Raw genomic sequence first — 72,089 nt, 5'->3', positions numbered from 1 at the left:
CCTCAGTCACTCCTCACAAGTCATGCACTCCACGCCCTTCATGAGCTTTGTTGCCCTTGTCTGGACCCGCTCCAGCAGCTCCAGATTCCTGAGTTCAGGGGCCCAGAACTGCACACAGGACTGGAGGTACAGGGGGAGAATCACTGTCCTGGGCCTGCTGGCCACACCATTTCTGGTAGACACCAGGATGCCACTGGCCTTCTTGGCCACCTGGGCAGGTGCTGGCTCGTGTTCAGTCGCTGTTGACCAGCGCCCCTAAATCCTTTTCTGCTGGGCTGCTTCCCAGTCACTGCTCCTGGCCTGTAGCACTGCAGGGGGTTTTTGTGGCCAGACTACAGGACCCAGCACTTGGGTCTTGCTGAACCTCCTCCATTGGCCTTGGCCCATCAATCCAGCCTGTCCAGGTCCTTCTGCAGGGCCTTCCTGCCCTCCAGCAGATCAACACTGACCCCACATGGTGTTATCTGTGAGTTTGCTAATGGCAGACTCAATTCCATCATCCAGATCATTAATAGAGATATTAAATGTGACTAGGCCCAACAATGGTCCCTGGGGGATACCACTGGTGACAGGCCACCAACTGGATGTGGCTTTGTTCACCACCACCCTCTGGCCCAGCTGTCCAGACAGTTCTGAACCCAGCAAAGAGTGCTTCTCTCCAAGCTGCAGGGATACCAGCTTTTCCAGGAATATGTTGTGGGAGACAGAGTCAAAGGCTTTGCTGAAATCCAGGTAAAGAACATCCACAGCCTTCCCTGCATCCACCAGGAAGGTCACCTGGTTATAAAAGGAGATCAGGCTGGTCAGGTGGGACCTACTATTCCTAAACCCATGCTTGCTGGGTCTGATCTCTTGGTTGTCCTGTAGGTACCATGCAAACACTCTCAGTTACCAAACAAACTTCAACTTCAATTTTAATTTCAATTTTTAAAGTTTAAATGTGAGAGAAATGCTAGGCAATAAAGCTAATGCCAGATTTCTGGAACTAATTCAGGGGAAAGGTTATTCTGTCATCTAGCATAGCAGCAGTTGCTTGTCTGCTTTGCCTACACATGACAGCAAAATGGATTTCACAGAACTGTTGTTTAGAAGTACAGTATAGTTCCAAACAACATTTTTAGCAAAATTAATTCACACTTTTGCCTGAATGAGCCATGGGAACCATATGTATTTTTGTTACAGCCAGCCTCCACTTTAAGTGAGTCATTCACAAAAAAAAAAAAAAAAAAAAAGTCACTTTCACTATAAATATGAAAGCTGACTACTTTTTTCATGTGCTGGGATGACCGCAGTTGCCCCACCATCAATGAGCAATTGAAATTCTGCCTGCACCAGTCAGTCAAAAATTTCAAATGGGAAGACAAAAGCAAGTGAGAAAAGGACAGTGATCCAACACTGCTGGAGATTCAGATTTTAGCTGTCCAGATGTAGAATTTGATGCAGCATGACCATGTATCATTGCTTGTCCAGAGAATCCCTAGAGAAGATTATATTATAGCTGTCCCCTCCCTTCTGCAATACAAGAGGGAGGGAGACAATAGAAACAATTTTGTGGCGAGAATCTTCTTCCACTGCTGTGGATCCTACTGGATCAAGCCAGGGTAAGTCCCTACATCCCTAAAGTGGTGAAACAGGCCCTTTGCATGTAAATCATGCCATGGTTTTCCTGCAGTAAAAATGGCACAAATGGAAGGTGACTGCCTGACTGTTGCTATAGAATTAGAAAACACACAGGATTCAACCTTTGGCATTTGTGATCTCATAAAATAAACTTCTCCTGAATGCCTGATTATTTGGGGGAAAGGAAGCACCATGTGGGAAAACTTATCATCAGTACAAATCTGTGTAGGCTGCTTCCACAGTCACAGTAAATGTGTGTGAACACAGCTCCTCAGAAGGCACATTTTCTTATCATAATGACAGAAAATGGAACATCAGAACCAGGCTGTGGAGTCTGTGGTACAATGTCACGATGTCTGAATGAGCCACACTGACACTGCTTTAACAGAAATGCTTTTTGTTAAGCACTTTATGTGGTTTAGGTCCTGTCTTTCTGGGTTACCCAGCTTCTGGTCTCAGTCATTAGTGGCTAGGTCTAAAACAACAAGTGAGTTTCTTGTCCTAGCATTCTATTTTTCAAGGTGTTTCCAGCTCATCCTTCACATTCTTCTTTCCTTCATGCCAGCCTCGTTTGTTGACATTTAAACCTGTAGAACTCTGAAGTATTTTGTGGTCATTTTGTCCACACCCTTAAAACTGGGGGCCTGGATACCTTGCTCAGCCTCTCAGACTTACAATTTACAAAATTATAATGCATGATTCAGATGTTGATATTCCCTCAAAAGCACAGAGGATGTCAGATGGAAAGAATCAACACCTGGAAGAGGTTAAACTCTCAGTTTAGACTAAGCTTCCAGTTTAGACCTTAAAGATGGGTGGGATTGACTTGGATTCTGAAGCCTAAAAGGACAAGAAAGACAAGGTCTAACCAGTCCTATTTTATACAAATTTTTATACAACTAAGTAACTGTGACAGATATTCCCCTAATAAACACAGTTATACCCCCACTCTAAAGCTGTTTGCAGTACCCCAGAAGCAGAATTGGTTGTTCTGTATTTTTGCATATCAGCCTTAAAACCAAAAAAAATTCAAATAAAATAGAAATTTTTAAATTATTATTAATAACTTGTGTATGTAGAGCTGAAACATTGCATTCTGTTTCCGCAGGATTGTATCTTAAACTAAACCAAATCTCTATCATAACAGATGTGTTACATCAGAAAGCTGATTAAAATTTTAAAAAAATAACCAAAAACACACAACAACCAAATTGTCTACCTACAGTATACTCAAATAAAAATGTAAATACCTTAAATAATCATTTTCCCTCAAGAAGAAGACAAAAATTTATGTTTTAATAGGCCAGTATTATTTCTTTTGTTTTTTTTTTTTAATCAAATAGGTTCAGATTTTCTATTACCCAGGTTCCAGAAGAGCATGGCTATATTGGAAGAATAATCACTGGGTATTTGAATTAACTATCAGTCACTTTTTTCTCTTCAACTATAAATTAATTTAGGGTTGTTTTTTTTATTGAAGAATAATGACAACCTCAGATTTCTTCAGCAGGCATTGGTATAAAATCTTTGTTTTTTCCTTAAAATTTCCAGGACAAATCATAAGTTCTAGCTCCAAATGAAACTCAAAACAACACACCAATATATTTTTTTACTTTTTCTCACAGAAGCAAATTTTGAAAATGTTCCATAGTACTTTAGAACACCCCACACAGGGATCAGTACCTGCATATGGATTATTATTATTACTTTGTTCAGGTAAAAATGACTGTGCATCACTTTAGTCCTTGAGATGGGAGAGAATCTGAAGTCTGAGCTCTGACAGTTGCTCACATACTACAAAATCCATAAGGGAAAAGTTTTCTACAGAACTCTTTGCCTTCCTTCAGGAAGAATTCAACAGAATTGAATTCAACATTCCACACAATAAACTCCCCAAACCCAGCTCTGCAGCACTATGAGATCACAAATAACCACACAGACTTTTGAAAGAACTTGGAAAAGCTTTTTCCATCACAATGTTTGAAAACACTAAAAACAATACCAAAATAAAAGGTCATATCCTAATATTTCTTCAAAGATGCAAAAGAACAGTGAAACCATCTCTTGAAGTCTTAATTCCAAACATTGATTTGAAAACCTATATTTTTTTATTTTTTTTTATTTCAGTACAATCAGCAGTGGAGGAATAGTGAGTTATTTCTTAATATTATACTATAGATATACTTTATATATTATTTATATACAATATTAATAATAATGATATATAATATTTTATTATAATTATATAATATTACGATAATATATAATAATATATAATTATTTATATACAATATTATATAATAATATATAATAATATATAATATTATATATAAATTTTGTATTATTTTTATATATTATTATGTATAATACTATTATATAAAATAATATTATGTATTGCATATTGCATATTATATATTATATATTACATATTATAAACTATATATTATATATTATATATTATATATTATATATTTTATATTTTATATAGTTTATTATCGAATGTATAATGTATTATATATAATAATATATAATAATATTATTATATAATATATTATTATATAATATATATTATGTTTATATATTTATAATATTATACTATAAATATATTATTGCTTAACATTATTAACCATTTAGTGTAATGGCAAGTGCACTCTAATACTATTTACAGTTTCTTTCATAGAATTTCTGAACAGTTTACAGGTATCACAATATTCCAAGCATACAAACAGTTTTCAAGAAACATTAGTGTGGCAAACTCCTTAAAGCAATATAGAGAAGGGGAAGGTCAAGATTAGATCTCTGCTCCTAAAGTTCTAACCTGAACTGAATAGATGCAAAGTAATGTTGCTGCACCTTTACAACAAATTTTCCTTTTTCTTGAATTTCTCGTATTTTGGTTTAGGTGCTTGACAGATTTAAATCTTAAAAATATGGAATTAACATGAATAAATTAGAATGGAGAACATTGCATAGTGCACATAACCATTATTTTTTGCACAGTGCAATCAAGATTTTCTAGTAATTTACTGAGAATGGGTGAATTCATAATTTTAGATTTTCCACACATTTTTTGGGAGTTGAAAATTTACTTCTGGGCTTTTTGATTAATCTTTAGTCCTGTTAAATAATTGATATTTGATTCCAGCTTTGTGTTATTTTAATACTGTCTACACAGATACATATTAGATAACACAAAAAAAGAGAGAAAACTCACAACTTCTCATGTTTTTCATTGCCTAGATACCAAATTTTCAAGAGTACTGTAAAATTTATACTTAATAATGCAGTAAGAATATAATGATTTGGCTTGAAATATGCTGAGAACTTGCAATTGATTTTATAACAATTCATCTATTGATGTCCAGCACTTTTAAACTCAAACCCCAGGCCTTTACTGGAGGCACTTAATTCCTTAAACCAACAGGGTTTTATTGAAAGTGAGTTTTCAAAAGGCAAAGTAATTCTGAAACTTAGTTCTTGCCAGTAGACATGAACCTACTTCTGAAAAATTACAATGTCTTGCATCTAAAGTCTGAAAAATTCTCTAGAAATCAATATAGTTTTTGTATTTAAGTGTTAGGTATGTACAACTGAACAAGGAGAAAAGTGCAAATTTGAGGTAGAAACAAATACCTGTGACAACCAGCATGTGCAGTGCAGGTTATTATGCAATCTGCCTCTCCCATAGCAGAAAATGAAAAAGAAATTGAAAACCATCAACGGGTGAAAAACAATTAAACTGCAACTAATGAAATGCTGGAGTGACTAATACTTGCTGACAAGTCCAGCCAAAGAATTTCAGTAACTCACAACCAGAGATCCCCACTGAACACAGAATTATCCAGTGCTATGATGGTTCTCTCTCGCTTCTGGCTTGTGAATTCTTTTAACACTCTTGAGTATTATACCAGGACCAAGTAAGCAGCAACTCTTTATTCATTTCAGAAGATTATGGACCTAAACCACACAGTGTGTTAAAATAGAATAAAAGGGCCTAGAAGATAATTTGAAAAAAAAAAAAAAGATTATGTTTTCATGTATCCTTTAGATTTCAAATTTGATCCTCCCTCCCCTGCAGGAAACGCTTTTTCAATGGAGAACTCCAAACTCCACATACACAATAGCAGATTTGAAAGATCAGGTGTCCACAAAAACTCAACCTGCACAGCAGCCATTTGTCTCAGAAGAACAGCTATATTTGCCAAACTTTGTCTTTTCTGTTTCTCACTCAGTTGAGGATCAGATCTCAGCATCACATGGATCAACTTGTAGTCTTTTTTCCATATTTAAAATTGTTCCTTTTGAACTGCTTACATCTAAATGAGTAGGTAATGAGGACTAATAATAACATATCTGCACAGTGAAGCATTTGATGCTGCAGGGACAGTTTTCACATTATATATATTTTAAAGGGTTTTATTTCAATTAGTTTTGGTCTGATAACCTGGATGAATTATTACCTGCAGCTGTAATTCATTAAATATATTCCTGTGTGTTTCCTTCAGTTTAGCTTCATTTGACACAATCTAGTTCATGCATACTGAAACCACTCCACAACATGAACCAAGGCACTGGAAGTAGGAAAAATTATGAGATTTAATTCAAAAGCATGCTTTTGACCCAAACTGAAATCCCAATAGAAAGAACTTTACAGAGGAATATCCATTTTACAAGTTGCCAGGAATTGTACATAAATGGAAATAAACCCACTTGAAGGCTGTATAGGTGATGTCAAGGGGGGGCTTTGGCAGGGTGATTTTTTTGTAGAGGAGGGTTAGAGAAGAGCCTTGGAGACATTATGTGATAATTTTTCAACTTGTCCTCACAAATTACGCTCACCCTGTGCCAGTGACAACTGCTCCACACTGGGCCTGAGGTACGTTGTGTGACGCTAATCCGACACTGCCAGCATTGAAATCATTGACACTCCACTTACTGAAAGGTTTCTGGAAAGGACAAAAAGTTGTTCTCTAGTGCACTGGCAAAGACAAGATAAACATAGCATGCATCTTTTATCATGGAAAACTCTTCATAAGCTACTTGCTATTTTCCAACCACAAAAGATTTACACGCAAGCTTTAGTGGAAAAAGCAAACTCTAGGCAAGAATGACGTTGGGACAAATTAAGTCCTGTTGAATTCAAAACCAGGACTGCCATAGCAGAACAAGAAAATAATACATCCAGACTGTTATTCTGCTTCCAAAAAAGGCTAATTGCAGCTTTTAAGGGTAGCTTAGGCTCCCCATAAACTGAACAGCTCTGTGCAAGTCTGAGGAATGAATTTTAGCCTGACTGCAGCCTGACCATAAAGTCAAAGTGTAGCAAATATGTGATCACAAGAAGACAGTTCTGATTTTTATTTTATTTAACACAAGTAGCAATATTAGTTTCACCCTGAAATGTAATCATGTCCCACAAACCTAAAGAGACAGTTTAAGTCAATATTTTCAACAGATACCTCTGAAGAAGCTGAGACACTGCAGAAATTTGTTTCACCAGTCAAGATTTTTTGCAACTTCATGAGCCCCAAATCTGATTTCCTGCAGAATGGTGAAAATCTTAACATTTCTTTTTTTAGTTTCCATTTCCATTTTAGTCTTTCCATTTAGGGAGATTTCTTGATTCCTGGGGAGCAGCTCTTACTTCTTGTAGTAATAGCATTATTCTAACTGCAATCCCTCATGTAAGTGCTATGAAATGTGAAATGTAATTATTCACCCACAGAACGCATGGAAGTTTTCACTGTGGTGTAAATTATTATTAAAAATTAATATAACTTAATTCCTTGAAAATAACAATTATGTTTCTCAGCTACTTTGTATGATACTTTCCATCATGCATAGCAGCTTTGAATTTCTTTCTTATTAATGACAGAAAAAGTTTTGTTTACAGTTTTAGTGTGTGTGACCATGCACATATGTAGCTGCAATTGAATAAATAAACCTACTACATTCACTTAGGTTATTAAAAAAAAAACAAACAACTTCTTGATGCAATTTATTCTTCCTCTGATGTGGAATAGCTCCATTTACCAGCACCCTTCTGGTGCTAATATTTCCTTAATATTGGTATTTCTCCTGCTCACTGCTGTTATTCTCTAGTGCAACCTGTGATAGTGGTTCTTGGGATATAAACAGAGTCCTCCTAGAAACAAGTCCAAATCCATCAGCCAATTTCATAGGCTTTGTACAGCAAACAGGTGGCCATTATCTACCTCTTCTCAACAACTAAAAGCTCTTGGTTCTATTTGCAGTACCATCAATTTACCTTTACTATGCAACAGTATATTTTCCTACAATCCTACAATCCCACATTCTGTCACAATATTATGCAGAACGAATGTTTCTTCTGGGTGCACTCAATAGGTAAAATGTTTTGAATTTCTAGCTTTTAAAGAAAAGCGTTATATATATTTCATCTTTAACCTCAAATCAGAATAATTCCTAGGTTTTCCTGGTAAATATCAACACCTCTTTGTGTCCCCTTGGCTGTGAGCATATCCACCTCTCTATATGGACGGTGTTCCTTTTTCCTAGCCCTCTTGGTTTTGCTAGGTTACTTTCTCCTCATTAACTTTATATTTTTCTACTCCTTTTTCTATACTCTGCATCTTCTTCCTCCTTTTTCCTGTTTTGATGCATTTTAAGATCTCTTCTTTCAATCCCAAGTTAACAGACCCTTTCTCTCTGATTTCAGAAGCTTTTGGATCTTTTCCTCTCCTCTCTGTTCTCGTATTCTCATCTCTTGCTTGACACTGCTTTTCTTCACATATCTTTATTTTTCCACATGTCACTGACCTGGAGACTGAATAAACTTAAGCAATCTCTGCACTCTTTGTTTAAATCTAACCATGTACAGCAATGTATCCACTTATCCAAAAGAAGGATTCAGAAGTAAGGATCGATCCTATTCACATTCTTATACTTATTTAACCTTAAAACCCACAACATTACATATTGCATTGCTACTCTTTAAACCCTTTTTCTCCTTCATTTTTTAGCATCTTCATTCCCTTGACTCAGCTGAAAATCTGAGCAAGTGATATAAAAGGCTTAGGCAACCACCTGAATATTATGCAGAGACTGGAATGTAATTTGTACCATTCCTACAACATGCAAGTCCCTAACCTTCAGAGAAAGCAATTTTACCTTCAGTAAAAGCAATCTTCTCAGAGTAAGAGTATACTGAAGTCTAGTAGGAAACATAAGATCTACTGTCACCCTAAACACATGGTATTTTGCCTGAATTAGAGTTCATAATAGTTGTGTGTATTAATTCCCTTGTACTCTCTTCAGGGCCCTCAGGGACTAGTCCAATACTGCCCAATTTCAACTGTGGCTAAACACACATTTGCTACTCAAACATCTTCTATGTTTATTGCTCCAAAAAAAGGTGTATAAAGTGTATGAAGTGACTCTGGTACTGCAGAACAACCTTAGGTGACCACGCTCTGTCTTGGGGCACATTCATCAAACGAGGAAGGCGCTGCAATGAGACAGAAACCAAGCCAGGCCCCTCGAGGCATGGAAGTTTCAGGGGAAAAGCAGACTTGACACAAGATGTATTTTAATTGGCATTTAACAAACAAGATTGAATCTTATTTTGTGTTTTCAGAATTTAAAATATGTTTCTCTTGGGGTTTTTTGGCTGTGTATGCATATTATATTTTCTTAGAACCTGATCCAGACAGATATGCAAAGCTTCTTCTGCCAACAGATATCTCAAACCCTAGGGAGATAAAAGGAATTTTTATACCTCTTGACCATAATAGCTTTTACTTTCATACCTTTCAACCTGATGTGGTTATACTATGAGGTGTAGAAAATGGAGTACAGAAAAAAAAAAATTAAATTACCAGTTCAGAAAGCTCCATATGATCCCAAAATAATTTTTAATAGCATTAGTAAGTGTATCTAACTTATATATTCTGACTGTACATTTCCAGTGAAAATAAATTATAGCAGTCCAAGTTGGTGGGACATCCTCTGAAGGAGAAAAAAATTGCAGAAAAAAAAAAAAAAAAGGCAATCACTGCTTATGCAGTGATCAGATCAGAGCAGATATCTTTTAGCAATAGTTCCTAGTTTATAACCACTAGATTAAGTGCCAAGCATACAAATTATCCATTCAGTACTCTATTGCAACACTTAGCATGAGAAAAATATTCTGCTAAAATTAGAATGTATTGTACTTATATATATGTGATCAACTCAGCCACCATATCCATAGTACATCTCTATGTTCTAGCCACTCACTGGTTCAAGAGTAAACCTCCTTATTTCTTTTAAGATTATTTTCACTCTTGTAGCAAGTTGCTGGTATCCTAAAATTCACACATATACTTCAATTAGCAGAAACAGACCAATTTTAGGGGAGATTTACTGATTTAAGTAAGATTAGTCTGATTTACACCAGGTCAGGCTTTTGTTATTGATAGCATTGTTTTTTAATGTTATTGATAGCATTTTTTTTTAATGTTTTGCTTATAATATGGCAGAAATTTGTTCATAGACTTCATTAACTAATTCTGTTTCAGTCACAATGAGACAAAGGATTCCAGGAAAGTCTTGTTGTGCATGTAAGAGCTGGTTAGAGTCACAGTAGTAAGCTAGACGAGATGAATGCTGCCATTTCAGCATCCAAGACTATGACTGCTGTAAGACTCCAGCTGAGTAAGAGGAGCAACGAGTGGGTTTCAATAGTGGAGGACAGCACAGCAAAGAATTTCATCTCTATGCTATAATGAGACTGGATTACTAAGTTATTATTGTAAAATGTTTAAAATACTTGAATTTTTAATCATTTTTTCAACCTTTCTGTTCATGGTTCTACAGTTCTGGAAATGGATGCAACTCAAATCAAAAGAACAAAGGTGGATGTAGCTGAATTTAACAGAATCATGCTCCTGAAGAAAATGCACTGTTGACAGGAAAGGAAAAGTTTTATTACCTATCTAAAATACATCTCTGCATTCTGTGTTTTGTGCTATAGTTTTAAGGAGCTGTTTCTTGGACCAATTTTTAATGCAATTGTTCTATTGCCTACTTTCTTTTATTTGGCAAAGCAATTACAGTGGTATCTAGAGTCCTTGTACTGCAGTATATAACCATAACATAACCACATCTCCACAACACAGCATTAATCCCATCTGTCTTTCCTCCCCTTGCTGCAAAATCACTCTGTTGTCACAGAACCCCTGACCACTGTGCTGTGTGCTGAGGGTTTGATGAAGTGGCATGCCCCTCTATGAAAGTTTTTATGCAGAGCACCCACAACCCACAGCAGTGGTTATTTATTTATGAGATCTAATCACAGTTTGAAAAATCACCATTCCAGCCATTCAGAGGCAAGTCTAGAATGCTGTGCTGTCTGGAATGGCTTCCATAGCCATTTTTATAAGAGGACTACATTTGAGGATTATCTTGACGGAATATTTAAGAAGCAAGGGAAACTTTAACTAGATTGTATTATAAATTTCTGAAATTAGACACATTTAGCCCTTTCCCAAAGGCCTTGATAGATCCAGTAACAGCTATTACTGGCACTTCAAATGCACATGACTGGGAAGAGGAAGAAATTTATTTCCACATCTTCACCAAAAATGCAGTTCAGAATGCCAAATAAATTTGTTCATAGCCTTTTTATTTCAGAGTAATCCCTTTGTTAAATCTTTGCTGGTGATGTTTTCTCTGTTTCCAGTCATTCTTAAGAAAAGTGGTTCTGAATCAAAATTGGGTGACCAGAACTGTACTAGAATTTCTTGTATTGCAAACAAAAAGAACTAAAATCAGGAGGGGAAAAAAAAATACCCAACAAACACTAAAACAAAAAACCCATCAGCTAAATTTCATGTTCAGTACTTCATACTTCATAGGCATGCTGGAGTAAGAGCTTTGCATCCAAAACAGTAATCAAAAAGCAAATACACAAAAGCTAAAATATCCTGAAATATATAATGGTGGAACTAGCAGTTAGCAAGCCCATACGAAGCTGCCTAAAGTCAGAAGTAATTACTGGTTACAAAAAGTCTTGTTGGCAGCATTTAATGCTGGTCCCTTCAATTAAGAGGAGCATTCCTTTAGGGCATAAGGCATGTGATGCTTGAAAGTCAGGAGAATGCTTCCACTTGGCAGTTTTAATAGCACACTTTCATGCTGTACTCGTTTTTATACTGTTAGTAAGCAACTTGAGGAAATCACATTGCAGTCAATGTGCTTATGCAAGAATTTGTTCTTGTCCACATCAACTGGCAAACAATATACAAGAGTTGGCCGTGTGGTTCAGCTAAATGCTGATGAGAAAGAGGGCTTTCCTGGTTTCAACTACACCTTTGGAAGGAATTCAAACACAAACCCCAAAACATTAACAATTTGCACAGAGAGCAACTTGGATGCAGCCAGGATTTGGCAACATTTTCTGAGAAACAGCAGTGTTAGAACAAGAAACACACAAAGGAGACAAGGAGTTTGGGTTAATCAGTTTGCAAGAAAAGATTCTGTCATGTTAAACAGAGTTCCTCCATAGCTCTGCTGGGTGTCATGAATACCTAGAATATTGGAAAAGAATGGCACTACTGAATCATGTAGCTGAGAAGAAAAGTGATGTGACCCATCAGAACAGCACACTTCCTTGTTAGCCTTTTTTTCCCTCTACATTTGGTCTTGGGAAATGTGAGACAGTATTTGCAATTACTACTACCCTTTTCTCATTGCACTTCCGTTTCATGTTTTGCCAATAAAAAAATATAAAAATCTTCTCTGTGAACAGCTTGAAAAAACACTTTTCAAAATGAAATATCATTAATTGTATGTAAATTTCAGGTTAAAAGATGTTTGCACTAAGCAATTGTACATCAAATTAACCACTATTTGCAGAAATAGTAGTCTGATAACACTTAAACCAAACATTGTCAGGTACTAAAGGTTTTGCATGTAGACATACTAAACTGGTTGAGTCAAATATTGATACAGCATCACTCTCCTATTCTGATATATGCAAATAAATTAAATGTGTCCTTTCTGCTCTTCCTTCAAAGGTAGTGTCTCAGTTTAAACAGCAAGTCCATAGTACATTATACTGTATTTTCAAACAGTAGCTGCAGCAGGCCAATCTTTTGTAAACAAGGAATAGCATGAGCAGGAGATGCAGAGAGGTGTGAGACCCCTGTTCAGAAACTTGTAGGATACTTCAATCACAACTTCCTGCTGCCTCTTAAATGTCATTCACCCAGGGTATAATATTGGCATTGTGCTACTTGAAGATTTTTCTCAGTGCATCTTTCCTCAATGCACATGGGGTGTTCTGGTCTCACAGACAGCAAGAAGTAGCTGTCTGACTCAAAAGTGCAGTTTAGCTGGACAGCATTTCACAGATGTTTTTGTAGGTACTACATTCAGATCACACAGTATCAGGTTAAAAATTCTTCCTTCTTTAGAATTCTGACAGCATTTTGTCACCTGAATGTGGATTATGTCTTCAGGGCAAAAAAAACAAGGGAAATAAGTAGTTTATGTTTATTTCTGGGTCTTTCTACCAGAGATGCACTGTTCTGCACTTAGCAGGTGTGCCAACACCACTGAAATCTACATCTCCTCATGTCTGACTAAGTGACACTGCCCTAGAGGCTTCTCACATTGAATTCCAGTTGACTAACAAATGCTGTCTTGTTTTTGAGGGAGCTGCCTGCAGCTCTGCAATTGTTTCTGGTTGCATTATATTCCAGGGAAAATCCCCCTCGGGAATTTTTACTAACTGTTGGAGCCACCGGGTTAAAAAGCCCAGTCTGAGAGCTTGGGGTGAAAAGAAAATAGAAAAAATATACCCTAAAAATAGGACGCATATTTTAAAAGAACACATAAATAGTACTGGTATTAAAGGTTTTAGTCCTTTAGTTTCTTCTTGTGCTTTTTCTCTGCTGAAGATCCTATGTGACACTGTTTTGTCCAACATCGGTTGCAATCTGGAAAAAGGTTTATCCTTGACAACGTTTTAGTAGACCACTAAAATTTCTCAGTGGTAAAACACCTTGTTTTCTTTAACCCCATTAATCCCTTTCTGCTTTCATCAAAATTTCCTTAGCCAAAATGTTTCTCTTGCCATAAAGAAATAAACATAGACCCACAGAACCAGGGGAAGTAAATAATATGTATGGCACTCATTGTAATGTCTACAGCCCCAGGTGGAAAAGCTTGAAGTGGAGAAATAGATGGGAAAACTCACAGAAACTCTTCTTTCCTGAACATCCTTTACTCTGAAAGAATTTCCTTTCTCAAATATTTCTTCTTCCACAAATAGTTTTGTGATTTTCCTTTGAGTGCATCCTCCAATTAGTCATAGAAATAAATGACATAAGATTTATTGATAAGAAAGAAGTATAATATCAATTCTTTTGATACAAAACATTCTTCTATTCTTCTTACTTTCAGCTGAATATCAAAAAGTGTGGGTTTTACTTTTGATTTATGTGTCAAGTAAGGTGTAAGCATCTTGGTAAAGAAATGCTATGAAAAAGAAGCAAAGCAACTAAAAAAGTGAAACTCAAAGTGACTCAGCTGAAGTGATGAGCTAGATACAAATTATTCTAGCAGAAGTATGCAGAGAGTTTGGGAAGAAAATTAGTTCAGCATTTGGAGGGTAGAGTATAAAAATATATGTGTTAAAAACTGAATTTTAATTTCCATTTTTGTTGTTACTATTAATATTTTTATTGTTGTTTTAAATTCTGCATTTTACATATTCCCAAAGCATTCATATTCCAATTTTTTTAAAAATCTAATTTAGGACAAGCAAAAATGTCAAGACTAATTTTACCAGCAAACAATGTAAAATGCACCTCAAATTACCTTATTTGCTTTCGAACAGCCTGAAGCTATTAAAAACTGAGAAAGTCTGTTTCATAAATACTCTAATAAAAGGTTAAAGTAAAAGTAATTTTTAATTTTAGAACATACACAACAACACATATGTATGGAATAATGGCATATGGATTTAATGTGCTTTTGGCATCTTATTCAAAGGCATTTTTGTTTAATTCAAATTCTGATGAATAGAATGGTTTTCACACCTGTGGGGAGTAATCTACAAAAAATAAAAAATACACTAAACAGGAGCTATTCCCATCCTTCCCAATAAGAATTATAACAAGGTAATCTTCTTTTCTTCAGTTTGAACTGGGCCATAGAATCATAGAGTCATTTGGGTTGGAAGGGACCTTAAAGATCATGGGCAGGGACACCTTCCACCAGAGCAGGTTGCTCAGGGCCCCATCCAGCCTGGCCTTGATCATTTCCAGGGATGGGGCGTCCACAGCTTCTCTGGGCAGCTGTGCCAGGGCCTCACCACCCCTCAGTAAAAAACTTCTTCCCTAATATCCAATCCCATGCTGCCCTCTTGTCAGTTTAAAGCCACTCCCCCTTGTCATATTTCTCCATGCCCTTGTGAAAAGCCCCTCTCCAGCCCCCTTGCAGCCCCTTTAGGCACTGAAAAGCTGCTGGAAGGTTTCCCCAGAGCCTTCTCTTCTCCAGGCTGAACAAGCCCTGTTCTTGTCTTCACAGCAGAGGTGCTCCAGCCCTCTGAGCATCTTTGTGGCCTCCTCTGCACTCAATCCAGCAGGTCTGCGCCCTTTTTGTGCTGGGGGCCCCAGGGCTGCAGGTGGGGTCTCACCAGAGCAGAACAGAGAAGGGAGAAGAATCCCTTCCCTCCACCCACTGGCCACACTGCTTTTCTTGCAGCCCAGGACATGCTTGGCTGTCTGGACTGTCAGTGCACATTGCCAGGTCATGTTGAGCTTCTTGTCAACCAACAACCCCAAGTCTTTCTCCTCATGGCCGCTCTTGATCTTGATATGCCCAGCCTGAATTTTCCTTGGGGTTGCCCCAAGCCATCCACCTTGTGTCAGGGCAATCATCTACCTTGGTCATGTACCACTCATTTACCAGTCATCATCTCTCTTGAATAGTGTCGTAAGTGAATCCTTCCAAAAGGAAAACATAGTTTTTTATAAGAACTTCTCTAACATCAATACTGGCCAGGCTTTGTAGCCTACAAACTTTCGTGTCATACTGTTCAGCTGACCTCCAGTTTGTAAGTTGTGAGCATTAACACCTCCTTTAACAAAGTATTTATAGACTTCACTTATTGCCTCTCCTATAGTCAGAGAAATAAAATAAAAAGGATTTTTAAAAGAAAATAAAAAACCTATAAAAGTTTGGGGTTTTTTTTTGTATTTTGGGATGTGAATTCAATGTGGCTTGTCACAACAACCACCTGTGTGCTCGCAGATTGATGACCTCCAAGTCATTAAAATTGAAGAAGCCCATTCAGAAGGCAGCATCTCTTACCTCTGTCTGTTGTAACTGTGGACTCTTTCACAATATAGGTGTTTATTAAGGAGAAATGCATACCTGAGAGAGATGATAATGAGCTGTACTACCACAGACCCACTTTTTATCCATTAATTATTTAGCCTATCCACAAGACTAAACATCTAGACCTATTAGGTACCCACTATGTGTATGAAAAGTGTAACAGTTACTTGCCAGCTGCATACCTTACTCTGGAAAATCATCCTCACTATGAAATATTTATTTCTTTGTATAGACATAAATTAACAGAAATAGCAAGGCTTGCAAAAGGATCTAGTGAAGAAAACACCAAAATACTAAACACAATGCTACAGCACAAGCAACAAAAACCTGCATGAAAGTTCCCAATATATATAGCACTGACACCACTTAAAAATATTTATGCAGTAAGAGCTAAAATGATAGGCTAAAGTGAAGTGCTTGGTTTCATAGTTTCCATGCAGACATTTTACACCTGTCATCTTGCTGCTTTGGTTGGCAAACTCACAAGGTGCCCTGAGCCCCTGTGGGATACTGCTGTGGGAAACACAGCCTCATCAGCAACAAAACAGTTCAGCATGGCTGAAGGGAAATGAGAGCTAAGACATTGTCTGATGGCAGTCTTGGGTTACAATCATGAGAAATAAAAACTATTCATGGAGACGACATCAGAGGTAAGCCAAGCAGGCTGATACAAATAAGTGCATTCTACAGTTACACAGCAGATAAAGATAGGCTTTGTAAACACTGTAAGTGCATTTATGATTTACTAACCCCTTTGCATTAGTTAATTGCTGGCTTTATTTTCCAAAGTAAACAGCTTTTTTCCTAATGAATCATGATTCAAGTGAACTAAAATTATGACTAAGATTAAACTGACAAGATTCCTATTTTTAGACCTTCTGCTGGTCTTGATTTGAATTACAAGTTGCATGTACCTTTTAGGCAGGCTTTTCTTCTCAAGACAAAGTTTTTTCATGTAAATATCCTAAGTGTGATGAAAAAAAAATCTTCCAGTTTGGATACTCATAGGTCAGTTTTCCAATCACTACATAATTCAAAATGGAAGTGAACATCCTCACAGACTTTAAGGACTCTAAAAGCAAATATGAACAGCATTTAATCAAATTGATGTGGGGCATGGAAACCTAAAAGATCTTTCCTTATCAGTCACAGTTCTTCAAAATATATTCAGAACTTAAAGAATAACACTTATGTATTATAATGTATCTGCTGTCTGAAAAATAAATAGTTCTACCTAGAATATTATCTCCCAAGGAAGATGCATGCTAGCTGCCAACACCAAAGCTCCTGGGAGATTACACTTAATTTTTTTTTAATTATCATTTATTTAAAGTGTGGACTGCAAAATACTCAGGGCTTCTGATCAAGTGGAGTAGAGAAACACTTCCAAATCTGTACTTGCAAAAGCAAAGTTCTCAGAGCTCCTGAGCCTTCTGGGTATGAAAAACAAGGAGAATAATTTCTTTCTAAAAGGAAAAATGGGAACCACTGATGCCTTTAGAAGGCTGACCCAGAACAGAGGCTAGACAGAATTAAGAATATAGTAGATATTTATTGAAAGGCCTTAGAGGATGCACCTTGGGCAGTACAAGAGCCTGGCCAGGGCTACACCTAAGATGGACCTAAAAATGGTCACAAAGTGGACAACTGGTCACAAGGTCTCACATTTTTATGTTTTGGTCCATCTGCATATTTGGGTTCATTGTCCAATTACAGCTTTAGATTATGAAGTCCCATCCTTCTTTTCTCTCTTCAGTCCACCATTGTTTATGCTTTTGGGCCTGAAACTTGTAAGGATTGCCCTTGGTATCAAGCTAGAAAAGGAATTGTTTTGTCTGCCTTCTTCTCAGTGAAGAGAGCTCTTCATCTGAAGCTCAAAACTACACACCTAGGCAGCACAGAATATGAAAAATATGAAAGCTAAAATTAAGGTGTCACCACCACCAGGGTTGTCCCTCTCAAATCAAAAATGGAAGTTTATGAAATAAACAAACACATACAATAAAGTTGCTCATCAGACTTTATATCTTGTTCTGCTTCAAAGGTCTCTCCTTGTTTTGTTTTTTTCTATTGCATAAGAATGTATCAATTCAGCTAGCACTTCACTGTTTGCCAGATAAAATCTCCAGGAAAAGAAAAAGTATGTCAGTATCGCCCATGCACATTTTTCATTTCTTTCCAAAGACATTGTAAATGTCTCAGGCAAACTCTGTGGAGTTTAACTGGCAACAGGGAAACCTTGTAAAGAATGCTTTATGCTTTATGGCCTGTAACAGGAATTTCCACTGTAGAAAAGACAAATTTGTAGGCAGGAAAAAAGGGAAATAAAGCATGGGATATCCTTCCATTTCAAGTCAGTGTTCATATTCTGACAACATATCCCCTTTACAAGTCATGAAATAGGGTTAATGCTGCTTTTGTGTGTGTCCATAGCAATTAGAAGTGTTAATCAGTGTGCTTGATACACTCTAATTGTAAAAAAAAAAACGACAGAACAAGACAAAATTGGGCCCTTGTCCAAGGAACATACACACACAAGATAAAAGATTAAAAATACTACCAGCAGAAGAAATTCAGAAAGGAGTTTCTCAGGGACATTCTAAAAAATGGGGTTTATGTGTTGATCACTAAGAAGACAACCTATGCTGAACTTACCAAAACAACATCCACCTGACACATTCTATTTCTGCAATACAGATAACAGAAAAAAAATACTGCTGTATTATATTATGAGTGCATATACCTGTATCATGCTAAAAAAAGAATGCTGGAGGGAAGCTATAAGCCCTACAACGACAGATTGTGTAAAGTCACATGCCGTATTTCCCTTTTTAGAAGTACAGAAATAAAAAGTAAAGAAAGAGGGGGGCGAAAGCCACAAGAACTGAAGTCGCTAGGGGCTTGCACAGTCTTACATCTCCTACTTTAGGGTGTGTTTATGAAAACTCCTCAGAGCAAAATGAATCCATGATCCAATTAAAGCCATGGAAAGTATCTCTTCATTTGTGTGGGCCATGGTTTAACTAAGGGTATTGAGGGACCCATGCACGTTGGAGCATGAATACATTAAGGCAGGAAATGAACTACAGAAAGTTCTGTCAAGCAATTATCAATAATTAATGTTTTTTTCCATTGATTTTTCAACTCTCATACCATATTACAGAGATAGAGACCAAAAAAATGTTGTCAAAGACCATAGCTTGACGGGAGGAAAAGGAAAATACACGCTGTGTTCAGTACTGATAGCTCTGATATTATCTCATGGTTGGGTATCATGGGCTGTAAAACCCTAAGCAATAACAAAGAACCCTGAGACAGGAGCAGGTAGGAAGTGCTTAGGAACAGCTCAGTCCATAAAAGCCAACATAAGGGCTTGATTAAAGAAAGACACCTTATGACTCACAAATCAGTATTAAAACCCCTCACACTTTTTAATTTCTGAGGGAAGGCATTTTTCTGAGGAAGTATTAACTAAATACCAATAAAAATATCAAAATTGGCTTGTGGAAAGGTGTATTTTGCCACTAGCATGATATAAGCCATGGTTTATATGCAAGTAACAATAGTTAAATGAGACAAATATTCTGGATACTTACATAGTTAGTTATACTTGTAAACTTGTGTCTATAAAGTGTTTCATAGATCTTTTAGGTATCTGGAAAGCTACCACTCAATATCCCATGTATTCACTGAGAAAATTTAGGGCTCAATGTAGAACTGGTGATGCGATTAGAAAATTAGATTATTCCTGAAAAAGAATAATTTACTGCTTAACTAAGTAACTAATATAAAATACAATAAAATTCTCACATCAAAGAAAATGTATGTGGGGGAAAAAAGGCAAGAGGCTTTTGCAAGCCACTGTGCTTTGATTTGGATCAAGATTTTGACCACATTCAAGTTTGAAAGCGTTAACATAAAAGCTGTTATTCTTAGAAACTGCTTGTCTGCCCACTGAAATGACAGTTACTGGCACGTGGAACCCTTCATTGTTTTGTTCTGGCATTGGGTTGGGTTTCTTCTTCCTTTGGAAGGACTGTTCTACTTTTATGTGCAGTAAAAATGTGCCTTTGTAAGAGCTCGTTCTCCCCTGCCAGCCCATCACATTTGCTCACCTTTGTGAGCAATGAGCCAAAACTGGCAATGGAGATGAAATGACTGTATCAGCTTTTATTTTTTTTTTAATCAGCTTTCCTGACCTGGTAAAAAAGCAAACACCAGTTTATGACAATACCGATCCGAGTTTCATGACCAACACACTGAAGAGCTGATTTAACATAAAATAGAGGAACATGGAATGAATCTACTTGGGGCTTAAAGCTAGATTCACTTATTTCAATTTGATTCCAAATTTCCTCCATTTTCATACCATTGCACAACCATCAGGCCCTTTGAACACCAAAGCTTGTCATGAAAAGTCAATAGTGAGAGCACTTTCCAACAGCCATTGCCAGCTAAATCAGAGGGAAATAAGTTAGGCTTAAAAATGAGTTACCTAGAATTGAGCAACAGGGCATGGTTTCCTGCACAAATTTCAGAGATATAGGAAAAAAAAATACAAAATCTCTTCAAATTGATAAAATATGCTTTCACCACACAGAAGATATGGCATATCAACAGGCATATGCCATATTAATTTTGAATGCATATCATTTTAGAGTACTTATTAGAATGATTGGTAAATGAGGAATTTCAACACTGCTTCTTGCTTGTTTGCCTCCTGCCTTCCTCCTCTACTGCTGGCAGAGTCAGTTAAAAGCTGTAACAAAGCAACAGAATATGCCTTTATTAAAGCAACCCATGCTCACATTCCTGAATGCTTAAATGCAGCTACCCTTCATTTCAATACCAAAAAAAAAATGGTGTTATAAACTAGAATTCAGTCATCTCTGATTGTAAAGCACCAATACAGAGAAACCAGAACTCCAAATAATGCCTTTGGGTGATAGCATAACACAGAGTATTAGAGCTGTCACTAATTTCCTGGAGATTAATAAGGGGCAGATAGTCCTTCATATTATCATGGGGACTTAAGGAAAGACAAGGTGAACAAGAGATGTCTGAAAAAACACTTCTTTAAACATGTTCAACATGTCAAGCAGTTCAAATGCCAGCTTTTTCAGATGTCACTAGCTCTCCATCCTATAGATGCTCTATATGTACCCTTTATCTGATATAGGCCGCATCATTAAGAGAGACTTCTGTCTATCTTCAGGAATTCACAGAAGCTTAGAGCTAAATCTGCATTAAGCCACTGAATGTACAAGCAAAACAATCTCAAAGTTTTTCTTATTGGTAAGCAGGCAGATTATGTGCTTTTATAACACAAGGGAACTAACACTGTCTTCTGGTATTGCAGAGAAAACTCAGCTGTGGGTTCCAGGCACAGCATGACCCAAAAAAGAGAAATTAATTGTTTTAACACTTAGGTACAATGAACCAGATGAACCAGAAACTATGGAGTTTCAACAGGAATTACAAAAAAAAATGCATAAGTATCAAGTAAGAATTTCACTTAAGTGTTAGTAAGGATTTCATATTCCACCTCAGAACATGGATGAATATTCTGCTCAGGTGGCATAACTCTGCAAATCTGGGTGAGCAACAGCTTAAAAAGCAACAGTAAAAGCAATAGTTAAACTCTATTGGACGTGGATCTATCTGAATACGAAAGAACCTATAGTTGAAAACAATGATACAATGAGAAGCCGCATGCTGACACAAGGGAGTCGCAGTAGGTTGGGATTTGCAATCAGGAGGCTCTGTTCTCATCTCTGCTATCAATATGCAGTCTTGAACAAGTCTGTATCTTTCAGGTGTTTATGCTAATTTACACTATCCATGGTACAAGACAGACTGCTCGATGGTTGCTCAGCACACACAGCCCTTGGCTTCTCTAAGGCCTCCTCGTTTTATTAACACAACACAGAGCACCATTGATAAACACCAGGCAGAAGTGATTTCAGAAGCCCTTGATCATGCAAAGTGAGGTACTGTGTTCAAGTAAACACTAATTTCAACAGCTCTAGGTCTTCATTTCATTTACGTGAGTTTTAGGTATAGCTATGCTTTCTCACAAGATTTAAAACAAATCACAAGAAAAGCACATCAGCTCTGTGAAGGAGAAATTGAGAGCCACAACCCATCCCCATTCTACAGAATTTGTTGTTTTAAGGTCCTTGGAACCATTTTGTATAAAACTGTGGGAACAGAAGAACTTATGCTGGCTATTCCATGGTGAATTACTTTATCTGGAAGCTGACTGCAAGAGTTAAAAATATAAGGAATCCAGTTAGAAATAAACAACTGCTCAGTAAAGAAATATGTCAGGGGATACAGGAGAGGTTTGGAAAAGCTAAACCTGTCATTCACAACAAAATGGCAGTAACTTGATGATACCAAATCAAGACTGAGTCAGTGAAAAGGTCATAGAAATTGCTGGACAGAGTTATACATTTTGTGTGATGGGCTGATACTTGAGAGCAAAAGCGGAAAAAAAAAAACAAAACAAAGCAACCCAAACAAATTTGAGTCTGATGTGCAATAAAGAAAAAAAAAATCCAAAAGTATAATACCAGTGTACATGGATACAAAGAAAAGTTGGCAGAAAAAAGGCAGAATGCAGCCAAGAACTTGGAAGAGAAACAGAAGTAAGGCAAAGGTATATTAGAAGAAGTTACATGAATGTTAAGTCAGTAAGCAATTGTTGGTCTGTAAAGACCATGAGATATGTTGGCATTCTAATGACATAAATTGAAAAACATGACATATTTCTTTCCTAGACAATGTTGTTTGCTTCTTTATGTGTTTAAATAATTGAGTAAGATAGCTAGAAAGAAAGTGGCACCTTTTGTCACTGTAGACATTTAAATAAAGAACAAAACAAATCCAGAATCTTTAGTTAAATTTCTAGATTTAAAATATCAGTAGTAACCTCCAAGCTGCTTGGAGCTGCTTATACTCTTGCTTGCTACTCTGCTTCCTTTCCCATGTCTTGTCCTGGATCTGTGTGACAGATGGCAAGAAGTTTTTCAGTACATCCCAGAAAGGTAGAATTTTTAGCTAACTTGCCCTTATTGGATGACATTTTCCTTCTCCCCAAAAGCCAGCCAAAAACACAGTAAATAATTTATGTTGTGGGATAGATGGCCAGTGTCTCAGTATTGCACAGTAAAGTCAAGGCAATGAGGGTTAGAAAAAGAAAATAATGCTAAAAGTTTTCTAGAAATAGAAAATAATGGGCAAGATGAAGTAGAATTGCCTGTTCCACTGCAGCAGGAAAGCTGGAGTTTAAATATGAGAGCTAAATTAAGAGTCATGCAGGAAAGTGAGCAACTCATTATTACAGCTAGAGGTGATCTGTATTACAGAACCAGCTCTAACAATGGAAAGGGATAGATCCAAGCCTTGATGGCTTAGTTAATACCAGCACTTGAATTCTCAAGAGTTGTCCTTCAGTGTTCAGAGGTATGCGTGCACAGAATCGTTCAAGCTCATCTATTTTTCCTGCCAAAACCATAAGTGAAATATCTGTTTTTCTCATGTGAGGCAATTAGATTAAATTAAATTGATTTGAAACACGCATTTTTTGTTTTCGGGTGTACCAGTAGAAATATCTAGTGATACTGCAAGCATGGACCTGAAGTTAAACAGCATATGATGCAAGAGAGGCAAGGATGAAAAATTGGAGCTACAACAAGGAAAAATCAGGTGAGAAAACTGGTAGTTTCTGTTGTCTGTATTAGTGCCTTTAGAGAAAAATGTGCAGAATTGTTGTAGGCCAAAGTAAACAAAGGAGGTGAGGAAAGGTTGTGAGAGAGCAACACATAGAGAATATGATCATGTGTTCTCAGGCTGACAGGCAACTATGTCAAAGCTCAACTAAAAAAGACTGAAATTTCTGGATCATCTGCTTTTCCTTCTATCTGTGAGCCCACCACACTCCTAAAGAGGTATTCAAGACATAGAAACAAATGACAAAACAATCACCCGTGGAGAAAGGAACAGTTTTTATTCTTGAAGTCATTTAAGGGGACATCTAAGTGCAGAAAAAGCATAAAACGTAAAAGCTGCAGAATTTCTTTACACAGGCTTTAAATCAAGGCCTGGCACTTTCACGTCATTACAGTTTTTCATTTCACAGTGAAAATGTCCTAAAAATCACTATGCCAAGGCAAAGAAAGCAAGGAAATTTATCAAATTATTTATTTTCATGGCATCAGAATGACATAAGAAAAAGTAATGCATCTTCCCACTTTCTTTACATGTAAGAGAGTGTGTCCAAAAGTTTTCTGCTTTCCTCAGATTTGCTAATTATCACACAGCTATTTAAAGTTTTTATACTCTCTTGTAAATATCTGGTATTAGCCAGAGACAGTCATACATTTGTGTCAGCAGGGGCTTTTATAACAAAAGTAATCCAATTATTTCAAGACTGTTTGTTTAGCATTCCACCAACACCTGCTTTCCCACTTTAAAACCAACCCTGCATCATCCCAAGGATGATAAAAACAGGAAAACCGTAGTTCCAGAAAATATGATCATGTGAAAAAATAATGCAAACATACAAGAAATGACCAGCTATGAATCCACATAAGCCTGGTCTGCACTACTTTACTCATGAAAGCTAAGGCACTGTAAGAGGCATTCTTTGATTATTAAACAACCAGGTTATTCTAAACTGCATTTAGAGAAAGTTCATCACCTTTTTTTTTCACTGTTGATTAACCACATTCTTTCCTGTCATTTATTGGAATAGATTTTGCTCCGATTTTATTCTATGATGTTTATAACAAAATTTAAGCCTCTCTTGGATGGTTGTTTTAATGCTATTTTTAAAGCAGCTTATGTCTCTAGAGATTCTGGGCATGAAAATTGCTCCTACAGGGCGTTATCCTTGAATTTTTGAATCAGGTGAAAATAGGCATGGAGAAGGCTCCTCAGCAATCTAACTGCAGCTTTTGCCTCCCCTTTTCCTCACACAATTGTGCCTTCACTTTGTCCAACAGACCTGCTGACATCCCAGATACTGAAATGCCATGGAAGCCACTGCTGCCTGAAGAGCTGCAGAGCATCTCCCATTAAGCCTTCCCTCTCACCACTGAAATGACAAATAAGGAAGGTGTAAAGAGGCAGATGAATAGGAAAAGAAAAGGAGTAATAAAAGTGCTACTGCCACAATTCGTATTTTTCAAGCAATCTTACCACTAAGATAATTTTAATAAAGAAGAGGAGCATATTCCATCCCAAGGAAAAAAAAGAGGAGAAAGTACAGTTTTCCTAGATGGCTTTACTTTTCCAAAACAAGTGAGGTTAATCCTATGTGGGGCATTCTTAGCGTGCTCTGTGAATTTCCTTTTCTCTACAACTGCAAACTCTGCAGGTAATTACAGTGTAGCTGCTGCCTCAGCCATGGTGTTACGACTGGTGGGAGAACCATAAAGGATGACTTTTCAAGGATGGTTTAAAGGAACTGGGTATAGGCCCCAGTGGCAAAACATTAGGATTCTGTATAATTTTTATGCTCTAGTTTTATATCGTGCACAAGCTGGAGAATGAGGATATCTAAAATATAGTGTCCATTTCTTTTACTGTAATACTTCTGTGCTGGAAGCTGCAAAAAGCATCATTTCCAGGATCTCTGTCAGTAGCATGTGCAGCTGTAGGTGCAAGGACAAAAGTTGTGGACATCAACCCAACAGGGAGTAAGAATCCCATTTTAACCCAGCATTTTAGTGTGTACTTGCTGCAGAGATAAGAAATGCCCTCTACATTTCTTAAAGTAGAATTTTTATATCTAATGGGAAGTCTGTAGTCATCTTACAGCTTAGCTGGCTCTTAATCCTTGCTTGGCTATAAAAAGTCTTTTGAGACTTAAAAGGATACACACCTCCATAAATCACAGTTACTTACATTTATATCAACAGACATTATTGTTCACTTGCTTCTCAAATAAAGCCTTTAAAAAAGAGATTTATTTTGTTCTTAGTATGACCATCACACCCATCTTTTCACAGTCCCTCTTCAAGGTAATCATCAGCATAGCCACCAAAACACACATGTAGATAATTTTATTTACATGAACTGAGTGCTACCCCAAATTCTTCTTGGAAATGTTGTGCTGCACAGCTCTGTGTCATCTGTTGCAAATGCTACTGGAAGAGCACACAGTGACCCCATCCCTCTGGTATCTTCTTCTTCTGTCACTTGCAACAAAAGATCATCTAAGAGCAGTGAAAACTAATATGAAAAATAACATTAACAGAAAAATCACATCAAATTGAAGTGTCTTATATAATAGCAAGTGTTCTGTGTTTCAGGCTGTGGGTTGGAGTAAGTTGAAACTCTGAACGTTATCCTGGGGGTGGAAAGAGGAGGAGACATCGCTTATAAAGGCTGTACTTTTCTATCCTGAGAAATTCAACACAAAGAGGTCAATCTATTTTATGTAGTCTGCATATTAAATGCTTAAAATATCACCTAATCTATCAGTTCAGAAGAATCAGAGTATATGACTTCAAAAAGCAGCAGATGGTAAACAGGAGTATACAGATTAAGATAAAATATTCTAATTCTGTCATCTTCTGTTCATCAAATGAGAATGCTAATTTTGCCCTTATTTCTATATTTATGGCCCAACCTGATAATTTCTGATCACATTTTTTATTCCTAAAATGTGGTCAATTAACACCCTTCTTACTAAGAAGGCTTTGCTAAATAAATAAGACTACAGTATATCCTTAGTCACTTAATTAGTGACTTAATATTTTAAACAGTCACTGGAAGTAAGGGTTTTTTTCTCATTATGTCCTTTCAGAAAACTTGTTGGATTTTTCCCCTTATTGCAGTTAATGGCAGGCAGATTCCTAACACCAGAAGCATGTGATGTGAACCCTTTTTTTCAGCTCCCAAATAACCCTCCCCTGCTTTCAATGAAGCTGAACACTATCCAAACAATGGGAAAATATGTGGAAAATATCAGAAACAGACTGCACTGTTTAGGCTGAAAATAAGAAACAATGTGTCTCCATAACTATGTGAGATTTTCTGTGTCTTTTTGATCTATTCTGTAGTTTTTGAGTAGTTTTTTTTTTTCTCAGTAAGTGTCCAATTAGCTCTTGTATATTTACAGACACTTTCAACTAGTGGTGATGGAAACAGATATAAGGAGTCTCTCTCTACATGGTTTATCACTGGCATAATCATAAAATCCTAGGACAATTCAGGTTGGGGAGGACCTCGAGAGTCCAATGTCTTGCTGAAATCAGGGTAAGCTAAAAGATCAGACCAGATTATTCAGGGCTTGATCCCCTCAGCTCTAGAAAACATCTAAGGACAGAGACTACAAAGACTGAAATAATATGGCTAATGATGTGCATTACATGCTACTTTCTTTCCTCATTGCTTGACCCCTGAATTGACAGAGAAAAATGTAAAAATCTCCAGTGGGAATATATAGGTATATATAAACCCACATATGCAGAGCAAAATATGCTTTCATAAATGTATTCATAATGCTTTCAGCTCCCATAATATATTTGTGGTTTGTACAAGTTTTTAACTACTGTATGAGCTGAATAAATGGACAAAGGAAAAGGTGATGCCTTTATTAATGATTAATTGATATCTTAACAAATATCATGAAGAAAGATTCCTGAGTGGCATTAGTATATGTGTTAGCCCTGGGTCAGTGTGAGAGGAAAAAATTATTTCTGCTCAGAGGCTGAGAAAAAATATTTTGCATTTCCACACCTCAGAAGCTGTTTATATTTTAACAGGCAACTCAGTCTCCTTAGACTTGTGGAATAGCTCAAGCTACACACTGGTAAGCATCAACACCTGCTGTCCAACACCCATAAATTCATCTTAGATTTCATGTAGGAAATCCAAGAAATTTGGAGTTAAATGAGTGCAATAAAAAATACTAAAACTGATTCATAATAACTCTCAAGGGAAATATTCTAGTCAAGGGGGAATGTCTTAGGTCAAGTATGTTTGTGCTCAAAAAGGTACAGCAGCTTTAAGCTGATTTCTTAAGTAGGTTTACTGTAAACAGTCCTTGGTACAGCTTTCATCATTCATTATTTCATTCATTTCATTCACATCTTCTTACACTGCACCCCTTACTTAATTATCTCAAATCTCCACTAAAAGACACAGGTAACCATACTTGGCTTCTCCTTGCTCTATTTCTCTTTCCAGGATCACTGTCACAAATAAAACCTGGCTAAAAAGAGTGAGGAGAAAAAGGATAAGCAAATGTGTTGCTTGTTTTGGCTAGAGAAGAAGCATTCCTTGGGTTTTTGAGCAAAAAGGTAAGGCAAGCTGTTAAGATCTTTCCTTCCTATGTCAATCTGTTTCACAGATATTGTGCCATTATAAATTTTAACAGTATTAATCCAGTATTGCTATAATCCTGAAATTATATGATCATCTCTGTTGCTTGCAAAACAACATGCACAGATTTCTAAGCTATGCAGACTACTTCTCTTAATTGAATGAAAACTGCCTCAATATCTTTCATGGATATTGCTATTTAAGGCTACCGAACATAATATTCAATTTATACTTTTGTGGTCTCCCATGGTTAATATTTTAGGGGTCTTCATTTGTATTACATTGCTATTACTATGATAGGATATGATAGGTCATTAATATGAATAAAGATCAGTTATGTGCTGTTAAATCTTGCAATGGATTTTAAGAGTAGCCAGTAGTATTTCACTAATATTCCATTGTCTCTCACAGTAAATTTATCCCTTTTGTTTGCTCTACGAGGCCTAATTAACAGATATAATTTGTTCAATTGACAGTCCTCCCAGACACTGAGAAACAACTACATCTCTTAAAAACACTTGCAAAAGTTTGTCAAAGAGATAAAAACAAGTGCCTGTTATTAAGCCTTTATGGTCATTGAGCTCACCAAACTATACTATTTCAGTAGTAACAAATATGAAGGCCTCCCTAAAAGAAGAACAAAAGCTACTTGGCTCCATAAAATTATATTCTTCAAGTCTCCAAGTAGCAAAGGCAGTAAGTTTCAAGCACATACTCAAATTTACTTCACATGAACATGTTACTTACAAAACACAGACCAGGAAAGAGTTTCTGCAAACCCTACTTCCACTTGATAGTACTTACATATAGAGTTCCTCAGATTTTATGACATTTCTAACTTAGCACAATATAACACATGCTTGAAGTGTTTCCTCTTCTTCTAAGATTCCATGATATTTCCAGATCACTCCCCCAGAAGAGATCTCATTGTCTATTCTAAGAAGAATTTAGGGAAAATTCTTACATAAGGACCAACATCTTAAAAATACTTCACCTGCCTCCAAAATAAGCAATAATAGTTATGAGCAAAAGAATGTTTTTAAGGGCAACAGCTTTCAAAATTTACATGTGACATTATGATTTTCAAAATGAAGTAGGGTAATATTAAATGCTATCATCTTTGAAAAGCAAAACTAATAATTCCTTTGTGAGCAAAAAAAAAAAATGGGAGCAACAGATTTCCAACTCATATAAACATATAGAAATAAATATAAAATTAACTCTGCCTTTTAGGAGCACAAAAATGACTTCTCAGAACTATAATTAGCAGAGCCTGAGTTAAAATAGGCTCCTTGGCAATGGAGGTTTGAGCACCTGACTAAAATCATGAACCCCTACTGGCAGACATAAAGGAACAATTTCATTATTTAAAGGAAGCTTCTAGCATGTTTTAGCTAGGGTGGAAACTCTTTCTCCAGCTATCCATGTTTCCCTTGAATGCTCAAGGCATTTAGAAAATTTCTAAATACTTTCTAAATTTTTTGCCACTAAATGCTTTCTGTGACAGCTGCCTGACAAATTAAAAAGTTTTAAACTTAGGTCCCTCAGTACTGTCATCTATCGACTCAAACTAGAATGTCATCATGTCCTATTAAATTATTCTCCTGTTAATTTAACTAATCACTAGCTCAAAACCAAGGACCAACAGACAAGAAAACAGAAAATACGTATCCTTTGATAATTTTGAAGGAGAGATGACAGGCTCTACCAAACCTTCCAAAATACCAACTTCCTTCCACTAGTGCAAGTCCAGCTGTGCTTCCAGGAGCAGCACAGAGCTGCTGAGTAACAGGTGCAGAATAACCTGCACAGCCTGAGATCTGATGAGAAATGCAAAGTGATGCACATGTCACAGGGTGCCTGGACTGTGCTTCCCAGCCAAGGCAGATATTCAGGAAAAAAGTTGTAAAGGCAACCCTGTGACCAACAAAGACAGAATTTTTGAGCACAGGGCTTGTTGGACTGATACAAATGGGAAATTGTCACTTGCTTGCTTCTACCCTGTCAAAGGGAAGCAGAATTTTGTGCCTTCTGGGAATTAAACTAAGATTATAGCTCAATCTTTTAATTTGTGTCAACCAACAGAATGTGTACCATCAAACTTTATCTACTTGAACTAAAAGAAAAACACAGTCTCCCAGAGAATGAAGACAAAAGAGTTACACATTCATCCATCACATTCATTAGTCCATTACACACACTGATCCTTCAGTTACTAGAGTAAATACCATATGGTGTTGAACATCTCAATGTAAAGCTCAGTGAGGAATCCAGTTAATGACTGCTAACAGGAGTAATCAGGCAGAAGAGATAGCTAATATACACTCACATCTGGAGCCAGTGAATGGCTGTATTGCATTGCAGATGATGTGCAAGGCTCTAAGGAAAAGAAAATCAAACTGATATTTCAGTATTAAGCCAGTTACACAGATTAGAGTTGTGAATAAGCAAAATAATGAAAGAAAAAAAAAAAAAAAAAAAAGAAAAGAAAAAGTGATTCAGCTCTTTGTCTGGAATAAATTAGCTATTTCTGGCCTAAGCATCCAGCCCTAGTGTTCATTGTTTAACATGGATCTGATATGAAATAAGGAATAGCTAACCATAACTGAGACCAGGAACAATTATGCTCCAATGAGTCCAATGCATAAAGCTGCAGAAAAATGTCAGGAGCCAAATTAACTGCTGACAATTTCATAATGATGGTCCCCAGCTCTACAGTAACAGAATACAATGACAAGCTCTCTGGAGTTTGAGCTGTTGGAGGACTAAACTGCAGTCTGTGTTCATAAGTAAACTGCTGCCACCTCTCCTGCAGGTTTACTTCTGCCTGTAAAAGCCTACAGGGATCTTTCACTTTTGCAGTCAAAGCAAGGCTTTTTCACTAGGGACCTGTGAATAAATATTCCTATAGTTAATTGGCCAAACTGCAGTGTTAAAAAGAAATTCAATGTACTCCAGAATTCTATTTTTTTTTATATATGCTGATAAAATCAAAAAAGAGGGAATAAAATTCATTTTGAACATTCTTATGTTATTCAACATAAGCATGAAGTTATATTTAAGGGATTCTTATCATTTCCATTATCCTTTTTACCTCCTGAAAATTGTCAGTCTCAGATGTCCCTCTCCTTTTTCTCCTAGTTTATATTCTCCATACTGAAGGGATTAACTTCTAAACTTACAAAGCCAAACTCAGGTATTCTCCTCTTAAGTATTTTATTATTTAAAGACTTCATCACAAGACTGACATGTTTCCTACTGAAACTTTTGTAAAAAGAAAGCAGCAGAAAGTAGCTCTATTAATGTCAAAGAAACCACCCTGAGAGCACATTGTGTAAAGCTTATGGAGAATTTAGCCCATAATTATTAAAACCCTACATTTGTCACAGTTATAGAAGCAAAAAGGCTTCTATTCCAAAAGAGTATCCCTCTGTGATGTTTTATCTACAAACATACAAACTAAACTAAGAATGAAAGTAGACCATAATCACTGCAGAAACTGCAAGGTTGTCTAATGTGTAAAGCAATTCTTAAGGGGTACAGTGCTGGAGCTTGTCATGGCAACTCTTCTCACTCCTTCCCACTGGTTTTTGGCAAGCATTTTTAATTTTTTTAAGCATTTTTACTCCTTCCCTCCTAGCCTTTTTTACCCCTTCACACAATATGAATATCACCAAAAAGTGAAGAGTATGCAAAAACATCACTCTGCAGCCAGGTAGAAGAGAAAAGACACACCTAGCCCATAAATGCTGTAGTGTTGATATTTTCACAAGCACAGCAATCCAACTAGCAATAGAAGGGTTTTTTTTCCTGTAAAAGCCATTGTATGCTGTTGAGCTATTAATGTTTACTGAAAAGCTTTAGGCAAAATCCTGTTTAAAAAGCCTGAGAGGTCTGAGAGTTTATAATCTCTATTACTCCTGCAGAAAAATTTTATGCCACTAATCTCCCCTTGCTTTCTAAAGACCCAGCTTGCTGCCCCTCCATCTTTCTACAGGCAAAGCACACAGGTGTTCTGGTTAGTAACAGGAGGATTCCTAAGATTAGGCTCCCAGAGTATCCTTAGCTAAAAAAAGGCAGTCTTCTCCATCTGCACTGCAGACACAATTTGTTCCACTCCTCATATTTGTTCTCTCCGTACTATGCCATATACATATGGCATAAATATTCCAGAGTTCCTGACTGCTCACCAATTAAAGTTTTGAGTCTATAGCCCCTTTAACTCAGTATCAGAAAGGTCTCTGTGACAAACCATGATGCATTAAATAATGATGCAATCTGCTGACAGGATTCTAAGCCAGCTAATAGGATTTCTCCCTGAAACTTTGAAACACCTGTGGGTTTGCTGCCCAAGAGCAATTGTCTGAAACGTTTGATCAAGCAGCTAAAGGGAGCACCAATGTGCCATTTCTCAGTGACCAAATACAGGGGTGAAATTGAAGATTGGGGATTTCACAGGATCAGCGCCTGCCTCTGGCTACTTTGTGAATCCCATGAAACACTTCCCTGAATTTAGTGGTTGTAAATGGTTGTTGATCTACCACAGCTATTCATTCCTCACAGGAGGTGGGATAGGTTGTCAGGGATGGAGCTGCTCCTTAGGTCATGGCAAAGGCACATGCCCCAAGATCTGCAATCCCGAATCAAGTACTCACAAACACTTAAGGACACAGGGCATGCCTGACTGCTGCAGAATCAAAAAGGGGAAATTCATCAGAATAAATATCCTACCAACATGCTTCCTCTTTACCATGTATTACCATACTGTGCACATTTAGTAAGAGTAACACAGATGCTGCTTTTGAACAGAGTCAGAGCTCAGACCTTTCATTTTGTTCCTCCTTTCGTTCCTGCACAGGAAACAGAAGAAAATTCTTAGATGAGCATTTCTGAGTATACAGATCAAAAGTACTTCACACAATTGTGAAAATCCATGCCCAGAGGTAAAAGGTGCTACATATGAAGCGCATCTTATTAAGTCCATGGCCGCCATTCCAAACATTTCCTTATGGAGAAAATGTTACAGAAATCTAAAGCCAATAAAAGGGCCAAAAACTGTACTGGAGCCTAGCTCTGAAGTGTAAATTTTACTCTTTTATACACTTTTAGTAAATAAAAGACTGTGTGGTCAGGCACAATAGTTTTATATCTTAAAGAGTTGGTGAACACAATCTGCAGCAATTGAAACCAGCAAATTAGACGGAGATGAAATTAGACAGTGGCGACCAGAACTGAATGAAACAAACGCCAAGTCATTACCAATGGCTGAAAAAAAACAGTGAAATTTTACTTGTCTGTTAGTTCAGGTTTATCAGCGTATTTGTCAAAGTACATAAAGTATATTTCCTAAGCTGGCTGCTCTTCACAGCCTCCTCCTGCTGTGAATTAACAGCATTGCTCTTTTCTTTAGAGGTAAGTGTGGTGTTGGGGAGGAGACAACCAGAGGGATCAGTGAGTATTTTACATGAGCAACTCACTTATTTATTTGCAGGGAGAAATCTCACTCCTACTGTTGGGAGTTTGGTTCCTAGTAGTTACAGAGAAAAATTACGACCTATGACATATTTATTATTGCAAATTATAGCTTTGTTATTAACCACACAAAAATGGTAAGCCTGGAAAAAGTTTAAGTGCTGCACACACAAAGAAAACATAAAGATTAGGCAAATATGTTTATTTCTATATCTATAGATGAGAAAGGCAGAGCAAAACGGGGAAAGAAGGGGGTGAATGCATTTACATATAAGCAGTATTCTTTCAAGGGCCAATGCAGGACCTAAAAGCCATGTAAAAAGGATGAAAATCTTGAGTTTTATGGGCTTCAACACTAAACACACTACCTAATTAATGAATGAGGCTATGCCAATATCCTGCTCATTTTATTCAAAAGGCAGTGACTGGACTTGATCAACACTAAAATATGTCATAGACAACATTGGATGTATAAAAGAATGGGAGTTGATAACTGCATTGCAATCAATCAGTTGCTGAAAGCACTACTCAAAACATTGGCTGTAGCTGTCTTCTGCCAGACAGAACACACAACTAGTAACAGAAGATGAGAGGAATGCACTAGCCTAGGCACCTTGTGAGGGTCTACAAATGGAGAACTGTTGCATGTAAATAAAAAAAAATTAATTCAGTTTGGGATTTTTCTCCCCTCCATTCCATTGGCAGTAATCTGGAGATGCTGTTGCATTGAATAGTTAAAAAGCTGTCATGCTGTGTTGCTTCATATTTTCACGGACTATTTAACGTAGCAGAGGGCAGCGCATCATTGTGTTCAACATGAAGGTGGGGGGGAAACTCTTCTGCAGATTCAGCACACTTGGAAAATTTGATATCTATATTATGTACAAAGGTACTGGCTGTATTTACAGCCCTGTCTGTGGTCACACCCACGCACAAGGAAGTTCAGAACAGTGCCAGCACAATGCAAAATCTGCAAGGCCTAAGTCTATTTTAGTACAGACATAAGAACCAAATTTGCTTTAAAGCTTATTCCTCCATTGTTTGTCTTTTCAACATTGGAAATAATTTCACACAATCATAAAAGATGTAAAAAATTTAAAATTCAGTAAAAATAGAGATGGTATATGGATATGATGCCTTTAGAGAGCAGTCCTGTATAACTACTCACAGGCACTCTTGGCTAATGAAATGATGTGTCTAAAGGGTCACTGATATTGAAGAGTAAACATAGCATTTTACTGAAAGATGATATAAAAGAATGATATTGATATGATACAGCAAAATTAATAAGTACATGATAAAAATCTGTAAAAATATACACTTCCATATTTCTGCACTCAATAAAATTGCTGTTGATTCATCACCTGCTGTAAGATAAGTGAACTGATTTCAGTAATTCTTTATTGGAACCTACTTGTGCTTTCTCAGTCTATTTATAGGAAAGACATGAGTTTCTGCAATTATATTTTGTCATCTGAATAAGACTAGTGACTTTGATCCCTGCTTTTTTTCTATGTGACTTGAGAAGCAGGCAATGATGTAAGATCTTTTGCTGATTACACCTATCATTCAATCTTTAAGGAAAAAATATATAATTCATTATGATATAAAGATTGTTTTAAGAAAAATATTATACATCTGGTTTTATCTGAGGAGGAAAGATAATGAAAAACCTCACAACCACTTCATGTTTTCATAGTAAAAAAGCACCACTGAACCAAAAATTATATTAAAGTTTACAAGGAAATGCACGACAAGAGTTAACGTGACTTAGCATAATGTGAGTTACAGGTTACCTACCCTTGAGAAATAACAAATCCTCACCTGTTTTTCTTTAAACAATGCAAATCATTCTTTTAAGTAATCACAGAATATTCTGAGCTGGAAGGGACCCACAGGGATCACTGGGTCCGCTCTTTAAGTGTATGGCCCACACAGGTTCTGAACCCACTAGATTGGTGACATTAGCACCATGCTTTAATCAACTGAGCTAATCTCAGTGACATAAAACAGCAGTGGCTGGGAGTATCTCAGTGTCCCTCCTAAAAGGAAAATGGGAAAAATTCTGCTTTTATATCAGTGGCCACATGTTACATATGTATCTGCTGAGCATTTTTGCCATTATCAGTCTAACACCTCAATCATACCCTGGTGTTAATAATTCAACGTAAATGTTATACACAATTTCCTGGTACAAATGGGTCCTGATTATAACTGCTCACATTTAGATTCCCATCCGCTCCTTGGGATTTCTGTTCTGTTCGTAAAATTTTTCTTCAGGTACAGTGCTGCATTGTAGCAGCAGATCTATAATCATCTCCCTTCACAGCAGGCAGTGGGAGCACCTCATGCTTTTCCACGTCTCAGTAATCATTTAGTCATATACATTAATAGTGAATGTCTGTGCCTACTTACCATCTTGTTGTAAAAATTTAAAACAATGAACAGTAAATTGGATAAAATTGCATCTTTAGGAAAAATAAAACAACAATAACAAGAAAATATTCTAAAGGGAAGGCAAAGAGGTTTCTTGAGAGCATAAAGCTGTCACGACAGGTGACTCATGTTGGGCTGCATTAGTCATATCATGGCACATTATATAACCAGAGGCAATTGACACAACATAAACTGACACATCACAACATAGCCTGTCAGCAGCGAGATGTATAAAGCTAGGCTTTTTAAAGAAAATACAGGGAAGAAAGTTTTGTGGCTTTTCTAAACACCACTCGGGAGGACAAAAACAATGGTGTGAAACATTCTGTTGTGAGTTACATTTTTGCAAGAACACATTCTGCTACCCTTAGTATTTTGGAGGATTTGAATTGAGTAGACTTCTCGATCTTGATGGAATGAAGTCAGCCAAAATCCTAAACAGATTAATGCTTTTGTTCAACATCAAGATTGGTTAGGCCAAGGGAGCTGCAGGCCCGGCCGTGTGCGCGGGCCCAGCGGCGCTGAGGGGCGCGAAGGGCGGCCGGGCTGGCGGGCAGCCCCAGCCAGGACAGCTCGGGATCCTGAGGGGCACGGCCCTCCTGGCAGCTCTCAGGAATCTCTCCTCGCTCTGGGAGAGAGTTGGGAGGGAACAAACCCCAAATGGGCAGTAGGGACAGCAGAGCACGGTGCCTTGGGCGGCTGCCATGTCCCTGCCGAGCCCCAGGCGCTGTGAGGGGATCCTGTGACAGTGACTCGGCCAGAGCAGGTGAGCTGTGGACAGGCTGTTTCCCAGGTGAATCAAACACCACATCCTGGCCAAACCCCGGGAGCTGTGCAAGGCTTGCTGCTGATGGGAATCACAGAATGGTTTGGCTTGGAAGGGATCTTATAAATCCTTTAGTTCTAACACCCCTGCCAGAGGCAGCAGCAGCACTTTCCACTAGACCAGGATGCTCAGAGCCCCATCCATCCTGGCTTTGAACGCTTCCAGGGATGATGTGTTCACAGCTTCTCTGGGCAACCTGGTTCAGTGCGCCACCACACTCACAGCCAACAATTTCTTCCATCTAACCTAAATGTCCCCTCTTTCAGCCTGAACACATTACTCCTTGTCCTGTTACTACAGCTCCTAGGAGTCATCTTTCAGCTTCCCTATAGCCCCCTTCAGATACTGAAAGGTTGCTAAGAGGTCTCCATTCTTCTCCAGGCTGCGCAGCTACAATTCTCTCAGCCTGTCCTCTTAGTCCCCTTACCAGCTTCACGATCCTCCTCTGGACTTGCTCCAACAGTTCCACATCTTTCTTATGCTGGGGACACCAAAAACGTACACAGTATTGCAGGTTGGGTCTCACAAGAGAGTAATGGAGGGGGAGAATCACCTCTCACAGCCTGGCCACACTCCTTTTGAATAACCCTGCCAGCCCAGGAGCTGCTGGTTTCCCACTTCTGTGAGCCACATATCAACATTTTCATATGTGGCTGCTATTCAGGAGGTGCAGGCTTCAAATGGATGTGGAAATGAATCTGCATAGCCACACAAACATCTCTGATGGGCCCATGGAGGGAATGGCCACATTTCAGCTGTGTCAGGGAATGACAGAATCTCTCCTCAGAGCCTCTCTTACAGTTCACTGGGCTAATCTGGGTGCTTAATAAAAAATGTACTGTGACAGGTCCCAAATTCCTGCTCTTAGGATGATGAACTTGAAATAGTTTATCATTATTACTATTTCTGGCATCATCTCTGAGCTTCATGGACACATAATTAGAAGGCAGACTAGCGGAGGGCAGATTGCATCATATGTTCACACTCATGAACATACAAAGGAAGGGGTTATTTTTGTCCTTCATTAAAAATCTCTCTTCTTTCATAGCCTCTTCAGAGGATTATAGTTAAATGCTTGAATACAATTAAATAGGAAATAGTTTTGAAATGCAGCTGTTCAAATTGCAAACCAGAGCACACATACCCTTTAGAGATTAAACACAAGTCCAGTTCCATTTTCCAAACCTGGAAAACCTCAAGCCTACATATTAACGCATCAAGTCACAAGGTACATGTGACATAAAAAGGGAAAGTGCCAAGCTTAGGAAAGTCATTTAGTTGATTCTAACATGTACTCAGCCCCAGTGGTCAGTCACTGGCTCTGCAGAAATGTCAGGGATCAGTGGTGGGACAGGGCAGAGAAGCAATACATGATACATGATGCTGAACCTTATTGTATTTTCTCAATTTCCCATACAGCAATCCACTTACCTCTCTGTGAACACAAATGCTCAACCAAAAACCAAGTCTGGGTGGAATTTGGAGAGAATCTGAAACGAGTCTGGAAGATTGCAGATGCTGTTTCCAGTGAGTAGAACCATTTCAGAACACAGAGACCTCCCTATAATCCACCCATACAGATAGAGGTTTATTTTACTAGTCATGGTACATCCTTCCTGGCGGAGGCGAGCATTTGGAAGCCAGTAAAGGCTTAAATGAAAGGCATAAACCATGGGGTGCTACTTGGAACACAGGATGTCACTTTTATTATGATAAGCAGTGGCAGCCTCTAAGATAGATAAAATGAACCTTCTCATTTACAGGTCCACCTGTGGCTGGTTTTGCATGGCCCAGCTCTTTCCTCTTTCTTCGAACTTCATAAAATTGGTAGCACTTCTATAATGAAAGTAACAAATAATGGGAAAAGATACTCATGTGTCCTTGCAAATAATATGAGATCTCTTTTATTTTTCCACTTATATGATATTCAATGTTAATTTTTAGAATTACATATTGTTACAAAGAAAAAAAATGTAGAGTTTTTTTTCACTAATCACATTTGTTTTCTTGTTTTCTTTTCACAGAATCACAGAATATTCTGTATTGGAAAGGACCCACAAGGACAGTCAAGCCCAGCTCCTAAGGAAATGTTTTTTTATAAAACCTCTCCAAGTTAAGACAACAACACACCGTGTCTTGAAAATTCTCCAACGCCCAACATACTGTGAGTGCTGTTCTGTTCACTTTTGTCAAGCTGAAATGAACTGCATGGTTAAAAACATCCTTTCTGTAAATCATTCCCTTAGAGCCTGTTCAATTTAAAGCCCATGCTGTTCAGAGGGCTGCAGTACACTCATTTCTGTGTGCTCCTCCTCCCTTCATCAGGTACACAGCAAACAAATGGACACTGTAAATATGTGCATTTGATCATCAGTACAGCACTTGAGTGTGTACTGTGCACTTCCTATCCAATCATACTTCTAAAGATGAACACTAAATTGAGCAAAAATAATCTGAAACAAATCTATGTCACCCTCGCATAAGGCTTTATCATTATTTACAAGAGAAGCCCTCCAGAGAAAGAGCCATTCTTTTATTTGTGGGTTTGAGGGTTTTTTTTCATTTTATTTTTGGTATTTGAAATGGTAATAGAGAAGAAGAAAAAAAGCTGTGGCAACGTGATCAACCAATCCTAAGGGCAATGTCTTTTTACTCATCAGGCTATATTTAGAACTGTCACTTGCTAAAAACACTGTCACCTAAAATGAATTTACAGAAGAGGCTTTGCATTATACACATGGCCTGAAGCATTCATACTGTAACATCACAGCAATGAAAATGAAAGTGTTATTGTACAGTCTAATATTAGCTAATTCGTACCAGCTTCATACAGATTTTAGCATTTAGCATTCATTTGTTATTTTGCTAAGGAGCTCCTTCTCCATTTAGTTCTTAAATAACGTGTCTGTTCTTGCTCAAAGGAGTATCTATACTGAACCACCATCCTCTTTTGCAGTCAAAAGGATATTAATTTCAAGATATCAAAAAAATCAAGAATTTTTACAATAAAAACAGTGCTCAGACATAGAACACTGGGCTGATTCTTTAAGTTGTTGTTTGGGGATTTTTTCCTACAGCAGAAACTTCAAACTGAAGAGAAAAAAAAAATATTTTTCATCTTCATCTTTTCACATCACATGTGAACACATATAGCAGACTTTATTTTCAAGTACAGGGTTCTCTCTCCTGTCCCAGAATAATCTATTTTCCTGCATGAATCCTCTGGACACCTTTCTGCACATTCAAAATTCATTCAGATATGAAGGAATGAAACTGGATTAGTCACATGTAGCTCTCTGATATTAATAATTTTATAAGTTACATCCTCTAATCATAAAAGAAAATAAAACTTGAAATATTTGCTATATCCACAGTTTTGTCCCCATGTCTCAGCATCATGAGTGCTTGGACTGCATGATGCACATTTTGATTGCTGAAGGCCTTTGAAAGGCCATAAAACAAAAGTAGAAAAGTCTGTAATGTATTTTAATTGGGAACAAAACATATTTTACATGGATAAAGATATTGTTAGAAAAAACAACTAATAGAAACAGGAAAATTATCTCTCCAAATCATAGTTTTAATTCACAGTGTGGTTTCCACTTCTTTCTTTCTCCAGGTAGCCATCTTACTAGGATGGAGGGTCTAGAGATTTTCTTTGGGATGAAAGAGACTTGACATGTACTGTTGCTTCAGTTGATGAGGACAGGATAATTCAATGTAACTATTTTTTATTTATTTATAACCATTTTTATTTTATTTATTGTTTGCCAGCTGATGGGTTGTTAGGCTGAGAATCTAACCCTTGTAGAAAACAAAACTTACTAACTACTGAGCTCATTGATAATTTGAAAGCATTCCATTTATCCTGATCTTTCTGCCAAAAACCTTAAGTCCTTATATTCTGGAGGCACTGTTTGTGCAATATTTTACTTCTAAACTAAAATAATTCACTTGAGATACTGCTCTTGAAGAAGCAATTATGTAATTTGTACCCAGTTCTGCATGTATTTGAAATGACATGGAACAAACTCAAGAGTTTCACTAGGATTTAATCCTATTCCTGATAATATTAGTGACCAGTATATGAAATCCTAGCATTTCATCATGCTCTAAATGTTTTTTTTCCTACAGTGACTGCATAAATTTACTTTAACACATATTATACTGCTTAGGCAAGAAGTAGGGCAGACAACTGAAATAGCAAAGTCTGGAGCACATTGAACTAGAAACTGAAGGATCCCCACACTTCAAGCCCTTTGCAATTGTGACTTTGACCATGGCAGAATTATCCTGAGGGTAAAAACTAGTCATTTATGCAAAAGACAGTAAATGCTTAATGACAAAAGTCCAATGTCCTACAGAAATATCCAAATGAGTGAACTTGACTAAGCTGAAAGGTGGGCTGAAAGGAGAGGAAGATTCCCTTCAGTTTGTATGACCCTAGGAACAAAGATCTGCCACTTCCAGTGCCCAGCTGAGCTCTTTAAAATCTAGCTTAGATAAACCAGCATACTGAATTCATTAAATAAATTAAATTACATAAATTAAATCATAACAATGCCCCAAAATAGCACTTCTATGTCAGCCACATGAAGTATATTCCAGATTTTCTCCATGTGCTACAATACTTGAGACCTCAGAATAATGACCTTTCAGCATGAGTACATGACAGAGACAGGCACTGGCAAAGATGCTTGTCACCACCTTTTATGTAACCCAAAGAACACTACTTATCTCCTGTTTACAATGAAAATGCTTAATGAAAGAGCACAGTTTACAAACACAAATGAAGCAGGATAGGATCAATAAGAGATTAATTAATGTTTCATAGTGAATTCTTTATCTCCAGTATTTAGTACATCTATAGTGGTCACGAATCCCCTTCATCTTTCAAACACAATAGGACAAGTAAGGGTCAGCTCACTTCTGGGTCCAGTATAGTCCACGGTATTCATCAGTCATGCCTTGAGCCATGCCGCAAAAGCCTGAAAAACACATTTCTTGGGGATTTCTCTGGTCTGCTGCAATGAGGACTCTTCCCCTTTGTTTTAATGAAAACCCCTTACACGTGCTCGCCATGCAGGGAGCTGGAAGCCTGGATTACAACAACTATCCCATGACTTCACAGGGAATTTACAAAGCCTTCAACTTGTTCTAAAAAATTTTTTTTCTTAGAGCAAACTAAATCAAAATATGAGGCTCTATCCCATGACTTCACAGGGAATTTACAAAGCCTTCAACTTGTTCTAGAAAATATTTTTTCTTAGAGCAAACTAAATCAAAATACGAGGCTCTCCAAACTGCCAGGAGTTTTTTTTTGTCCCAGACTTGTATATCTGGGTCATATAGTCATGTAACATCCTTGGCTGTGATCACAGCTATTGATTGCAGTGCTGAAAGTGACAGAATAAATGCTATATAATAACAACAGTGCATGAAGCAGCAAGAAGGGTAGACCAGGTCAGTCTTTAATTGGTAAGCACATGCTTGCTGGGAGCAACAGTGAGAGCACTGCCCTAAAAAAATGAAGACTTTTTTAATGACAAAGTTAGCATCTGAAAAAAGTGATCTCCTGACTGAAAAGGATTATAATTAGTAAATATTAAGGCAATTATTAATAAATGTTAATATGTTATGTTAACATTATAATTGAAAATATTTTTCTCTTGTATGCACAACCAAGAAAGGCAGTCTATTTCCTAAAATAGTTTATTTAAACAGTATTAAATCCCTGGACATCAGATACTGCTGGTCTGCATTTGATTTTTTTAATTTTGCTTTTCAGAAAGGAAAAAAATTCTTAATCGTTCCATCACAAAAGAGATTTCTGACCAGTGTTAGTGATGGAAGAAATTGTCCTGTTTCCAGTTCTCATGTGTTTTGTGCTGGTCTTTCCCCCAGAGGTCCCTGGATGCTGTGGTGCTTCCCAAATTAACATTTGTCGGCTTTACATTTGAGATTTGATTTACTGATTGCTCTGAAAAAGAGGACCAAGGATCAAAAATAGTTTTTTGGGCTAAGTAAAATCATATCATTCAGGGTAATGGCTTTTCAGGCCCATATCACAAAGGCTGTTTTGTGCTAGGCTTCCTTGACAGCTGGTGTGCAACTTCCATGTGTTGGATCATAACAACAGAGAAAAAAACTAATTTATAGATTGCAGTCATCTATGATTTTGAGTAAATAATCAAAGTCTGCTATCAGGAAAGAATTTAGATTACCATTTATACAAACACTTTCACTTCAGCTGTAATATACCACACAGGTGTCACCAACACTCAAAATAAATTTGCCAATAACAAAGTCTTTTAGTTATGCATAATATATTGATATAGAACTCATTGCTTGTAATATAATGTTGATTTCTACAGAGCCTTATTATCTAAAATATAATTTCTGTCAAAATTTTAGTATCAAGGGTGATACAGAACGGACTATAGCCAGAACTAATGTGGTTTAGGGGCATATTTTTAATATATAATAAAATAACCAGAAATAAAAAATGAACTGTGACTTTAAAATGAATAATCAACAAATATAATTCATTAAATTCTGTAATTAAACTAGCCATCCTTATGGAAAACTAGGAGAAAATGAAAGACAAGCAGCAGCTTGGGCACCTGTTAAAATTGGTTCGTTCAGGACAGCGCTCTCATGTTTCTATTAATTATGCTGCATAAACACAAGCAGCACTGATTAGAGACAATCTGCTGAACACGCTGTAACAATGGCACAATGGCATCTAAATGCTTTATTTTATCTTTATTACCTCAGGGTAATGAATTGTAATGTAAAGAGCTGATGAGTAATTAAACTCATCAACTGTGGATTCAGAGATATTTTTAGTGTCATATGATGGAAAATCCTCTCAAGAGTAGCGAGGATATAGTTTCACAGCATATATTATATTCCTGAACAGGTCCCGTGAGGAAGCACTTCATGCTGTTTCTAAATGATGAAATTAGGAATGAGCACTGTATTGATCTTCATTTTTTATTTCTTCCCTGCACAGGTTCAAGAACATTAGAGAACTTCTGGGTGAGCTAAAGCCACTGCTCTCTGAGTGCCAGCTGGGATACAGCAGCTCTTTTGTCCACGAAAAACACATACATGTCATCAGATGATGTTATTAAATTAGCCAAACTCTTTTCATTGATCCAAAGTATTTCTTCTAATTTCCACTTTAAATTCATCCAAGACTGGTTTATACATCTTTGTTTCTATGCCAGCCTTTATTGAAACAGCGAATTTCCTTCCTTGTTCTGAACTCAAAGCAATCAGACAACCAGTGCAACCACAGGCCCTTGGGACTTTCCATCTGCTGAAATAAAATCTTCAGACTCTTTTCGATTTCATTTAAATGAAATGCTCTCTTGACCCCAGACGGACTTTTCATACATATTCCACTGCTACCGATCCGACAGCACTCCAAGTAAAATCTTTCCAGTGCTTTTTACCACAATTAAATTTTAACCACAATTAAATTTTATTAATCTCAGATGGAAATACCTGTTCTTAGGCATTCTTGGATTTTTTATTTTTTTTTTTTAGCTAAAGAAGGTTAAAGAGGGCAACTCAACAAGCAATTAATACGCTTCAGTCCTTTTCCTAATGAGGAAGTTGGAGCTTTCAAAGAAAAATCCTTGTGATTAGTTCCTAAAAGCTTGTCTATACACCATCTGTTGTATTTTGTCCAAGTTCTACCAAGAGAATTTCTTAGAGCATCCAGATCTGATATTCCAGTCTTCTCTTGTACTGATACCGTTGCACATTTGGGCATTACAGATGCAGTTTGGTTAAGGGCCCTGAAACAAGTATTTATTACAAACTATAAACACAGGAAATGGAAACAGGACACTGTAAGCAGACGATAGGAAATTGTGCATGACAAACTGACACCAGGGTCTCCAAAATGAGCTACAGCTACAATGATTTATCATAGTGGCAAATAAAAATCAGCAATAACCTGCCTCTTTTGGCTCCCTCTCAGAATGCAGCAATGATAATAAAAAAATAACATGGACACCACTTCCTATTTTCTTAAGCAGGAATATCAATGTATGTTTGGTTCTGTATCCTGACCCTCCTGCTGGACAGGCATGAAGCCAGTTATAGCCAGCTTCACAAGTGAGCCAGGCTCATCCCTGCCAGCACTGGCTGACAGAAAGTGAGAAACAGCAGAGAGCTGCCACTCAGCCCTGCCCTCACTTCAGCACCCCTCACTTCATGCACACACCTGAGAGTCACTGGAGAGGATGTGGAGCAGGCTGAGCTCTTCTGAGTGACAAGCACAGAGCTCAGAGTGGGAGACTGAAGGGAAAAAATCATCAGTCATATGGGAGCTGGCAGTTCTTTTCACTGCTTCTTGAACCTGATCATTGTACACTTCAGCTTTTTTATCCAGCCTGATGCTGCCTTCAGATTGCTTTGGGGACTTTCCCTTCTCTCAGTTTTATTCAGCCAAATGTCTGCCAGAAGAACTATCAGTGAGAGCTGATGCTCTTTGCTTTCTATACCTGAAATGAATGATTAATTATTTCAGACATTGTCTACCTCAGGCTTGGAAATCCTGCTAAAGTTCCAAATAGCCTACTAAGGATTCACTTCTTTCATATTATGTTTGTGTTCAGATTGCGTCGCAGAGCAAAAATATGATGGCTTGGTGATTCAGCAGTTTCATTCCAATCCTTTAACTTTCCAGGAGTCTCCACTGTACTCTACAGTTTTGGTCTATTTCTCACAGCTTTGTAACCATCCAGGGATAACCAACTTCTGTCTCTGTGGGTGACATCTCCAGATTAGTGGGTAAGGCTAACAAAATGGACATCTTCCCAATACAAAGAGCATTAGTGCTAAACAAGTTCCAAACGACAGTCATGTACATCCATCTTCTAATATGGACTGTACCTTCCTGTATTTTTGTTACACCTGTGTCATTACTTCTGTATTAATCTTTCACAGATGTTCTAGATATTGTCCTGTTCTTAAATATTCCATTAGTCTCTTTTTTTTTTGTTTTTGTTGTTGTTCGTGGGCTGTTTGGGGTTTCTTGTGGGTTGAAATTGGGATGTTCTGATTTTTTTTTGGGGTGGAAGAGGTGTCTTATTCTAGCTCATTCTGGAGCTGAATAATGAAATAAAACACAGATAATTCCACAGAAAATCACTAGAAATGTTCTATTTCTGGTTGATTCTGGCCAATACATTCAGTGTGTGTTTTGAAATCACCTTACTTGGGAACAGGACCAATGTTTCATAATATAGCTGAGTTCTTAACCATGTGAGAATATGACAAAAATCAATACATGATTAATTATTCCTGAGACAATTTTTTGATATTCTATTTAGAGAACTCTCACCAGTGAGATGGTATTTCCATCTGTAATAGCCTCACCATGACAGAAGAATAAAACTGACTTTCTGACAGTGGGTCTTTCCTGATCAAAGCACTTTTTCCTGTCAGAAAACACATATTTTTCAGTTCTTCAAGCAGACAGGACTTCACATCACATCTTTGCATGAGACAGAGATAACACGCTCTGTTACACTGCAGTATCAAGACTTAAAAATAAAAGTATATTTTAGTGCATTTATCAAGAACTATATTGTGATTCTTCCTCTGCTACATAGAAGAAAAATGTGCTAAAAAATGCACATGGGTCACTGCATACAGTAGATGAAGCATGAGAATGGGAGCTGTGTTCCTCTGCATTCTAATCCTAGCTTTGACAATCATCATCTTGCTTCAGGCAAATCACTTGGAACTCTTTGCTTGCAGACTTTCTATCTACAAAATAATTAAAAATATTTTACTGTGTAAAGCTTTCACCATAAATTAAAGGCTAAGGAATTATTATGTACGAATTAAAAGGAACTGAAAACAATTTTTAACTGCAGATTCTGAGCCAAACTCAATCGAGTGGTAACCAAATGTAATCCAGATGAAAACCACCAGGATTTCATTAAAAGCCTCACAAAGCCTTTTTTTTTTGACTGCATAAATTGACAGAGCAACACCAGGCCCCAAATGCTCAGCTAATTAAGCAGGTTTATAGGGAAATAAGATTATAAATTGATGTGCTGGGTAATAGACTTACAGCTGAAATTAACAATAGTGTGTGTGTGTGTGTGTGTGTGTGTGAGGGAGAGATAAGAGTTCTGTCATTTCATCACAATAACTGCCTTCCCATTCTGCCACCAGGTTTCTCCTTTCTCTGCAATTTCCCCGCTTTCTCCCAAATCCACAGATTCTAATGCCCCTTTCAAAAGGCAACACTCATTGCCTGAATGCCTGTGCATTCATGACTCATGGAAAAGTAGAATATTGAGTGGTCAGCTGGTCACCCAGGACACTCACTGCACCTCAGTCAGAGAAGGCAGTAAAGAGCACTCAAGCATTAAAGCACTTGCAGAACTCTGGGCTTATAAATCCACAGTGCCACTGATTTTTGCTCCGTTTTATTTTAGAGAGCTTTCTTCGTTCCAGCTAGCGTAAGATCTATTTACCTACTTTGGTTTTTAAAAGGTCACCTTTTCCCTGGGATAGAAATCTGAAGTTACATTTTATTATAAAAGCTTCAAAATGGAAGAGTGACACTGTGCTTCTGCTTGAGTTTTGCCGCTACCTATTTTTTATTTAAAAATACCTGGGCAAAAAAAAATCTAGGAATTCATGTATAAATTCTATTTTTATAGAAATTACATTTAGAGTAAAAGGTAATAAAATCAAGAGGAAGAACAACATGGACTAGATTTCCCTAAAGAATTATAATACCTGAAATTTAGGCTTTATCTCTTCTTACACAGCTTAACTTGGAAAAAAAAAAATCTGCGCAAGCTATTACATAAATCTAGGAGATAACTGCATGGTAAAAATTTCTAACTGCAACCCACAACTATCTAAACCGCTATGAAAAACATATGTTTGACATAAAAATAACTGGCATTATGTTACCATGCAATGAAATCTCAGTATAAGTCATAGTTAATTATATATTCAGGGAAAAAAGTGAATAATTTAACCCACATCTCAGATAAAACTTAAAAAAACCAAGTGAAAAACATCCATCAATCCATTGTATCCCTACAGCAAATTTCTACACAACCGTAAAAGGAATAAGCAATAAAAAGTCTTTTTCTTTACTAATTGAAGGATACATCAAAACCCTAATTAAAAATGTTCTGAACAGAGATGATTACTCAAAGGTGAGATAGCATGCCCTAGGAATAATTTAAGCCCCAGCAAAGCTGCCACAGCAAGTTTGGGTTTGGGTTTTGTGAGCAGGGTGGTGCAGAAGCAGAAAACTGCTGTGTAAATTGTCCAGCCATGGTTTGTAGTGCAAGCAGGGAAAGCAGACCCTGCCCTGACCCTTGCTGTCCTCTCTGTTCTCCTCAAGTCCTTAAGCATCTCGTTGATCACTGGGATTCTAAGCACCTTAGGAAGTTGTTTTGTTTTTCTTTAAGAGGGAAACTCAGATATTCATTTGTACATGGATACCATAACTATCAAGCCATTCAAATTATTCTCCTTTGAGACACAAGGCAGTAATTTTGTTCATCTATCCACCCTCTGATTAGGGACCATATGTTAATGGAGTCTACATGTCTGCGATCCTTTTGGCCAGTGGTGAAATGGGATCCAGTCAATCCAGTCAATGGCTTTCTAGCTATTCCTACAAAGAATTTGGTTTTCTATTTTATGTAATTTTATTAGCAAGCTTCTCATTATTTATGTGATTATAAATTAGAAGATGTCATGGTTCTTTTGTTTACATATAGCACATAATTGATTTTCGTGGCCCTGAGGAGATGAAGAAAGTAATTTTATTATCTACATTCATGATAATTTGATCAACTCATGTATAGGAAAGAAAGGCTTTACTTTCAACTCATGTGGAAAGTCTGGGATGTTACATATGAATTTGGCCTCAACTAAATCCCAAATTAAAGTATTGTTTCCAGATTCTGGAAACCAGAAGACACCACCCAGTTCAGAGGAAAATGTAGCTCTTTGCTACACAGGAGATCCAATTTAGCATTCCTGACGGTTTCCTCTGGCATAAAAATCTACTATTTGCTTAATGTCATTATAGGATTATGGTATTGTATTTTGTATCTGAGAATTTACTTGGGTTTACAGCTTTTAATCTATGACCTAATTGAACAGAAGTAATTTCCTCTTCCCCAAATTTCACTCATACTGTCTGCACCACTCATTCTCATTAGTGAGATGTTCTAAAATCAGTACTTGTGCTGATCTTACCTATGTAGAAAGGTTTATTTCATGACCTTTTGTAGCCTTTTGCAGGAATGACTGGAATACAAATCACATACTACAGGGCTGAATTGTGCTAATAACAACAGAGATTCCCAAAAACACATGAGAGAGACCCCCATAACAGATATTAATATATTGAGATAAAATAGTGATATGGGATGATGAACAGCCAAATAGTTTGGTTGTCCCTTTAACGTAAAAAATGTTGCAAAACACCTTTTCCTTTCCTTCTTCATCTTTTCTAACACCAGGTATCATCCCTCATTATTCTCTCATACCTTTATGCAGTCTAGCTATAATTAATGAATCATCATCTGGCATGATATCTAAACAAGGTAACTCCCAGTTCTTTTTGCTCATTTGAAACATTTTAGCTTAAGCAATTCAGCCTAAAAAGAAGTTTAGAAAAATAATTATCCAGTGAACAAACAGGGTGAAAAGAGAGACACCAAAGTGGAAAAAAACCCCAAGAATGCTATTAGGAAAAAACAAAAAATAATGGAGATGTGTGGTGAAAAAGATATAATCTGGTTCAGGGGAAAAAATGCAGAACAGTGCATGTAGGTCAGTAGCTTCCAGGGTTTGTGTACACCTCTATTCCTTTCAGTGGGTTCTTTTTACATATTGTTTTCATAATTTTGTTCATAATCACTTTGGAAAGGGAATAAATTAAAACATGGATAAGGTTTTGCAAACCAGAACTATTTTTGCACCTCTTCCAAAGATAGAAGTAGATTTTGAGATGCCACATAGTCATAAGATCTGCTCACCCTTAATGCAAATACCAAGACCGTAGTTGCTGTTCCATCTTCTGAAAATGTAGCAATTATTTTTGGTCATTCTGCAATGCCAGCCCAGACGACTTTTAACACATCTGAAGAGGTTCATATATACACCCTGGCTTGAAAGATTTGACCAAATCTCACTGGAATTAGTTGGAGATTTCCATTTGTTTCAATAGGCTTTGAATGAGGGCAGCATCATTAGGGTTTTGAATGTCGCAATGCTGGATGGATTTTACTTAGCACTTACATAAAGGCACACTACCTACTGCAGGAAGCCAGATTAAGTGAAGATAAACATGTAGGTTTTGAAAGACTTGCCCTCAAAGTGTGGCTTGCTTCATCTTTACTGAGTTTGAATTATCCCACAGATAGAGGAAAGATGAAACAAAGTATAAAACATTGGACAGCATATAACCCACTGTAAAGAAAAATGGAACAGCAATAGAGAAAAGGGAGCATTCTAATAAAAACACACACAGTAACATGCAGCATACAAACCCCTCCTTGAATAAGTTTCTTACACAGCTACTCAATTACAGATGCTGGAGTAGCCTTGTGTAGTAGTTTTGATCAATTTATGCATCCAAATGCTGACCATCATCATACAACATGGGTTCTCAAAGATTAATAGGATGCTTTGACAAGAATTTACTTAATCAATTTATGGATTAAAAGTAAGCATCTTGACATTCCCATAAATCTGCATTTTAGGGGTTAAAATGCTTAGAAGTAAGGATGTCATAAAACCAGAACATATATATTTAAGGAAAGATTTTTAAATGGCACCATTTAGAGATAGGGTAAATACATTTAACATTCACTTTTACATTCCATCCAATGATGGTGAGAATATATAACTGACTGTGCTAATGCACTTTAAGATTTTTTAACAAAAGACCCCATTGGAGTTTTTTCACTTGAAATGGAGGACTTGCTTACAGAAACACCTTTCTTCATTTGTCTCTGTTACGTGCACCTCTCAAGCCAGCATCTCAGTCACCTGTTTGCATTATGGCAGTGAAAGCATTGACATCCTTCTTGCACAGCCATAAAATCCTGATCGTGGGCTGATCTGGGTGTAGATTTACCATGACATTTGTAGAGTGCCTGCAGAAGCCAACAGGAAGTTTGCTTATAAACTCTCACTGCTTGTAGATCTTCTCCTACACGACATCAAGTTCCTCCTGCAAACATGTAAGTGGTGCCTGTATTTGCCATCCCAAGCATGGGTGACTCAGGAGAGAGAAACAGGATTGTTCAGATTTCAATCACATTACAGAAATCAGACTTGAGGACAGTTGAAATACAGTAGGGAATTCTGTGAAGAAACAATCTGAACAGTGCAGCACAGAGAAATTTTTCTGTAAGAAAAAACTAAGGAGAAAAGTATTTATAAACTTAAAACAGGTGAATAATTTGGGACATCAGTATGGATGAGAGAACAGTGCTGCACTTTGGAAAAAGAAGCTTATTTTTCTGATTCTTCCCTACCAAATCCTCTTGTGGCAGCCCAATATGAGTGCAAACACAAAACACACAATAGCCATAGAAATTATTAAATATAATGCAGAGGGTGAGGGGACATGGTTACAGCTCTAAATACTTCATGATCCCTATTTCAGGTTCCACTCTGCTTTTCTTAGGAAGTCTATGTTCTCCCAAAGGTGACTGCTGCTATAGGTAGTGCTGACATTCCATCTCCATTCTCCATCTCCTCTCTGCTCACTTGAAGACTCACAGGAATCTGTTCCTCTAAGTTCATCACTGAATAACTTCTTTATGAAAATAATTTTCATTTAAATGATTTCATTGTTTTCCTTCCACCTGTTCATGTACAGCTCTAAAATTATAATTTAAAAAATGTCTGAGGTCGGTACATTTTTTTTTTCTGCTACCTACTTATATTTATTCTTTTCACTTTCCCTTTGCAGAAGGAAAAGTGAATAAAGTACGTGCCATGGTGCCAGGGAGACACACTGGGAATTATGACAAATCTAGGCTATCTGTAGTACAAGAGATTTTCTTGTCACTTCACTATAACTATATGCAATGAAGAAAATCAAGCTTTTCAGTGTTCTGCAAGAAAATTATAATGATAGCACCCTGCATTTCAGTTCAAACTACTGTTCTGCATTTTATTCCATTGACTTGCAGAAGAAAATAGAACCCTTTGCTGAAGACTCTTTGTACCATCTTTCTGAGTTTAAGAATGATGCTCTTTATAGAATTATAGAGAACAGTTCCAGGACTGGAAAACTATAACTGGAAAATGTTGTGCACTGCATTCTCCAAAAAGAGTAATTTTTGAAGAACTCTGCTGGTGGACACCATAAAACAGGATGATACATGGAACAGAGAACTGGGACAGAGCTATGAGAATAAAGGCATGACTATACTGCTGTTTTTCACTTAAGCAAGTTTTATTGTCATTTAGATTCCCTGGATCAAAAAGATGTAATTAAGCTGCCTTTTCTTTCCCCCCTGTTAATATACATATTGTGGAGAAAATGAGGAGCACAGATAGCAACACCGGAGCAGCAGCACTTGTGAAAAATGTTATCCTGACTGAGTAGAAGCAAAATGATCTACAGTGCTGAGAAAAGGGATGGTCCACAATATAACCTGAGACATGACATTCTGTATTTGCCACATTCCAATTCAGGATGTTTCAAACATTTTATTTGCACTTTCAGTCCAATTTGTTCTTAAATTCACTAGATATAAATGGCATCTTTTCCTAATGGAGTCAGAAGCAAAGTCATCTGTCAGTTGCCCAGCAGGATTTTCCACCCTGTTAATGATGATGGAATCTCATTCTTCCCTCCTGAAGATTTGGTTTCACCATTATATTCCATTTTATCATGATCAGATTCCTCATTTCATCACTAAAGGATAAATAAAGTAACATGCATTTACTGTAAATTTTGCTTTCATCTTCTGTCTGGCATTTTAACACTCTTAATTTCATTATTGTGGTATTTTATTTTTAAAATCTTTCTTCAGTTTAACTTTTTTCTACCCCTTCAGTATCATTTAAAACAGGGTTGCTGAAATTTAATTGAGAAGCACATAAGAGAAAAATAGGCCTTAATAACTCTATTTTTGCAGTTATAAAATCTATAAATCTATAAATAAAGTTATATTGTAATAAATAATCTTATTATAATAAATAAGATATATCTTGTATTATATAATATATCTAAATTAGATATATTTATCTTATAAATCTATTTTTACAGTTGAAAAATTCTCAAGGAAAGCAGAAGCTACAAATCCAGTTACTTAACATATTGAATGTCAGCCATAATAGAAGATTTAAAAAGAATTATCAATATATATAATCAATATATGATCAAATAAAATCTTGAGGGTTTAGTTGTTTCATTTGCTGCATGTTTGATGAGAAACATGACTAGATCAAACCACCTGCAACCCAGAGCACCCAGTTTCTATCTCATGCTCTGCTTATGACCTTGAGGACATCATGCAATTTTTCCATTCCCTTCTTTCTACATTCTCTCTCTTGTTGTGATGGATTTGTAGCTGCCTTGAAATAATATATTAATACTTCATGTCGACCTGCTACAGGGAAGATGAATGATCTGAATAAATTCAGTGAGGTCCTGTCTGGAGAAGCAGACAGAAAGAAAATGCCTGTTTCAAGATAGGCATCTCCATACACAGTACTCTTAAAGAACACACTGAGAACTCGCATTTATAGCCAGCCTACAAAACTCCTTTTGTAGAAAGAGCCTCGAGAAAGAAGATTCCCAAAGACCTGAAGCACAGCTTCAAAGTTGGCTACTCTCCAGCAAAGAGAAGCAGTAGCTCTTTCTGGGAGTAAGATTCACATATAGAATCCTAATGAGACCATTAAAAAAGCTTCACCTGCCAAAGCCATCATCTGTGCACACTGAGATTTATGGTTAGGTAGGCTTGTAGGCCTGCTAGTAAAAAGACTCTTTTGCAAGTCTTTTTTTCTCACTGAACACTTTTTTTCCAGTGTTAAAAGAAATATTACTTTGATGAAGAAAGGCCCTTGCCACATGTTCTGCCAGCACCAGCACTTAAAATGCTCTAGCAGTCGAGTCAAGAGAAGATAAAGACATGTACTTTCATGGACAAAGGATTCTCCAGATTTAAAATTTGGCCACTGAATTGTTTTGATAGGTTGTCTGAAAACATCAGAGCTTTGCGGTAAACAAATCTGAAAAAAAGCAATATATTCTATACTTTTAAATGAAGAGGAGGGTGTGGGTGCAGAATTTAGGGACTATCAGCCAACTACTGACACTTCAGTTGCTGTAAAAATACTGCAATTTAACTACTCACAACTGGAAGAAAAGAAGAAAGAAAAGAAGAAAAGGAAACAAAGCACCTCTGTATGGGTGTAAAAGCCCACTCAGAAAATGCCCACCTCTAGCTCCTGATAGAAAAGGCTTTTGTCTGGAGTCTCAGCTGAGCCTCCTGTACTGTTTGGTTCTGGTTTGAGTATTATTGGTTATTTTCATTAGCACTTTCCTGGTTTTGTGTGGCAAGCGTGTTGCAGCTTACTGAATACAGAATACATGGGCAACTGGAAAAGTGGGGAGGAAAAAGGAAGCATTTCTTTCCTTATTAACAGAACCTAAAAGTGACAACCACAGATGCTAAAGTCAGTTTATACTTGGAAGGAAGCTTGACAGGTGTGTGGATCCTGAGCCTTGGTCTAACAGTAGTGAAACAGTGACATTGCACCCTGTACCATTCATTGTGTACAGAAATAAGTAAAAAAAAAATGTTTATTCCATGTTATCCATCTCAGCTTTAAACCATGATAACGAAATCCTGTGGAGCAAACACATCTTTTCCTCTACCACTTTTTAAAAGCAGCCTTTCACAAAGGCCCCACCTCATTCTAATTCTCTAGGTGTTACAATTATATAAAGGACAGATGATGCCAACATGCTTGCTTGCTAAATTCATTGTAGTTACATATCAAAATTAAAATAAAATGTGCAGTTAACAGTATAATTTTATTTCTGTACAGAATTTCGTTTTTCTTTTACTTATATGTCTTGAGATTAACTTCTGCTCACTTTCTTCTCCACAAGCTAGAATATATCTCAATCATTATTTATACTTTTCTGTGCATGGGAAAGCTTAAGGATTAAGGCAAAGATTTTTAAAATGCTGCTGCAAAAGAAAAGTCCAGAACTTTAAAATCTCATAAGCCAAGGAGGAAAATCAGCGGATAAAAGATGACATCACTAAATGGGAACTGAGACTGGTAATGATTGACTGAGTCATGGTACAGGATTTCACAAAGTGATGTAGGGCAGCATTTAGTCAAAACAGACTAATCCTAGAGCCCCAAAGGCTCTAGGTTTTTGTTTGTTTTAGTTTTTTATTTTTTAATTTTTTTTAATTTATTTTAGGCTTCTAGCTTCCATATATTAGACAGTTTGCCTAAAGTGAAGTCCTACTGGGTGAGGAAGAGGGTCATACCAGCACCAATATTCTCTGGTGTGGTATCCACATCATAACTCAAGAGACAGCCTTTATATTCACTCAGACATCATCATTTTGTCAAGCATCGTGCAAGGTCACATTCATTGAGCTGTGCTTTCATTTTCTGAGCCTTTCAGTTCCCAACATGAGAGCTAATTGTTGTAGAAATATTAAGGATGACCATGAAAAATGTTGTTAGTACAATTGTGCCTCTTCTGATACATAGTAGCTACCTCGTTTTCATAAAAAGAAATTAAAAAACAACATTAAAAAAAAATTAAGACATGAAAAATTAAAACTCCCATATTAAAATGACGAGTAAACCAAGAATTGAAAATAATTCACAGAAGTTTTTGCATCAGCAAATAAAACAATCGGAAGCAAAAGAAGAAGAATGAGAACTTTTAAGGGCTTTTGAGGATAGACAGACCAAAATTAACTAGCTCAATTGTAATATGAAACCAGTATGAGATGGTTAGATGGAGAAAGTATGTTACTTTTGGGACATAACTGCCAATATTTTGGGTTTTTTTTCAGTTTTCATCAACTCCACATAAAACCCAGAAGACATAAGTCTTTACTGTACTTAAACACAAATGAATGAATTATAAGTGTACAAAATACCGGTAAGTATATAAAAAAAGACATTCATAATTCTGACCTAAATTGAAGTCTACTCTCTGCCCACACATAAAAGCTTCAGAGCTGTTAAATTTTATTTCTCCAAAGAGAAGCTAAACCCCCATTTCACATGTTCATATTGCAACATTGTTATTTAGTTACCAATTGAAGAATCAGCTATGCTAAAATTAAATTAAAGGAAGACTTTTATTAACTATCATGGGGTGTTTGTAGTGGGAATCTAGGGTAGAACTGTATTTTTCCCTCTACGAGGCAAATAAAACAGGATCAAGCATTTGAAAGAAACTCAATTAGCTACACTACTGTAATATTTGTGTTTGTCCACATCCAGCATCATTCACCATCTGCAGCTGGCCTGAATTTCATTTCTGCATAAATTATGTCAATTTGCACCTTAAGTACTTTTTATAGCTTTGTGTCCACAGCAGATCAAATCCAGCCTATCTGTTCCAGCTTCTGTTCCTTTTCTCATTTCATCTCTGAACCTTCCTTTCCATCTCTATCACAAAAGGTCCCTCCTTCCTTAATTTTTAACTTTTCCTGGATTTGAAACAATCTGCTTCTATTTTCTGTACCATACAAAACCTTACCTGACTTTCCCACATTGAAATGCTTTATCTGGTTTTACTGAAATTTTTAAGATCTTTAGAGTATGGTTTTCAATGCACGCTAAAGTCCTCTGTAAATGTATAATTGTTACTCCTAACTTACTATTACAGCTACAGTTCATGTAGAATCCACGTTTCTTCCTGGTCATGTTTCATATCTTTTATCATTCCATAAATTTTCAAGATTTTCCTCTCACTGAATATAAGTGCAAAGATTTGATTACAAAATTAGAAAATGTGAAAGTTTGTTTCATTCATTCTTTTGTGGCAATCAGCTGTTGTAGTACTTGGTTATAAACACTTAATCCTTCAGACACTTGGGTTTTGAAATCCCTGATATACCAGCCATGGCAAAACTATCTTAAGAGCACTATTTATGTGTACCGTGTTCTTCATACAAACCTTGTGATCAACTTTCTGCACAAACCAAAAAAAACCCCATCAAGCTATCACCTGTTCTATAAAATCCTGACCCTTTTTCAGCATACTATGTTCTTGCAAGATTGAAACAGACATCTTTCCAATGTAATTTTCTTCTATATTCTTCACAGCTTCTGCAGTCCCAAATGCATAGAAATCTCTTTCCATCCATTCTACAAAGACCCTTCTCCTGTAAATTCTGGTGGATATAACTCTTGTCATAAATATTTTCATTCTGCTTATAGGGTAATTTAAAAATGAAACAGGAATCTAACCTGCCAGCAACACCAAAAGAATTGCACCAATTTAACTATATATTCAGGTCACAAGTAGAATAACTCAATCTACAGGAGGAGTCCATGCATTCCATCTGTGTACCCACCTACCTTTACACTCCTCACTTGGCAGTCTGGAAAATCCCGTGTAAATCAATATTTTGACTGTCAAAAGATTCTTCGTCATAAATACTACAAACAGAGCCCCTGTCAAAACCCTTAAATATTATTGATAATTTCCAAAGCTTTTTCATGTATGCTCAAGTAAATTTCAGTCATTGAAGAACTGCAATTACAGTCTGCAGAAGGATGCTTGAATCAACATAGTCTGAAACTGTACATTAACAATTTAGGAGAAGACAATGATGATGATAACAATATCGTGAAAACCTACAGTAAAAGATAAATAAATAAATAAAGCTAAAGAAGCTGGATGACAAAGTATTTGAAGTTGATAAAGATGATCAGAATTAACAAGGCTGTATTGTAACTTCTTTGGCCTGGGGAAATTTTAAAATAAATCATTCAGTAAATACAGGGTTGAAGAATTAAGTAAGCTACGAGGTGGGGATCTTGCCAGAAATACCATGTATTTAAGCATGAACTCAACAAATTACCTGGAAACACAACAGGAACATGCTCTCAGTGCAGAGCCTTTAGACAGTTTGCATTTTTTCCTTCCAAAACAGGACAGCAGACTAAGTCTTGGAAGCTGAAAAAGTGTTTCAACAAGCACAGTTATTATCACACCTCCGCCAACACCATCACTAAAAAACTGTCTCCCAAAGAAAAATAAAGAACAAGTTGAATCAAGAAATACAGGTCTTGAGCCAAGTCTTACAAAAGTAACACTGACACCAGCAACTTCTGTTTTGATCCATTAACTTCCATAAAACATGAACACAAAACACTATTTATTAATTTGTATCAGTACAGCCATGAAGCTATGTACCTGTTTATTACCATTTAATACATGCTTTGAGATTTCTGTGAATTTTTAATAGATATTATTGCAGAAATGAGGAAAAAATAGAATTCATCACAGTACAGAAAAGTATAATTAAGAAACAGTAAGAACTTGGATTTTACATGTATATTATTCCATGTAGCAATACACTGCAAGTTTTAAAATTTCTATACCAATATGAGAGATGTAATAATTGTGAGCAGTTTTACAGTGGTAAGTTACTCTGAAGCAGCCAAAGAGCCAGAGGAAAGCATGTATAGGCATATATAGATGGTATATATTAGCTCAATGACTTTTGAGTAATTCAAAGAAAATCTTCTAGGACTGAAAGCTTAATATACTGTTTTGCTTTAAAAATTATGCCAATAAGGTAGAGCTTAAAACACGTCTACAAAGCACTGCATTGTGAGCCTCATAGCAGTAATATTATTATTGAGATCATCCAGAGGATAAAATGCATTTCCAGCCAAGTGGAAAAGGTCAGTATCAATACTGACTCTAGAGAAATTCAGTAAGGTGTCCATTTGTAAAAGAAAATGCAACTATCCACTACAGTTTGTCAAGAGCTCTGACAGACTCTCAATCTTTTCAGTGGATAAACTTATACAGGGTTTTCCTCTAATATAATATGGTGCCTGAAAATGCAAAAAAGGTGAAATGCAATTCTCATGGTTTAATCCCCAGCCAGCAATCAAGTACCATACAGCAGCTGAATTCCCCTCTGGTGGGGTGGAGAGAAGAAGCTTCATTTCCAGGTCACTGAATATTTTGAGTTGGAACAGACCCATAAGGATGATCAAATCCAACTCTTGTGGGAATGGCTCGTGCAGGGACTGAGCCCATCCTGCTCTGACCAACTGAGCTATTTTCATCAATGAGTCGAGATAAGAACAGTTTCATAACTGAAATATCCAAAACCAGAATAATAATTGCTAAGAAAATGGAGGCTACAAAAAGAGAGGTAATGACAAAGCCAAAGGGGGATGGACAACAAAGAACAATGCACAATTCCATTGCTCATTACCAGCTGGCCAGTGCCCAGCCACTCCCTGAGCTGTGATCAGCCCCTCCTGGACAACTCCCCCCAGTTTATAGACTGGACATGACCTTCCATGGATGGAAATCCCTTTGGCCAGTTTGGTTCACCTGTCCCAGCCATGCTCCATCCCATCCTCTTGTGCAGCTGCTCACTGGCAGGACATGGGACACTGAAAAGTCCTGCATTTAGGGTAAGCCCTACTTAACAACCAAAACATCAGCGTGGAATCAATGTGGTATTCTCACACTGAATCCAAAACACAGCTCTGTACTGCACTTTTACTGTACATAGTTTCTCCTATATCCAATACTATGGGTATTATCTACTTTTGAGATAACCTTTATTCAGTGTCTCCTAACATAATGAAGAAATTTAATGTCACATAACGCATATATTTTTCATGACAGGCAGATGGTGTTATGCATAATCTGCAAAATGTCCTTGAAAAATTTGCATGATTACATATAAACTTGAAAAAAGAATAATGTATAATAGCACTAGTGTTGTAGCAACTGTGCCTTCTACAATTCTGCTTTCTGTTGAAGTAAAAAGAGAACCAAATATATCAGTACAGTCTTCCTCCTCAGTTTTTTACCACAAAATCTTAACACTGTCTTAGCTATCACAACAGGAGGATAGGAATTGAAAAAGTGCAAAATTTGAGACATTCATTGGTACTCTGACTTGCACATAAAAGCAAACAAGAAGCTGAGGCCGTGTTTCGATACCAATACAAAATCCATAAAAGTTTCTGCTTATGAAAGCCAGCATTTCAAAACCCTCATTGTAGCAGAAGATTTTCAGTAGGCTCACTTTGTAAGGGGAGCAAACATAAGGTTTACTTTCACATACCTCTCCATGTTGACTCCTCCTCATAATTTGAAACAGTAGGAGTATGTGTCATTATCTGCTCAAAAGAATCACCCATGATCTGTACAAGTATAATAATACATTCTCATTTCATTGTCATCACAAGGCGATTGTAGGTGTGCACAGAGGTGCGTTGTATAGCAACAGTTGTTTCTCTATGCAGTGTTGGCATTTAGTGTAGGATGCTTTGAAGGGTAGTCTCAAGAGCCAAGAGGAGGTTTTTCTGCTTCAGTTGAAGTGCTGAAATTTTATATTAAGTAGGATATTGGTATCAATACATGTGAGTTAAGCCATTATATTTCCATGGTGGCCCTCTGAAGCTTCACTACCTTCTTGATCTTTATGAAACTCTTGAAAATGAGTTAGAGGTTTAATGCTTTAATGATTCCAAAGATCACCTAAATGCTACATATTATTTCTTGTCACTTATTGAATGCATGCAACAGTTACAGGTTTCACTGAAATGCCAAATCTTTTCTTTCATCAGATGCTTCTCTTTTATTCTCTCATTAGCTTAACTCACCTTCTGCCCTAGCAGGGAAATATTTCTGCATTTGCTGAAGAGCAAAAGTGAAACCTGACTTTTCCTCTCATGAACAGCAAAACTAAAACCTGAACATTTCTCCTTGAAATGGCACAGTGTCAAATTAAGTTCCAAATCCTTCCTAAGAGGAAAAATTACTACCTGATTCCCTAGGACACCTCACAAGGGAAGCAGGAGGCATGACTTTGACACAACATTGTCTCCTGAAAAAGACATAGACCTGAAAGAAGCACACAATTTAAACAAACAATTTAAACTCTGGCTCCATCACTGGAACCAGTTATGCATCTGCTGTTTCTGGTATTCAAAACCCATTAACAGGAAACCACAATGGTTGTGTGCTGTATCATTTTCTAAGCATCTGTATATTTGTTATGATTGATTAATGATGTTTCCGTGGCACTAAATCATTTTGTCTGACCTGCCTTTTCAGAAAAACGTTTGAAATATTTCACAAATGTGGTATCATCACTTTTTAGTAAAATAGTTGTATTGTAAATTAATGGCCAATCCATTTATCTTTTTGCATCATCAAAAATTATGCAACAAGCTGATTTTGTTGGATTCTTATGGCAGCCTCCAGTGTTGTGACAGGGAATTTTGTTAAAACCAAGCTTGAACCTGTGTCCTGTATGTTTCCAGAGGCAATCTTCCACATCCAAAAAAGACTGAAAGGGACTGAGAATTAATCCTGTCAATAAGGTTCCTACAGACTGACACACATTCGTTAGCTTATCCCTAATGCAACCAAGTCTATAGAATACAACAAAGGGGGGGTGTCCCCCTCTGGTGCATTTCAGGCTTCATAAAATCTCAAAGATTTCTGCCTGCCACTTCAGGATTGGTAACATTTGACAGACTCCCCTGCTGCTGAACTCCCTTCTGTACCTCCACAGAGCTGCTGCTTTATTTGTGCAAGATATCATCACCCTCAGCTCTCATGATACCTAGTAAAAGGCACTAACATATCAATCTACACAGACAGACCTAGTTCTGCTTCCTTCCATCCATCCTTTCTTTCCTTCAACATCACTCTTGCACAGCAAGAACTTTATCTACCTTCCAATTAAGCAACTTATATTTTACCACCACACTGCCACAAGCAAAGACTTTCTTTGAAAAATAAAACCTTTCATATAATAAATTGGAGCTGCTCTTTTTGTTTGGTTTGGTACATTTTCCAAAATATTCACGTGCTACAGAAAATAATCATAACTTTCAAAATAACACTGTAAATATGCAGCTGCTCTCCTAAGGGTACAAAACCACTAAAAAAAATTCACAGTTGTATAAATTATTCATCCATTCTGAAGTAAATACTGTGGAGCATATCAAGCTGGGTTGTGCTCAATAGCTGTAGGATTTACAGACACCAGTGAGAGAGCAGCTTGAAAACTTGCTCTAGGTGCCTATAGCAACCATCAATAATACAAATGTCCCCAAACTACCAACATTCCTGCAATTTTTTAAGTATATATGAAGTTTGGTTTTTAACAAAAAGAGCTGGTGTACTGGGGGGAAAGCCCTAGAGCAGAGAGAAAAAATAATAAGAAGAAAAGGAGCTGGAAACAGTCTAAGGCAAATATATTCAGTGGCAAAAGCATACATATTCCTGGAACAGGAAGGCAAGTGGCAGATTATTAACATGAAGTGGTGACAGCATGATGCTATGTGAGTCAAATCGCCTGTTATTGTTGAGAATGCAATTAATTTTGTAAAATGTTGTGCTAGGCTGACAGACAATTATCAGAAAAGTTTAAGAACTCGATCAAGTGCCAGAAAATGGCAGTGAGTGGAATAGAAAGTGTTGAACTGCCTGATTTCAGATAGAAAGATTGGCAGGACAAAAACAAAAACAAGAGAAAAATGAAAAGAAGAGATGTATGATGTGACATGCCTTTTTATGTGACATTTTCTGCAATGCATCTGCTTCTCAATTATCCTTTAGAAGAGAAGCCCATTCCCAAGGTTGAGTTTCAAACAAATAAATAGCTGTCTTCTGACACATTTCACTTATTCTCTGTCTTTCTCAGAAATGGATTGTACAACACTAGTTCTTCTGAAACTTAAGCCTTGACTTTGCTCAGGAGTCCTTATTCCAAAAGAGAGTTTATTTTAAAAATATTTAGTTATCCTGTCACTTTCTAAATATCAGGCAATTCATCAGTCTCTTCATCAGATAGGCCCTTTAGCTATTAAACTGAGAACTTATTCCCACATCTACCTGTCCAACCACTAATAGTACTTTGGACTAAACCATTCTCAGTAAGAAAGTTACTTAAATACAAAACTCCTTCTGATATTAAAAAAAAAAAAAAAAGTCATTGTCAAAAAATGACAGTTTGTTCCATTTTAGCAGAAGAAAAAAAAATTATAGTATTCTGGTTTTTTCAGTTCATTTTCAAAAAATTAAGTTTGCCTTTATCATAAGATGTCTTTAAAATGATGGTCTGATCTCAAGAGATTTACTGTGTACCAGCTGTGATCTGCTTCCCAATTCTGCCATGATTTTGGAATACTAAAATTTATTAATAATATATTAGTTTATTAAGAATTAACTCCTTAATCTGTACCATTTTACTGTATGATTCAGAAAAGAAATTCTGCAAACATTACAGTAACAAAGAGGATATTAAACTGTCATTGACTTGACATTTTCTTATTACTGAATTGCTTAACATATTATATAAGTGTTCTTTTATTGTTGAGATCTCTTTCTTTAAAGCAGGGGTACTTTAGAAAGTTCAGTGATATTTCCTTCTGATATTTTTGAGATATAGGAAAGTGAAAAAACACCAAACTTTTCAGAAAGGTATCTCTGAGTCCATTTTCTAGAGAAAAGCTAAGTCTGATCAGAGACTAAAGAGAATCAGTAAATAACAATTAATTATCCACCAATTGTTCCTGTAACTTAAGCTTTACAACTATTTATCTTCATTTTTTACTTAATACCAACGCCAAGAAATTACACTTAAATCCAATAAATTATCTGCTGAATTGTAAACTGGTTTCTAAAATATTTTTTGACTAAAAGAAGACTTGTTCTCATTAGAAATAACTTAAACAAAACTGTTGCAGGTGCTGACTTGACAAAGTCTGCTCTGTAAAGTGAATTTCCAGCACAGCAGCAGCAGCACAGCCTCAGGAGGGACTAAAGGCTTCAGGAAGTATTTTCTTTGTAAAATACTCCATTCCACACTCTGTGTAGCACTTTCAGCACTGCATTCTTCCACACATAGGCTGACTCAAATTTACTCAGAGTTTTAGATCTTCTGAAAGCTTTTCTCTGTTAGAGCACGCAGATCCAGAGTGATAAAGATTTCCTTCAGTTATACAGAGATAGGGGGGAAAGGGTAAGTACAGGAAAAACTTAGAGAAGATACATTTCACACAAATAAACCCCCAAGAACTTAACCTTTATCTGCAGCTACTCCAGTTTAATCCTACAGATAACTGTAATTTGACGGAAAGAAATAAAGGTAGAATTTTAACCTTTGTTACAAAGAACCTGGAAGCTAATAAAAATCCTCAGCCTTCCAAAAGCCAGATTTCAGCCATGCTGAATGGACAAAGTTGTCCCATAAAATATAACAGACAGCCCCCAACCTGTTTGGATTGGATTTTTTCCAGAAAATAGTTACATACCCATTTTCAGCCATGGTAGCTAAAATTCAGCTAAAACATGGTAAATAAAAGAAAACTTGACAGAAATTTGAGGACAAAGGCAATCTGTTAACTTCTGATCATAATTATTTCCTGTCAGGAATGCAGAGGGGAAAAAATTGTCAGAGTTTTTGCTGGACTGACCAGATCCTTAACTCAGCCACACCTTGAAAATGCATAACCAAGAATAACACACTGGACCAAAGGCTCTGGGTAATATTAAACAGAAGACACTTAACCAAGGATAACAATCAGCACAAAAGATTGTGTTGTGGAATTGCCACTTGCAGCATCAAAGCAGAACTGGGGTGATTAAAATAGAAACCTAAAATAATAGAATATAGAAATATAGAAATAGAATAATAGAAAATAGAAACTGAAATATGGAAAAATTGTGGTTTTCAAAAAGCCAGGACCTTGAAGAGCCACTAAATGTTTACCCAAGGCTCTCTGGATAAGAATAGGAAGAGTGTCCTTCTGATGTCTCTGACACTGCAGAGTACTGACAATTCTTTTTCTGAAAAACACAATCATGAAGCGTGTCACAGGGAGCAGCTGAAGTTTAAATCCTGAATCTGACATAAATGCAGAGACATTCCATTGACTATTGCTGTGAAAAGAACCGATCTACCAAAATTCTAGCTACAAATACTAACTCTCAAAAACCAGAAATGGATAATAGCAAATTGACATACATCACTTGAGTATGTAGAACAATGAGAGCTAAGAGCTAAATAGGTAGAACACATACTTAAGAACTAAACAATCCTATTGAATAATATGGGATTGTCTTTTTTTTAATTAAAAATGAGTTTATACTCTGAGAAAGTCAAGCCTGTTGCAATGATGGGCACATCCAGGAACTGAAATAGACCCATTGTTACATATTCATCTTTTGACAGAATTGCTGTGCAGCCACAGTAAGGCTGATCTAAGTGTTGACCCACAAGTTATGATCTGCCAGAAACAAAATTTATTCCTATATTCCTACTTTTTTTCCCATACATGCAACAATCTGAGAATGCATTTTTCCTAATCTAAGACAAGAAACATTTTCCTTCTTTATATTACAGTCATCAGGAAGGTTCACATAGTACTAGCAAAGGGGTTTTCATAATTTCTGTATCTAGGTTCTATTAATGCATTTTCTCTTAAATAAAGAAGTGCCAAGCCACTTTGTAGACAAAAAGGCAGTGGTACAAAATGCTTACAAGTGACCACCCAGATTTTATAATCCAGCACACTTGGACAGTCACAATTAAGCAAAATTTCATGTGACAAAGCTCCTTACCTGCAACTATCTGTGGGCTAATCACTTATTCATGACTTAAAAGATTTTTTAATATTGGAAATATTAGAAAATCCCAATGCATAACCATGACCTAAGCACGCCTTGGTGATGACAGGCCACAGAAAATATAAAAAATTACGATCCATAGGCAAGAAAATAATGAAGCAGCACTACTATACAAAGAATTATCCTTTACTACAGGAGAAAACTATTTAAAATGAAAAACATAACGTCCATACTCTCAGACTTGCATGAAGAACAGAGTGGCTTTATGGAATAACAGCAGAAGCAGCACACTCACAGCAATGGCAGCACATGAATTAATATTTCCTCAAGTATTTCCTCAAGTACAAGATAAATTGCTCAATGAAAAATGTTGCTTCCCCCAGAATTAGAAATAATTAGAAGCAGTTATTCAATTAAGAATATTACAGTCCTCACCTTATGGAATGCATGCCCACTGCAAATCATTAACTTTTTCAATTCAGAAAACAATTTTCCCCTGCAACTCTAATAATCAGTGGCAGAAAAATTAAAAAAAAAATCCATTTACTGAGGCAAAACACACACACAGGAAATATGAAACAAGAAAAAACTAAAATAAATACCTTTTAACATTACATAGTGAAGGAACTGTAGTGCTGTGCATGCTAAGGGTGGCACTATGGATGCATTTCTTGTTACGTTGAACTAAAATTTGGGAGGAACATGGAATTTGGGGTTCTTCATAGGGTTTAAGGAATAGTTAAAAAAACACTGTCTGCAGAGGCCTGTTACAGTGTTGGACTGGAACTCCTTTCAAAGCTGAGAACGGGAAACCAAGGCAGCTCAAAGGCCTGGGCTGGGGCATCCTCACAGTTCTTACTGCTCTCAGCAACACTGAAGGGCATCCCCTAAATTATCATTCAAATAAAATTAGGATCAAAGGACTGACATCACAAACAGAAATACAAAAGAAAGAACTGTCTGAATTTGAGTCTGCTTTTGCCACTAGCCCAGCAGGAGCTGAGTTTCTCTTTGGTGAGGCCTCTCAGCAATGGTCTCAGAACTGGAAACAAGAGGGATGGTCAACATTTCTCTCCCCTCACATGGCAGTGCCAGTCCCAACACAGGGACAGCAGAGATTTAGCAGAGAGTCACGGGAGCTGTGTGAGCTGGCCAGAGCATGAGCAGTGATGTGAAAGGACCCACATGCAGCTAATGCAGTGGGATTTGTGTGCATGTTTGTACAATGTCTGTGTGACTGTGCTGAATCCCCCCCATCACTTTCTTCCCCAGCTTCCACTCTTCATGCAGGTGAGTGTGTGTGCACAACTCATCAAACTCTGCATTTTGCTCAACCCTGCTTCATTCTGTTTCAAGACCCTCAGTGCAAGCTAGAACATTTTTAATAAAATATCTCTGTATGGATAATCAGCATTGTGATGCTTTGTGTAAGTTCTGCCTCAGTTATTAGGGCTGCAGTGATGAAACCAAGACAAGAGCCTCAACCCGAGGAGATATTATATTTTCTAGTCATTACCCTGTAAAGCAAGGATAATGAATTTCATCACTGACTGTCTTTGAATGTATTAAAACACCCAACACAGCATTATTAAAAACCCCAAAACTGAGCATCTTTTCTCAACAGACACCTGTGTCTGCAGAGACATCCTGACCCTGTGTGTAAGTTATAGCTCCATCCTTATCCCTGTCTTGTCACCTGCACTGCAGCCACTCCACTCCAGGGTTCAGCTGGCACAAAGAGTGGTTAAACAAGGTCTGTCCAATGTTTAGGCTGAACAAGATGAGTAAAAAAAGAATAAACAATTTTTTATTGAAGGGCAGAGAAATTAACTTTACAAGAAGAGTTTAGCAGCCTAAAGGAATGGCCTCATGCTCTGATATTGTTACCTCTCCCTTGCATTGATTTTATTTCCAAAACTCTGTTAAACCTTTGATTTTAAAATCCAGCCTGAAGAAATTATAACCACTAACAAAAAATTAAAATAGACAGAAAAAATTAAGAAAAAACTAATGAAGTGTTTAGACCAGAATGAAAAAATAATCAATTCAGATCAGAGTGAGGCTCTTCTCTGCAGCTTCTTGGCATTAGTGGTTACTTTCTGCTGTGCTGACATCCTTGTCTTATATCAAGTATAACAACAACAAAAATATTCCTCTCTTTAAAGCCATTTGAGGCTTGTGGTCTGATAAGGGGATGGATTCCTTCAGCCTAGATCTCCTTAGTCTCTTCAACTTTTACTGAGAGATATGTTGTTCCTCTTAAAATTAGCCTGCTGTTTACTTAAGTGAAGAACTGGATGTCTTAAATGTTCTGGGCACATCAGAAAAATATTGCCTCCCAAGGTGGCAAAAGCAGCAAATAACAATCTGCTGGCAAGCTGCTCCAAATACATTCCAGGCAGCTTGTCTAATAAGGAAGCTTTAACTTCATTGGAAAGCTAAATACCACGGCTACAAAAATCCCTTTTATTCACAAAAGAGGGATCCAATTTAAAAAGTCATTCTAAATTGAAAAAAGAAGGCCAGCTGATTGAAACTTCAAAAGTTTACCTCTAGTTTTCCAGCATGAAGTGAGTGAAATGTATAAGAATTATATTCATGAAGACAGCCAGGAACAACAGGAAAGGTGATGCTGATTTTCACTGTTAAGGTACTATTAACTCTAATGGTGACTAGAATTTTACATGATGTCTTAATTCTTTCATTTAGCAAATTTATTAATAAAAACAACAAAACACTGTCCAGGGAAGTGAATTACTGTTGGTCCACTGAAATAGTAGTTACACAATTTATTTCATTCCTGCCAGCAGAGCCAGAGTTAAGATCCCTCAAGCAAACAGAATCCAGAGGCACAATTGAGTGTAAGTATGGGATTATGTTCAGTCCACTATTTCATTAACTTAATCCTGATCTCTAGAACTGGCTTCTTTCACCAAGTCATTCCAGACCACTGAGCTGCTGAGATATAGAAAGCTTCTGGAAGTGGCAGTTATAGACAGAAAAGAACATTTTTCGCTCAATGAAATTCATGAACGTCCTTAATTTATGCCTCTAACTGAATTGATTAAAGTTGGTTTTTTTTTTCCATTTTCTTTTAATTAGCCAGGGCAGCTTAAATTAATTATGTCTTATGTGTGGATTCAGTACCAGGATGTTTCATGCAGGAACAAACATGAAATTAAAAATAAAATTAAAAAAAAAAAAAAAAAAGCCTAAAGGTTTTTTAATCTAAGTTACAAAGAAAGATGCACTGAAATGTAGTATTGATTTGCCTTCATTGATAAAAATGCAATGCCCAGTTTGCCACGTGGCTGTTTGAAAGCTGTGGTGGTCAGCTCTGCAGGAAAACCTCCAGATAATTGTGCCTAATGCTGCTGGGTGTTGCACTGAAGGGAAATGCCACCAGCCTGGAGCAGTCACTGCTCTGCTCCTGGTGACAAGGACAGAGCCTGTGCAGGAACCTGGCTCAGGGACAGGGAGGCAAAAAAGCCTCCAGTTACCCACCTCCAGTACCTATTTGCATAAAGCTAAATACAATCCAGCACACATTTAGATATGGCTATGTTCTGAGTTAATCAACTCCCCCAGGCTATTCTCTGGTGTAAATAAAAGCAAAATCTGGTCTGAGCTGTGAATGTATTGTCTCTGCTGCTAGAGAATATAAGCACTCCTCATGGACAACTGGACTGTTGAGAGCTCTTGGCGTAGCATTCCTCGTTAAAGCAGTTAAATCTGCTGACCTAATTTGTCTTTGTTGGTTACATCACTTTGAGACAATTGAGGACAAATCTCAATTTCCAGGGCTACTGTTCCAAGCTGTTCAGTAGCAAGCACCAGTAGGCAACAAGCACCATGCCCCATCCTCACAGTCAGAGCTGATGGAGAAAGAGTTGAATACCTGCTTCTTATCCAGAACAAAATTTGCAAGTTGCCAAAGAAAGAGTGGTAAAAATTCAAACCTCCTATTTCTTTAAGAAAAAATAAGAAAATAGGTATAAAATGAGAGTATACTCTCCCTCTTGTTGCACGTAGACACAGTATTACTTTTCTACCAGCCATCACTGGTTTATTTCTTTCTAACTGGTGAGTGAAACTTTGAAGCACAGCTTTGTTATTTGTTCCTCCATAGCTGCTATCTTTTTTTTTTTATGGGTTCCTTGCTGGATACGGCAATTCTGCTTTACACTGTGGCAGTCATGCCACATTATATATCACAGAGCACAGCTTGCTTATTTTGCCATGGCTATTGCAGACAGCTAGCTAATATGGTGAGAAATACTGCGCCCCAAAATAAACTGCATATGAAATTGCTAGGACAGGGGCTGTATGCTAGCACAGTCTAGAATTAAGCTTGCATACTACACTTGGAAATTAGTGGGAAGAAGAATCATAGCTGGCTATTAAAATGTATTGCTTTTAATGCAAGGGGCTCTCTTTGTTTGCTCTTGAACACCAGTTTTTTTTTTCCTTTTAGTTTGTATTGAGAGCTTGACATTGCAGACTGTGAAGTTTAAAAAAGCTGACCTTGAAAACACAGTCACATTTATTTTTGAATGTTAGTTTAGCTTCACACCCTGAAAGTGGCTTCCTGCCTTGCAGATTTTGCTGAGCATTGTATGACCAGCCATGCCTGAACTCGCTGCACAGCTCCCTTCAGGCCACACTACAACCATTCAGAACCCATCCACGAACAGCTTGAAATACAAAAAGTGTCTGTTTTAGGAACCCATGCCACGGTTCTAATCACCTCCACCCTCCTTCACCGAGCAGTGACCTCCCCAGTCGCACTCCTGATCATTTTCAGAGGTGGCAGGGCAGCAAAATTTTTCTGGGATCTTCCTCAGCACTGGCTGAAGGGCACTTTTACTCCCTCACAGACTTCATGCAGTGCTCCCACAGATTTCACACCCAGGCAGGTACTTCCAAGGAAGGACCTTTTCCCACTGGAAAGCTGAAGCAGCCTTGCTGAAGGTTTCACACACAGAGCAAGCACAGCACAGCTCCCTTGAACCTGCTAAGCTGTGAGAATTCTCTTCATTACAGCAACCTGACAGGCTGACATTAAGGGTGAAGGAGCTGCTCTGCTGATACCAGCTTGTAACATTTTCACAAAAATTCCCTAACAGCAGTAGTATTACTATCTACACTGTAATTTTTGATGGGCACTGCAAGAAGCAAACCATAAGAAAATGTGCCCAGCGTTCTGCAGGGAAATGTGGGATCGTATCGATGCTGGTGACACAGCTGGACTTGAGCAGGAGGTACAGCACTCAATTCAGGCTTTAGCTTTATGCTGCCAGGCTTTCCCAGGCACTAAAAATGCTGGGCTAAAGACACTCAGATATAGACAATTCCCAAAGATGGCTGTTCACACACAGAATGCTGTCCTAATTCCTGAGATTTCCAGGTAGCTGCAAGCTCTGCACAGTTAAATTTTAGATAGCTGTGAAAGAGTCTCCAGCACATTACATTTAAGTTTATATTTCTTTCACGTGTGACCCATTTCAGCAAGGCTTACTTGGAAAGTATTTCTCCATCATACAAAGTCACTTACCACTCAAATGGACAATATCCTCACCTCACACCTCATGTTTCACATCTAGCATCACATTTAACCAGATTTTCAACTTCACTGTCTTTAACAGAATTGCTCCTGAAATGTATTAATGCAACAAAATCAGGATAGAGTCGTTTACCTGTTAATGACTGAGAGATGAGCTGTTATAACTTATTAAATGTATGCTCTTATCCCAATTACAATGTAAAAGAGGCTAACCTAAGCTTGATTTGAAGAATGAGAAGACAGAAAATAACTGAAAAATTATTAACATTGCGGGTACTAGCCATTATCTACTGGTGCTACAGAGGATATTATTAAAATAAACAGCAAGAAATCCCCCTCACCACCAAATTCTCGGGGAACAATTATTGCATCTCCAATGAGAAGAAAGGAAATAACCATTAATGATTGTTTCTGTGCTAGACTAAAACACCTGTGGCTGCTTAAGGGATTTTTGTTTGTTTTCACTGCACATAATGCTGGAACACATACTGCGCAATAATACTGTTATGTCAGTGCTCTTGTAGAATCACAATTTCTTCTTGGACAGCTGCAGCATTTACACGGATTTATTAGATCCAAAAGTCCACATA

At 37.1% G+C, this 72,089-nt stretch overlaps 1 long non-coding RNA gene across 2 annotated transcripts; it reads left to right on the top strand.

Moving 5' to 3' along the window:
• Nucleotides 1–16,485: 16,485 nt before the first annotated feature.
• LOC131590950 (uncharacterized) lies at nucleotides 16,486–44,308 on the top strand. 2 transcript variants are annotated; one of them, XR_009280228.1, is made up of 6 exons: nucleotides 16,486–16,637; nucleotides 23,598–23,697; nucleotides 28,189–28,301; nucleotides 38,477–38,584; nucleotides 39,082–39,221; nucleotides 44,073–44,308. It is a non-coding gene; the product is annotated as an uncharacterized LOC131590950 (long non-coding RNA). The 2 variants fall into 2 exon arrangements; XR_009280223.1 differs by having other exon boundaries at nucleotides 23,595–23,697.
• Nucleotides 44,309–72,089: the final 27,781 nt, after the last annotated feature.

This window comes from Poecile atricapillus, chromosome 1 (assembly GCF_030490865.1).
Source record: "Poecile atricapillus isolate bPoeAtr1 chromosome 1, bPoeAtr1.hap1, whole genome shotgun sequence".
NCBI lineage: Eukaryota > Metazoa > Chordata > Aves > Passeriformes > Paridae > Poecile > Poecile atricapillus.
The sequence above is the reverse complement of the archived record's forward strand: the minus strand, read 5'-3'. Positions and strand labels throughout refer to the sequence as shown.